This window comes from Pelodiscus sinensis, chromosome 4 (genome assembly GCF_052426305.1).
Source record: "Pelodiscus sinensis isolate ZL-2025 chromosome 4, ASM5242630v1, whole genome shotgun sequence".
Lineage (NCBI taxonomy): Eukaryota > Metazoa > Chordata > Testudines > Trionychidae > Pelodiscus > Pelodiscus sinensis.
This window is the reverse complement of record NC_143055.1, coordinates 43,974,584-44,046,672: the sequence shown is the minus strand read 5'-3', so window position 1 is coordinate 44,046,672 and position 72,089 is coordinate 43,974,584. Positions and strand designations below refer to the sequence as shown.

Below are 72,089 nucleotides of genomic sequence, written 5' to 3'. Positions count from 1 at the left end.
TCCAGAACAGCTTCTCCTCTGGTAGCTTTTTCAACCTTCTGAAACAGAAAGTTGTCTCCAATGCAGTCCAGAAACTTATTGGATAGCCTGTGCCCCGCTGTGTTAGTTTCCCAACATATGTCTGGATAGTTGAAGTCCCTCATCACCACCAAATCTTGGGCTTTGGATAGTTTTGTTAATTGTTTAAAAAAGGCTTCATCCACCTCTTCCACCTGGCTAGGTGGCCTGTAGTAGACTCCTAGCATGACATCACCCTCATTTATTACCCCTTTTAGCTTAACCCAGAGACTCTCTACACAGCTATCTCCTACATTCAACTCCACTTCAGTCCAAGTGTGTACATTTTTAATATACAAGGCAACCCCTCCTCCCTTTTTTCCCTGTCTGTCCTTCCTGAGCAAGCTGTACCCTTCCATACCATCATTCCAATCGTGTGTCCCATCCCACCAGGTTTCTGTAATACCAATGATATCATAGTTGTATTTATTTGTTAGCAATTCCAGTTCTTCCTGCTTATTACCCATACTTCTCGCATTTGTATATAGGCATCTAAGATACTGATTTGATCTTGTCTCCCTGTTGTGCCCTGACCCTCCTTTCTCCTTGTCATTATAGGCCGTAGTCCCCCCCATTTCCAACCCATCTCCCAGTCCCGCACATTCAGCACTTACCTGTGGGCTTTGCTGACCTGTCCCCGTCGAACCTAGTTTAAAGCCCTCCTCACAAGGTTAGCCAGTCTGTGTCCAAACAAGGCCTTCCCGCTCCTGGAAAGGTGAACTCCATCTCTGCCAAGCAGTCCTTCCTGGAAGAGCACCCCGTGGTCAAGGAAGCCGAAGCCCTCCTGGCGACACCATCCTCGCAGCCAGGCATTAACCTCCAGGATGCACCTCTCTCTGCCCGGGCCCCTACCTTTGACAGGAAGGATCGAAGAGAAATAAAACCCATTAGCCTAGTTTGGAGCTTAGATATACCAGATTTACTTAAGTGTAACTCTAGATCTTGGGGTATCGCTGACATACCCCAAAACAGGTGTGTCATGTTACTGGATCTTGAGGGGAGCAACCAGATCACTGATGCACCCCTAGGTGGGGATGTTGGCCCCAAAAATGGTATAGAAGGGGGCCATGTGAGGTATTGAATAGAAGCTTACTGTCTGATAATCCTATGTACGCTGTTCATGTGTTTGTATAACGTCTGTGTGTACAATTATTAGCCTGTACTTGTATGGATACTGACGATTTCCCTGCATGTGGTTGAGCATTGGGCAGGGCCGGGTCTGTGGACATGCTAATTAGCGAGGCCCTGTGGGACAATGGCTCACAATGGGCCAAGGACACACCTAAAGAATGTGACATGCATCTGACGAAGTGGGTCTTTGCCCACGAAAGCTTATGCTCCTACACTTCAGTTAGTCTATAAGGTGCCACAGGACTCCTCGTCGCTTTTGCAGATTCAGACTAACACGGCTACCCCTCTGATACCTAAAGAATGGGGGCTGTCACCTGAGAGCTGCCAGCAGGGAACACAGAGATTGGCCTCTGGCCAGGTGACCTGCTACAGCCAAGAAGGGACCAGGAAGGAGGGATAAATAGGCAATGTGGTCGACGCCATCTGGTTCTCAGCTGAGCACTTCATCCCAGAGGCAGCATTGCAGGGATTGAAGAGCCCGGAAGACCTGTGAACCCATCCTGATTCTAGGATGTGCAACAAGAACTTTTAAACCAGCTGCTGTAACATCTCTGATAGAGCCTGCATCAAGAACTGGGAGATTCGATGCATGTAATGTATGATTCTTTAGCAACCTTACTCTCATGCTTTTCTTTCTTGTGATAATAAACCTTTAGTTGTTAGATGCTAAAGGATTGGCCCAGCGTGATTTGTGGGTAAGGTCCAAAGGGTAAATTGACCAGGGATCTGTGGCTGGTTTCTTGGGACCGGACAGAACTTGTTCGGGGTAGGTGGGATTGGGTGCTAGGACCCCCCACCTGTGTATGAGGCCTGGAGCCATCTGGGGCACGGATATTGCTGGGGTGTCAGAGGGGTTTTGCTCATGAGGCTTCAGGCAGGCAGCTGAAGCGCTCTGTGGGACTGGTTTGTGGCCTGTTTGGAGAGGTCACCAGTCTGGGGGCTGTAAGGAGCCCCGGATTTGAGCAATTCGCCCTGAGCGGACGCCCTCAGCTGTGCCCAGACTCGGCCCGGTCCATCACAAGGTGATATTAAAGTAAACCTCTAGATCTCCTGATTTCTTATTCCATCTGACTTCCTCTAGCCTAAGTGATTAGTAGTTCTAAAAGAACTGTTAATATAGGGGAATTTTTTTTAAATTAACAATTAATATACATGAGCACCAAGAGACTTTAATTTACTTGTTTCCTAGATGTCTGGCAAAGCAGGTATGAACCTCCTCCTCCTACCTGTGAAGTGAAGCCTCACTGGTCTTTGCCAGTTAAGGGATGTAAGACTATTTCCCAGGACCCTGTGGGTTTGTCTATCTCTTGCCATAAAAAAGTATGAGTGTTCCTCTGCTCTCCCACATCTAGCTCCATAAGGGATCAAGCAGAAGACAGGAACTTTTTGTCTATCCATAGAGTCTCAGCCCAGCAGTTTGACGCTGGCTAAGTATTGCCATGCCCAGTGTTGCTTTGATGATTCCTGCCCCAGGCCTTATCAGCATAGTGCTTATAGCCCCTGCCTCAAATCAGAAATTATGGATGGAGACTGCAAATCAGGAAAAACAATTAAAATAACTTGGGGAAGATAGTGACTGCTATGTATATATTACTAAAATGCAACTCCAAATATATGACAACCAGTGCAAATCACAATTCATAGTGGCTTTGCCCACCTTCATAAGGAAGCAACCTGTGGTTCGTACAGGTTAAACAATATATGTTAAGTTGTTAGTATAGACAAGGCAATTGTGCAGTTGAATTAAAGCCTTGGCAGAGTTTTGTAATTCACGGCAACCAGCAAACAAATGATAAAACTACTGGGATAAAATGACACTAGGATTTTAAAACAGCAGTTACACATGACATTTGCCTTGAGATGTGTATTAGTGTAAACTGTATCTGTGCTAGGGTGCAGTACACTGGGTGCAGCTCACATTGGTGGCTGAGTTCCTAGTACAGTGAAGGTCTTAAACAAATGAAGGGACTGCTCATTGTAGAAGGAATCTAAACTTCTGCTTCCACAATATCTATATATTTCAGATCTGCAACTTCAGGTTTTGTATTGCAGCAAATACACTGTTAGTGCTCAATAATAAATATGAACCCTTATGTACATAGACTCATAGTATTGGAATGGACCTTGAAAAATCATCTAGTCCAGTCCCTTGAACCCACAGCAGGACTAAATCTAAACCGTCACTGACAGGTTTTTGTCTAACCTGCTCTTAAAAATCTCCAATGATGGAGATTCCACAACCTCCGTAGACATTTATTCCAGTATTTAACTACCCAGACAAGTTTGGTAGTTTTTCCTAGTGTCCAACCTAAACCACCTTTGCTGCAATTTCAGCCTATTGCTTCTTGCCCTGTGCTCAGAGATTAGAGCGAATATTTTCTCTCTCTCCTCCTTGTAACAACCTTTAATGTCCTGGAAAATGGTTAGTCTCTTAGGGTATGTCTACACTACAGTGTTATTTCAAAATATCTTATTTAGAAATAGTTAATTCGAAATAAGATCATTTGAAATAACGCATCTACACACAAAATGCATTTTGAAATAGCGTTCTGCTATTTCAAAAATAGTGCGTCCACACTGATTGGACTCTGAATCGCATTTAAGGCCAGCTGAAAACGGTTCCGGCAGGGCATCAGGTCAGTAGTTACTTTGTGTGGCTGCTGCCTAAGGCTATCTGAGGGTTGTGCTTAAAGGGACCCCCCCCCCCCCCGGACAGCCGGTTCTCAACTTTCCCTGCTTGCTTCCCTACCTCACTGGGAGACAGGAAAGCATTTTTGTCTCTGTCTGCTTTGGTTGCCCTGACTCGGGACACCACAGCACTCGGCACCATGGAGCCAGAGCAGCCCATGGGCACTGTGGTGCTTCTTTTGGACATGTTGCTGCAAGCCTGGCTGCACTTTCTGCAGGCTGCCTTGCAGCATCTGCTGCAGCCTGATCCCCATGCTGTCCTCCGGACCCTCTGGGGGATGGGGAGGAGCAGCTGCAGCTCCTGGATGCCAGTGTGCCCCGCCGCATCTGGCATCTGGACACCAGCAACAATTGGTGGGACTACATCATCCTGAAATGCTGGGGAGACCAACAATGGACCCAGAATTTCAGGATGAAGGAGGACACCTTCCTTGAGCTCTGAGAGTGGCTCACCTCTGCTCTGCAGCAACAGGACATGCACATGATGCCCGCCATTCCCCTCTACAAGCATGTGGCCATCATCCTCTGGAAGCTCTCCACGCTGGATAGCTACCGATCCGTGGGGAACCAGTTCAGCATGGGGAGATCCACCATCAGAGCCATGCTCATGCAGGTATGGCAATCTCCGGCCACTGTTCCAGGAGGGGGAGTGCGAGGAGGGGATAGGCTACCCTAGGGAAAAGGGGGGAGGGGATGCAAGTCCCTTCCACGGGAGGATTTGTTCTGTCCCACCCACACTATGCACTGCCCGCGGTGGCCAGGATTGCAGGGGGGGTTGCTCCTGAGAGTGGGGGCACAGGGCAGTAGTGGGGAAGGAGCACTCTCAGCCACCCTGGCACCCTAGTGGCTCTCGTTGGTTTTGTGTGTCCCTCTGCAGGTGGTCAAGGCCATCAACAGAGTGCTGCTCTGCAGAGTCATCCACCTCATTCATGTGGATGCAGTGATCAAGGGGTTTTGCAACCTGGGCTTCCCCAACTGCTGGGGGAGGGGGGGGAATCGATGGGATGGACATCCCCATCTGTGCTTCAGACCACCAGACCTCCCTGTACATCAACTGGAAGGGATACTTCTCGGTCATCCTGCAGGTTGTGTCTGACCATCAGGGCCAGTTCCTGGACATTAACATGGGCTGGTCTAGCAATGCACACAATGCACGGGTTTACCGCAACTCCTCTGTGTGCCAAAGGCTGCATGCTGGGACTTTCTTCCCTGACCGCCATATCAGGGTCGGGGATGTAGACGTGCCTGGTGGGGGATGTGGCCTATCCACTACAACCCTGGCTGATGAAGCCCTACACGGGACACCTCAACCCCTCCCAACAGGCCTTTAATGCCAAGCTCATCAGGCCCCGCATCATGGTGGAGAGGGCATTCGGCCGGTTGACGGCCCATTTTAGATGCTTCCTCACACGCCTGGACCTATCCAAGTGGAATATTCCGCACGTGGTAGCAGCGTGTTGTGTGCTGCATAATTTGTGCGAGAGGAAGAGGGAGGCTGTCCTGCTGGGCTGGATGGTTGAAGCCGATCACTTGGCTGGCCTATACACACAGCCCCACACGATTGCCAGCTGAGAGGCCCATCGGGGGGCTATCCATATCTGGGAGGCCCTGTGGGAGAGCTTCCACCTGGAGGAGGACTACAGTCTCCCTGGTGTGCCCCACTAGGGGCTTGTGCCTCATTTCACCCTCACATCCTTTCACTGACCCCTCCCTAACCCTCCTTCCCATTAAATAAAGACACGTGTTGACAAAAACAAACTCTGTTTATTGAACATAACTGGGGTGTGTTTGGGGGGGGGGAAATGAGGACGGGAGAGGGGAGGGGGAAACCTGGGAGGAGGGAGCTGGAGCGGGGAGGAGAAGCTCAGGGTTGGGGGCCTTGCTGGCCCACCTGTCTCCCAGCACTGAAGGTGCGGGGGCCTCGGCATTCCCAGGGGGGAGCAGCTATGGTGGGGGAGGGGGGAGGCAGAAGAAGTGGGAGGGGGAGCAAGAGTGGGAGGAGGAGAAGGAGTGGTAGCTGGGGCAGCAGCAGGGGCTGGAGCAGCAGAAGGCAGCAACCTCTGCACCAGGGTCTGCAGGTGGTTGGAGATGGCACAGCCCTGAGCAAGCAGCTCCTGCCAGCTCTCCCGCCGCAGCTGCAAGTCTTCATGCACCCAGTGGTCGAGGGTGTGATGCTGGCCTTGCAGGATCCCCATGTGCTGCTGCAGTACTCCTCCTGGTTACAGGTCAGCCTGCTGGCCCGGGTGCGGGAGACTGTTCTAGGCGGGGTGGTGCGCCCTGCACTAACAGCTGTGGAGAAACAAGAGAAGTGGTCAGTTATCCCTGGGGCCACAGTGGATGAAGCCCAGTCCCCCTCTGCAAGGCGAGGACGGCAGGTCTCCACACCATTGGCGTTGATGTGCTTGCACACAGGCCATGTTCGGCATGTCCTGCTATCCCCGGGAGGGTGAGCTGGCCCGGGAACTGCACCTATGCCCCTGTGCTGTATATAGTGTGGGGGTGGAGGGGAGGGTAGATGTGCCTTGCCTCTGCGTGGAGGAGGCTTGGGGGGGGAGGGCATCATGCAGTGTCCCACCCCAAGGTCAGGAGAACGTCATGTGCCTTCATACATACATGCATGTGGGTAACAGGCCAGGGCCCCTGTGGGCTAGCCAGCCAGGGACACATGCCCAGGGTGGCACGGCACATGCACAGGTTGCTGTGTGCTCCGTGGTCAGCAAGGCCCAAACGCACAGTCCTGGTCTCCCTCTCCCTCCCCCACACACCGCACCCTGCCCCACATAAGGGGACAGTGATGGCACTCACATGTTGAGGCCTCCCCAGCCTCGGATGACACCGGTGGCATGGATGCTGTGATACCTTGGGGGTCCTGGGAGAGTGTCACACTCCCTCTGGGCTCCTGCAACTCCTGGCCATCGTCCTCCTCCGTGCCCTGCTCAGGGCCTTCTGCCCCAGGGTCGATTACCACCTGAGAGGCACGGACCATCTGACCCCCGAGGATGTGGTCCATGGCATCATAATAGGGGCAGGCGTCTGGGTCAGCCCCTGGTTGGGAGCTGCCCCAGGAGGCCCTGGCATAGGCCTGCCGCAACTCTTTGATTTTCATGCGCACCTGCTCCTGGGTTCACATGTGGTCTTTGGTGGCCAGGCTGTCAGCCATCTGTCTGTAGACGGCTGCATTCCTGCATCTAGTGTGGAGATCATGGACATTGGAAGCCTTCCCCCAAATCTCAATGAGGTCCATGATCTCCGCACTGGACCAGGAAGGTGTCCGCCTTTTGCGGCCCCTGGCAGTCTCTTGGGAGCTGCCAGCCTGCTCCTGGGGAGCGGTGGAGGGCTAGGTGCCAGTGGGTTGCTGGTTCATGCTGGGCCAGGTGCATGGACTGCTGGCTCTGTGCTAACAGACTTACAGCTGGCACAGGCACTGTGGCCAGAGTCTACCCTTTTAAGGGCTCCAGGGCTGGGGGGCAGGGAGCAGAAGAATTTTCCTGGTTTGGCCCAGAGTGGCCACAAGGGCACCCTGGGAAGGGCTGGAGGCCCCCTATTTCAAAATAAGCATCTACACGGTGCTTATTTCGATTTAGCTATTTCGAATTTGATGTTATTCCTCCTGGAATGAGGTTTACCAAATTCGAAATAAGCACTCCACTATTTCGATTTAATTTTGAAATAGCAGTTTGGCTGTGCAGACGCTAGGAAAGTTATTTCGAAATAATGACTGTTATTTCGAAATAACTTTGCTGTGTAGACATACCCTTAGTCTATTCCTTTCCTGACTAAACAAACCCAATTTTTTCAATCTTGCTTCATAGGTCATATTTTCAAGCTCTTTAATTCTTTTTATTACTCTTCTCTGGACTTTCTCGAGAAATGGACACAATACTCCAATCAAAGTCTAATCAGCGTGGAGTAGAATGGAAGAATTACTTCTTGGCTGCGTCTAGACTGGCATGATTTTGTGGAAATACGTTTAACGGAAAAGTTTTTCCGTTAAAAGTATTTCCGCAAAAGTGCATCTAGATTGGCATGGATGCTTTTGCGCAAAAAGTGCTTTTGCGCAAAAGCATCCGTGTCCAGTCTAGATGCGATTTTGCTCAAGAAAGCCCCGATCGCCACTATAGCCATCGGGGTTTTTTTGCACAAAACAGTTCTTCCCGGTCCACACTGGCCCTCTTGCACAAGTATTCTTGCGCAAGAGGGCTTTTTCCCGAGCAGGAGCATGGAAGTATTTGCGCAAGAAGCACTGATTTTGTACATTACAAAGTCAGTGCTCTTGCGCAAATTCAAGTGGCCAGTGTAGACAGCTGGCAAGTTTTTGCACAAAAGCAGCCGCTTTTGTGCAAAATCTTGCCAGTCTAGACATACCCTTTGTGTATTGCTTACAATACTCTTGCTAATGCAACCTAGAATTGTGTTTTCTTTTTTCTCTCTCTTTTTTTTGTAACAATGTTACATTTGTGATCCACTATGACCTACAGATCTCTTTCTGCAACACTCCTTTCTAGCAGTCATTTTTCCATTGTTCCGTAAGAATAGTACTTTCCATTTATCTTCATTGGCTTTCTTCCTATTTACTTCAGAACATTTCTCATTTGTTTAGATCATTTTGAATTTTAATCCCATCCTCCAAAATACTTGCAATCCCTCACAGCTTAATATTATCTGCAAACTTTATACATGTACTCTCTCTGCCATTATCTAAATCATGTATGAAGATACTGAACAGAACTGGACCAGGAATTGATCCCTGAAGGATCTCACTCAATGTTTTACATGTTAGTTACATTCATAGGTAACAACTTTTTAAATGAATTGTACATTCATTCAGATAAACACAATAACTGGATGTGGTTGTTGAAATTATAAGCAGGGAACTAAACTAAATTAAAATTGTAATTAAACCATTTAAGTTATAACCCTATTAAGATGAATAAGGCAGGTCACAGCGTTTTTGTTTCAATTGGTCAGAATATGCCTCTAAATTATACTCGAAGGGTATGCAACACTAGAAACCAAACTCTTATGATTAACTCTGTGACATATGATCATTAATGTATGAGGTCTTTTAAAATAGAGTAAAATAAAATTGAGAGAATTATAAAACAAATATATGGCAATACAAGAGATAAGAATAAAATTATTTTATATATCTTGTTACTTTCCACTGTTTCTGGATTCAGATAGACATTTGTGGCATGGTGAATTAACGTGCAAAAGGCAGTCACGAGTCAAGACGAAACAGAGGGTATGTGAAGGAGAGAAGAGGGAACTTATTTAAGAAATAAGACTTTGATAAGATCAGATAGGCTAAAAGACAAGTATCAAGTGAGTCATTCTTAGAGACTTTTTAATTGACACACACACACACACACGTACGTACGTACGTGTGTGTGTGTGTGTGTGTGTGTGTGTGTGTGAGGAACCACAAACAGTTTATCCAAAGCAGTGAATAAAGTTTGGCATGGATTTGGGACACGCCAGATGGGTATTTCATAACATTCTTAGAGTGTACATGTGTATAAACACTTTTGTGAATGAGGATATGGGGGCAGATCAAGTAACGAGGTGTAAAACAGTCCCACAGGAGAACAAGAAGAGAAAGAAAGGAATGATAGGAGACACCTTATACTTAAGGGCTTGTCTACACCAGAAAGTTGTATCAGTTTCATGTATGGCATGATATTAAATTGGTTTAGTAGTTATTCTGATATAGCTATTCCACTATAATTCATACCCTTTCATGTGTAGACAAGCTCTTAAACTGATACAAACCCTGAATGGATGCTGATTGCATTTAAAAGGTGTCCTGTTTGGGTTTAAAGTCAATAACTGATTTTAGTTAAACTGGTGCAACTTCTGTTTCTAGACAAAGCCTAAATCCTCTTAATAGACTGGGGATTTCAGCCAATTTAGCTGAAAAGATGTCTCTAGTATAGGCCCAATTGCTATAAAGTATAACCACACCTATGAAGCTTAACTCAGCTCAAAATCATTATAAACTGCAACTCCAAGTATACAGTAACCAGTGCAAGTCACAGTTCATAGTGGTTTTGCCTTTCTTCAGAAGGAACAAAATTTTTTTTAGACAGTGGTACTTGTTAAATAATATATGTTAAAATGCTGTTGTAGCAAGGCATATAGTGTGGCTGAATTAAAGCTTTTGGGGAGTTTGGAGTTCACATTAACCAGCAAACAGTGTTAAAATTACAACTGGCTTTACCTAGACGGGGATTTCAATGAATTAGTTAACAGCTGTTAACATTTCACCTTTTCCCTAGTTTAGACATGGTCTAAGCCTAACAATTTAAACAATTCAGACTAAAAATTTCAATTCACTGAAATGATTTACAAACTTACAATGTACAGTAAATTCACTGGGAATTACTAGGTCACAAAGTATACTTCATATACAGTAAATATGGCAATATCTCTTTCAGAGAATGGAAATTATTAATCTATATACAATCCTAATGAGCTGTTGCATGGAAATTCAGAACTGTTCTGACTCATATACTCGGCAAACAACTTCATGAGACTGCAGTTTCACTTTTTGATGTGGCTTCATTATAAAAGTTGAAGCTGATTGACTTACTATGATGAAATAATATTCCTTCCACTTCGCTAAACACTTGGAGATAGAAAGACCAAGCTGCTAAATTGATTTTTGTACCCGTACTTTAAGAAGTTCAATCCTTAGCATGAACAGGAAGGAAACAAATATCATCTTATCACTTATGAAAGAAGCAAAGAACTTTATCTTGGCTTCAGAGATGCATGTATAAAAGGGATTAGATCAGTGATGCTCCGACTGCGACATGAGAGATGCAAATGGCTCTTTAATGCATCTCCTGCAGTTCATGATATTAAAACACTGTATGATTTAATTATTAGCCAATCTAAGTTATTAACCAATTACAATGTTTATTATGCTATTAATCAATTAAGTTATCCTCTTGTACTAAGTGTTCATCTTATTTGCTTTGAGAAATATATATATACAGGCAGTCCCCGGGTTATGTACAAGATAGGGACTGTAGGTTTGTTCTTAAGTTGAATTTGTATGTAAGTCGGAAATGGCATCCAGATTCAGCCGCTGCTGAAACTGACCAGCGGCTGACTACAGGAAGTCCGAGGCAGAGTTGCTCTGCCCTGGGCTTCCTGGAATCAGCCGCTGATCAGTTTCAACAGCGGCTGAATTTGGACGCTTGGGACAGAGCAGCTGGGGCGCTGCCAGGTAGGTCCCCGCAGCTCCGCACCTCAGCGCTGCGGGGACCAACCCGGCAGCACCCCAGCTGCTCTTCCCCAGGTGTCCCCAAGTCAGCCGCTGCTGAAACTGATCAGCGGCTGATTCCAGGAAGCAGGGGCAGAGCAACTCTGCCTCGGGCTTCCTGTAGTCAGCCACTGGTCAGTTTCAGCAGCGGCTGACTTGGGGACGCCTGGGGCAGAGCAGCTGGGGTGCTGCTGGGTTGGTCCAGTAGCGCCGAGAAGCGGCGCTGCGGGACCAACCCGGCAGCGCCCCAGCTGCTCTACCCCAGGCGTCGTCGGCAAGAAAAGCCTGGTCTGCTGGGGGGGGGGGGTGTCGCACTAGCTGCGCCCCCCCCAGCAGACCAGGGAGACACGGGTGGCAGGACCACCGAGACACGCCGCGGTCCCGCCTGCATCCTCCGCAGCTTTGCTCCGCGTCTCCCTGATCTGCTGGGGGGGGCTCCCCCCAGCATACCTGGGAGATGGGGAGCAAAGCCTCGGAGCACGCCGGCAGCGGGACAGCCGCAGCGCGTCTGGGCTGTCCCACTGCCCGCGTGCGCCGCATCTTTGCTCCGCATCTCCTTAGTCTGCTGGGGGGGGGCTCCCCCCCAGCAGACTAGGGAGATGCGGAGCAGCTTTTCTCGCCCTGGAGGATGCGGGCGGTGGTACCGCGGTGCATCTGGGCATCCCGCCGCTCCCATCCTCTGGGGCGAGAAAAGCCCTGTTCGTAACTGCGGATCCGACGTAAGTCGGATCTGCGTAACTCGGGGACTGCCTGTACACACACATTAAATAATTCTCCATTATACTGTTTAAATATAAATATATATTTCATTTATTATAGTTAGATAGTACTACAATACATGAAAAGTATTTATGCTAGTGTGGCTCTTATCATAGAATCAGAGCTAGAAGAGACCTCAGAAGGTCATCAAGTCCAGCCTGCTGCCCAAAGCAGGGCCAACTAAATCAACCCAAATAAATCAACCCAGCCAGGGCTTTGTCAAGCTAAGTCTTAAAAACCTCTAGGGTTGGAGATTACACCGCCTCCCTAGGTAACCCATTCCAGTACTTCACCACCCTCCTAGTGAAATAGTTTCTCCTGATATCCAACCTAGACCTCCCCCACAATAACTTGAGACTGTTCCTCCTTTTTCTGCCATCCGTTACTACTGTGAACAGTTTTTCTCCACCCTCTCTGGAACTTCCCTTCAAAAAGTTGAAAGCTGCTATCAAATGCCCCCTCACTCTTCTCTTCTGCAGACTAAACAAACCCAGATCCCTCAGTCTCTCCTCATAGGTCATGTGTTCCAGCCCCTAATCATTTTGGTTGCCCTCCACTGGACCCTCTCCAATGCGTCCATATTCTTTCTATACTCCAGATGCAATACTCCAGATGTGGACTCACCAGAGCCGAATAAAGAGGAATAATCACTTCTCTAGGTCAGGAGGCAATGCTCTTCCTAATGCACCATAATACTCCATTAACCTTCTTGGCTACAAGGGCACACTGTTGACTCATATCCAGCTTCTCATCCACTGTAATCCCCAGACCCTTTTCTGCAGAACTGCTACTTAGCCAGTCAATCCTCAGCCTGTAACAATGCTTGGGATTCTTCCCAACCATTGCCTCCTCCTAGTGCATTAGTTTGGGAGCTGACCTCGCCTGTGAAGGTCTTATGCCTTCCACCTTATGCCTCATGGAATGAGGTTTACAGGAGCGGTTGACAAAGGCTTCCCCTGCCAACCCATCCGCGTCTTGACTTGCGTGCTGTGCCGATGATCAGCTGAGCCGGCACAGCACTGAGGCCATTTTTATTTTAATGAAGCTGGGGATATTTAAATCCTTGCTTCATTGACTATGTCGTGTAGCCTATTTTACATGCCTCTGTTGGCAGAGGCATGTAGTCTAGACATACCCTATGGGAACACGTCTGCTCTTTCACTTTTTTTGAGGAAGAGGAGACCCGCTCTTTCGGAACCCCTGTCTTTCTCCTACCACGAGGAAGAAGGGCTCTTTTGAAATAGGAGGCTTTTCTGAAAAAACTATCAGAAAAACTATCGTATCTTTTTCCAATAGATCCCTATAGTGTAGCCATAGCCTCAGAGTCCTGCATAGCAGAAAGCAATTTATGGATCTGCACACTTGTATGACAACCCCATGGTGAACTTCCTGAATCCAAATTGATCTCTGACTGACTGACTTGGCATTGCAAGTTTCCACAGTGAAATTGCTACTTGCTTCTCCACTGTCAGTACAGTTCTCATTTTAGTGTTCCTATTCTAGAAGGTTGTTGTGAACTTAGCACACATACCCAGGAATGTTGCCTTGTGCATCAAGAAGTTCTGCATTCCCAAGTCTGCATTATGAGGCAATCCCATCAATCGGTGCTCATTTATAGGCACCCTACCATTTGCAGCTGCTCTGAAAATGCCACCATCAACCTTGAACTGGTTCTATGTCACACAACAATCTTTCCTCCAAGAAATGGTCATGCTGTTCCCCAAATCAGTTTTTGTTGGTCAACAAATATTGCAGGATCTTGTGCCCTGTGTATGTAATACTCATGACAATAGTACATAGCTACACAAGTTCCATGCTTCTGTCAGAGATGGCAGAAAGGGAGTTTATGGTATTTTGAAAAAAGTCATGAAAATTATAGATTACAGATAACATTAAGTGATGGAGACAGTTGCACATTGAGAGGCTGAACCCATGCTCTTAGCCAACCCTGTACCACTTGTTTCAGTCCAATCATGAAGTTCCAGAACTTCCCAAAAGAGAGTGCATTGAACAGTAGCAGGGTGCATACTGGGATAACATACCCATGGTACACCTCACTGTGCATCATTACAAACAATCCAGGGGAGTATGTGCTTTCCAGCCAAACCCAGGGACCAACTCCCCCTCCCATGGCACACAGAAGCCAACATCAGGAACCAAGCAAGTATGTGCACAAATGAAGTACTAACTGGCAGTTTTATGCTGACATAATTTGTATCAACATAAATTTGTAGCTTAGACATGGGCTTAGTCCTTACTCAGGCAAAACTCTCATTTACTTCATCGGGCAATTAATTCAGAGATTAGTCCAGTTCTATTTTTAGTATTATTTTTAATTTTAGATGGTCCCTTGGGACTCTTGATGATGTGTAGTTGGTATTACTTTGATTATGTTTGCTATCCAAATTCCATAACAACCATAATTATTCATATCCTCTGAAATCTGCACATAAAAGCTTGTGTGATGGGAAATTGGTAGGATGTTACTGAAGTCAAGCTAAGATTTTCTACCAAGTTTCTCCCAAGATGTTCTACATAAACTGAACAGAGATTCTGAACAGATGGACTATAGCTCCTTCCCCTTCCAAAAAAAAATTAAGTTTGCATTGTGTATATCTTCACAGTCTCAGAGGACTGTCAAAAGATGACTCATTCAGGGCTGGCTTTAGGCCAAATCAGGCCCTGCACCTAAAAGGGCTCAGCGCCCTACAGCCAGAGGGCCCTGCATCCTAAACCCGGAAGTGTGCTGGCATGCCGGGCGCGCTGAAAGAGGAGGAGCGCGGTGGCTTCTGTGTGCCACGGGAGGGGGAGTTGGTCCCTGGGTTTGGCTGGAAAGCAGGACTCTGCCCTGTAGCTGTGAAGGGGCTGTGACTTGTTTCTTTGTATGCTTTTTTTTGTTTTTTTGCTCAGCCAAAATTTGTGTATGGTTTGTTTGGTTTTTTGAGTCAACAAAAAAATCCCGGCTGCTTTCTAATTGGGCCCCGCACTTCCTAAAGCCAGCCCTGATTCATGGCTCAGAAAGCATAAATGTTTGATTCCACTTGATTCAATCAGTTCCCAGTTAACACAAGGTGATTATCACATTTTCAGAATCTAGCCTGGATAGTCCCCAAGGATTTTATCCAAGATACACAAGTTTTTGGTTTTCCTTAGGATTCAAAGATCTCTACTGGTGGAAAATTTAAGCTAACAGTTCAACTGAACTACTGTGTTCTTTTCCTTTGGGGGTGGGAAGCGGGTGGTGTCTACGTCTCCAGCAAAGAATGTTGTCAGGTGGAATATTAATGAAGGGGGACCATGGATAAGAAGACATTATGGGCATTTTAACAGGCCTGGATGAGGTTTGAAACTTGGGCAAGCAGCACCCTGGGCACAGGAACTACTAGTGCAGGGAGTGCTGCTGCACCCCTGGCTTCCGGCCTAGCACCTGGAGTCCCTGTTCCTGGCCCTATGCACTGGGGCTCTGCCACCAGCCACACATGCTGGGGTCCTGGTTAGAGCTCTGTCAAGGGGCGGGGCACAGAGGGCCACCAGCCTGTGGAACAGCAGCTGAGAAACCAGCATTTGGGGTCCCGACTGCTGGCCCCATGTGCTGGGGCTTTTCTCTTGGACTTAGCTCTGGGTGGAGGGTGGACAGGAGCTCAGCACCCTCATGTAGGGTTGCCAGGTGTCCGGTATTGAACTGGATAGTCCGGTATTTGGACTTTGTGTCTGGTAAACAAATTGAGAAAATACCAGACTTATAAATGTCCAGTATTTTCTAATTAAGGACGTTTTTCTGCTTTTCCCAGGCCTGGCTTGGCACCTGATGGAAGCCTGCTAGGGACATGTGGCAATCAAAGGGGCCACGGCCGCATTTCAGCCCAACCTCCTGAATCCGCCCCGCCCAGGTCTCCCTGGTTATTCCCTGATGCTTTTTTTTTTTTGCCCTCAACAAATTTTTGTCCGTTATTTTTTTTAAACCATCTGGCAACCCTACTCCCATTTTTAGAAATATTCCCATGCCACTGAGCAGCACTGAGAAACATGGTTTACACCAGAGCAGTATATCTGTATTATGGGGTTGCACCAGTGAATATACTGTAGTGGACAAGGCCTAATAGTAGGGTGCCCTTGGGAGTGGGAATGGAAGCTCTGAAGTGTGCTGTGCTTGAGTAATGGAGTACAATCTCTCCAGACTCTGCAGGTTTCTCAATTACTAAGCACATGAACTGGCTGTTTTTAACACATATAGGCAGGGCCGGCTTTAGGAAGCGCGAGGCCCAATTTGAACCACTTTGGCAGCCCCCCCACCCCTCCCAACCAGGATTTTTTGTTGAGAAACAAAACAAAACAAAAAACCAAAAAAACCTATCCAATTTTTTCAATAAAGTTTAAAGTTTGATTTTTAAAACGTTACCAGAAGGCGTTGCAGTTTTCTGTTACATTGATTTACTTTTTAAATAGCAAAAATTGAGTCTTTGTTAAGAAAGTGTCAGTTCTGTGGTCAAATTCCAGGCCTTACTGATTTCAGCACCAATGATTTCACTAGGTAATATGGTACCTCACCACCATTGCCTCCTTTGCACTGCTCTTCAACACACTGCCTGCATGTTGAGTCCAAGGTCAGTCTAGACAAGATTTTATCAATGATTTTTGCTCAAGCGATCACTGAGACAAGACAAGGACTCTCAATTGATTCTAGTCAGTTCTGCCTTTAAACACTGGGGCTGCGTCTAGACTGGCAAGTTTTTCCACAAAAGAAAAACTTGCCAGCTGTCTACACTGGCCACTTGAATTTGCGCAAGAACACTGACGATCTAATGTATGATCGTCAGTGTTCTTGCGCAAATACAATGACTCTCCCACTCGGGAAAAAGCCCTCTTGCCCAAATGATTTTGCGTAAGAGGGCCAGTGTAGACAACTGAGAACCGTTTTGCGCAAAAAAGCCCCGATGGCGAAAATAGCGATCGGGGCTTTCTTGTGCAAAACTGCGTCTTGTGCAAAAGCGTACTTTTTTGTGTAAAAGCGTCCGTGCCAATCTAGATGCTCTTTTCCACAAATGCTTTTCCGTTAAAAGCATTTGCAGAAAATCATGCCAGTCTAGACGCAGCCTGGATGTAAACTGTCAGATATAATTGAGGACTCCCAAATACACTCTACACCACCAGAAATAAAACCTGTTTCCATCTTTTGTGACTTTCAGTTAGATGTGACTGACTATCCTCTGCTTAGTGTTCAAGTTATGGTAGACCCTAAGCCAGGTCATATTAAGTTCATGTCTTTTAATCATACAATATGGATAACAACATTTCATTCTCCCAGCTCCAAGTCTTAAGTGAATTTCAACCCAAAAGAGCCAAAATTGATCAGCTTGACACAGCAAGTGTGTCTACTAATCTCTGTGGCAAAGTAAGTTGTCTGTATAAATAAGGTCTGCTCCTGAAACATTTTCCTACAGTTGATTAGCAGATGGCAGTAGATAGCTCATTCAGACCACTGGCTGATAATAGTTAGTCACCCTGACCAATCATTAACCATAGTCATGGACTCACCTACTCTCCATTGTCTCTATGATTCTGTGATGACCTGTGACAAAAAAGGAGGGTGGAAAGGAAAACTGAAGGGAGAAACCTCTCTAAATTCACCAATCAAAGAGCAGTATTGCCAACCCACAAACCACAAGGAATGCCTACACAAAGTTATGAGAATGGTCTACAAGTCATAAGATATTTTAAAAATAAAACATGTTGGATTTTTATTGGCCTTTTGTTTGAGTATTTAGGGTTCATGTTTTAAAGCTTTCCTCCTTAGCTGTAAGGCCCAGAAGTATAGAGAACTTTTTTTAAATGAAAGCTGAGATTCCTACATAATCCACTGACTCCAGGCCTTTAGAAAAACACCAAATGTTTTGAGATTCATGGTAAAACAATGGAGGAATTCTTGTGAGTCCATGCTTTGCCCACAGTATAAATTAAAAAAAAAACAACCAACATCTTCTCCACTAAACATCCTAATGAGATACTGCAAATGGTGAACTGAATTCAACAGCTCCTGATACAAACAGGTATCAACCTAGTTTTTCATATTTGAGATGGGTTACCAGGAATCATATATGATAATATGAAATCTTTCCACTCTCAAGAAAGTATATTCACAAAGCACCTATAATTTTGATCCATTTTATATTATTTTTTTCCCAGGGGCAACTGACCCCTCCGGCCCCCTCACTACGCCACTGCCCTCCCTCCTGCAGATCTATCATCTTATGCATGTGCAAGATCTATGAGAGCCGTCCCATGAATCTGCAATTAGTGTCTGTGGCGCCTGCCTCTGGGTGGTATCTCAATGCTGCCACATTCACCTCCAAAGAGGGGGCTTCCTAAAGCAGGCCCTTGCTGCTGACCCCTAAGGCATCCACAGGTCCAGTCTCCTTTCAATGGGCCCACTTCCCAGGGCTCATTGATCTTGGATCTGGCTTCCATCCCCTCTCCAACCCCCATCAGAACTACTGTGCCCTCCTGGCTTAGGAAAAGAATAAACAGGAGGATTGGAAATTAACCCGCCCAGTCTCATATTCCCTAGGCAGGGAATGAGCCTACATTAGGCCCCAGCTGGAGTATCATGTCCAGTTCTGGGCGCCACATTTCAGGAAATGTGGAGAAACTGGAGAAAGTCCAGAGAAGAACAACGCAAATGATGAAAGGTCTAGAGAACATGAGATATGAGGCAAGGCTGAAGAAATTGGCCTTGTTTACCTTGGAAAAGAGAAGACCGAAAAGGGACATGAGAGCAGCTTTCAAGTTTTTAAAAGAGTATCATAAGGAAGAGGAAGAAAAATTGTTCTCCTTGGCCTCTGAGGTTAGGATGAGAAGCAATGGGCTTAAATTGCAGCAAGGGAGGTTTAGGTTGGACATTAGGGAAAACTTCCTGCCTGTCAGGGTGGTTAAACACTGGAATAAATTGCCTAGTGAGTTTGTGGAATCTCCATCACTGGAGATATTTAAGACCAGGTTAAACAGACACCTGTCAGGGATGAGCTAGGGCAACTCAACTTTGGAAGCCCCAGGGGCCACACTGATACTTACAGAACATGCTAAGGGCCTCAACTTAAGTGTGGTTGCATATGCAAGCAAATATTTCTCACACTGGCAGGCATGAATACAAAGATTAAGGCAAGACTACACAACACATTTAAGTGCACAACAGGCCCCATTTAAGTCAGTTCTGCTGATATTAATAAAATGCAACATTTATCCAATTGCTACCCATGTGACAGCACTTTTCATGAGCAATGACAGTCCAAGAATTTAACTACTAAAACACATCAACAGAAGATCATTACACTGACTACTTTTTTGTTTTGGCTCCCACTTGCCGGCCACATGTTGATCCCCACATAAACCCAAACTGCACTGCGGGTCGGAAACAAACTGGCCGTGGGCAGCATCCCAAATTATTAATAAATATTTTATAAACCTTTCCCTTTTCTCTCTGCTGCCATGTGTCCTCTCCTTGCTCCATCATCTCCCCTGGTGCCTGCTGCCCCCCAACTCCTCACACTCTTCTGCTGTCCTGACTCCTGCCCTTCTCACTGCCCTCAGCCTTCCTGAGACCTGCTCCCCTCCACCAGCCCTTCTCTCCCCCTTGTGCCCACTCCTCCAATAGCCCCACTCTGATCATGTGAGCTACCCCTCCTCATCCCCTCTTCTAACAACTCCCTTGCTTCTCTCCTATGGTGCTGGTCCCTCCCCTGAAGGAGTCTGCCCTTCTGCTTCACCCCAGAATCCCCTGGCATCTGCACCTTCCCTTAGCCCTGCACCCTCCTGGTGCCTCCCCCTTCCCTTACTGCTCCTGCCTCTTTTGCCCTCTTTTTCCCTGATGCCCACCCCCTCACCACTCTCTGCCCCATTCCCCTTCTGCCCCTGTGCCCTCACACATGACTTGCTCCATCCCCACCTTTCTCATGCCCACCCCTTCTTTCAAGCCTTCTCCCAGCACCTCCCCCTCTAGCCCCCAATGCCCTTTCCCTCTCCTCTCCCAGCATCACCCTGTCCCCTCTCCCATTGACACTTCCCCTCCTGCCCTTAGCCCCCTGGCATTTGTCTCTCCTGCACCCCTGTCTCTTGGTGCCTTCCCCCGCCCAAGCCCCTTCTCCTTCCACCCCTCTGCCTCCACCCAAGCCCCCCTCACCCTATCCCCGCCCAAGCCCCTTCCCTTCCCGCCACCGCTGCACAAGCCTGTTCCCTACCTTCTGCCTTCCACGCTACGGTTGCGGTTCCGGGGCTGGGGTCTGCGCTCAGGCCCTGAAGGCCGGAGCCAGCGAGGCCCCGCAATGTGGCCTCCCAGGATTTGTAAAATCCCGGGCCGTAACGTCACGTCACGTCACACCCGGGCGTCCTCCCTGCCCACTTGCAGCGCTGCACATGGGCCGCCGCAGGCGGCGAGGAGCCACGCACAGCAGGGGCCACGGGGGACCCTCTGGGGGTGGGGTCGGAGGACACGCTGGGGGGCCGGCAGGAGGGACCAGGGCCCGCTCTGGGCAGAGCCGGGGGAGAGACACAGCTCCATTGGTGGAGCAGGGCAGGGCCCCAGCTCTGTAACTCGCTGGCACTTCCGGGTTCAGAGGCGCGGGGCCCGATTCAACCAATTCGGCCTAAGGCCGGCCCTGCATATAGGTGAGACTGGACCCTATTTCAGTAGCAAGACAGCTTGTATAACACCACTGAAAGTTTATGTTAGGCCCTAGAAATTTGAGCCTAGAGCGGTCATGCTAAGACAGGCCGAAGAGAGGCAAACAAAGGTTTCTGGGCAGTCCCTGAGCAGAACTGGAGAGATGGTTTAAGCATGGGCGTACCTTAGATACTTGCTAAGGCTGCAGGAAGTGAGGTAAACAAAGAGCTACATTCTTGTACTTGCTGTGCTAGGCAACAGCTTGTTTAGGGAACTGACAAGGATAACTCCCTAAACTCCCTGTCCTAACTCCCTGTTTCTGTTCTCTGTTTGATCTTAACTCCCTGTTCCTTTGCTTTCTGGGGCTTGACTCCTGTGCTGATCAGAAAGTTGCTGATGTATTATGAATTGCTTAAGGCCACATTGTATAGTTGGCTAGGTATGCATGAATACTAGAAGCTTCTAACTGAAAAAGGGGGGTAGGTTGCTTGGGTGAATAATCTATGACGCGACGGAACTGTCTATAAAAACCTACTTGTTACTGAAATCGGGGCTGGTTCTCTTTGGAGACGGTCCGCTCTCTATTGTTGTGTGCACTCTTCAATAAAGAGCTTGTGATTGGACCTTGCTGGTGTTGCCTGTCTCTTTGCGGTCAGACAATGAACTGAAGCCATCTGGGTTCAAGTCCCCCACATGAATCCTGTGGTACCTTAAAAACGAACAGATTTATCTGGGCATAAGCTTCCAGTGCCACAGCGCCTCATTTTTGCAGATACAGACCAACATGGCTACCCCTCTGAGACTAAGCATTTACTGAACTTTTCCTCACAATGATTGCTTTGCATAAGAACTGCATCAATTTAATGGACTGTGCCAGCCTCAATGATTAGCTGATTGTTTCTAAAACAAATGCAAATTATAATGTCATTTATTTTCAGTGTACCTAATCATATACTTTGTAGGCCTGTACAGTAAAAAGTTTCTCATTGATGTGCCAGACGATCACACTTGCAGACACATTCCATGTTTGCCTGTATAACACGGTGTAATATTGCTATAGCAAAGAACCAACTTTAATTACACATTTCTTCTCAGCCTGCTCAGATTGTTTTTTTAAATTCCAAAAATGGCAGTTTTTAGAACAGCAAGCACTTTAAAAAATTTTGCAGACTGTTTGAGGAGACTATTTTAATAACAGCTAAATATCTCTACAAGTTTTCTCTACATTTATTCATTAGAAGGAATCACAGCCATCTCTCCTGTGAGCTATGATGCTTCTTTGAAGGAAAAGAGGGATGAGGAGAGACAGAGGGGTTTCTCAGTGTTCTGCTAGCTACTCCTTGCTTGCACACAATATAGAAGAAAATATATATACAGTTATTTCTTTAGATGTTTGCATTAGGTAGCAAAGCAACTCACTGATCCTTCTACCCTGGATGGGCCTTTATTAGAAAAATATATATAATTGTATTTAAATTACAATATAGTCTAAAGTAGCCTTGTCTACCCACATTAAGTTACTTGATTTTAAAAATGCATCTTTTTGGCAGTAAAGTGATCCACTCAGATATCTCTACACTTTGCCTGGAGTAATTAACCAATTATTGCATTGATATTATGAGCTGGGCTGTTTAACCCTCTGAAGCTTTTGATTATAAATAGTCTTTTTCCTTGTCTGGGATGAGATGTGATCTGTTTGGCCTACTAATCCAGCCCCAAAAGCAGATCAAGATTCTGAATTTAAAAGTCAGTTCCTAGTTTTTATAGGAAGGAAGGAAGGATTTCTAATAACTAGACACCTTGCTGAAATAGGCTTTAATGGCAGATTTGCTGTAAGCAGGAATGGAACCTTGCCTCTCCAAAGAAAAACCACTCTGAGCCAATACGAATTGAGATGAATAAAAAGAATCTCATTGACTTTAAGGGATATTTGATCAGATTCTAAGTGAGGCATGAAGTTCTCCATTCATTTCAATGGGTGTTCAGTGTATATAACCTAATTATATCTATTTAGGCTGCTATTTTCAAAGGAGCCTAAGGAAGGTAAGTCCTCAGAGAATTACAATGGGATTTGTGTTTCTAACCTTCTTTAGTCTGCTTTGAAAATCCTATCAAAATTATGCTAACAGCTAATATTAACAAAAACATTTAATGGAGTCTCCTACTCCCATTAAAATAATTTCATTGAAGTAAAAATTCTTTGCATCTGTCTTCACCACAGAGAATGTCAGGGAGATTCACACATCTGAGCCATTCATTTAGGATGACAAGTCTGCAGAAGTATCTCAGCCAGAGGTATCAACAGAGAAGGTTTTGAAACAAATTGATAAATTAAACAATAACGAGTCACCTGGAGAAGCTTGTATTCACCCAAGGGTTCTGAAGACACTCAAATATGAAATCAGAGAACTATTAATTGTGGTATGCAATGATGCAGGAGTGTAGTGACAGGTAGGCCTGACTGGGCCCATGGCCCACCCACTTTGCATCCAGGCTCACCTCCAGCAGGCCTCCAGGGTTTTCTGCATGCCCAGAGCTTGTCCCACTCCGGCAGCCTGCCTGAGCCAGCTGGCGAGCAGGGTCAAAGCACCATGACTTACACAGGTCTACCAGGTGCTGCAGCTGGGGAGCAGGGTTGGGATTCACCCTGCTGAGCCCGATGCTGCAGCTGGGGAGTGGAGTTTGGATGCCAGAGCTCTTAGATGGGACTACTATAAGGTGGGTGCATAACTGGCTGGATAACCGTACTCAGAGAGTAGTTATTAATGGTTCACAATCCTGCTGGAAAGGCATAACAAGTGGGGTTCCGCAGGGGTCTGTTTTGGGATGGCTCTGTTCAATATCTTCATCAACGATTCAGATATTGGTATAGAAAGTACGCTTATCAAATTTGCAGATGATACCAAGCTGGGAGGGACTGCGACTAATCTGGAGGACAGGGTCATAATTCAAAATGACCTGAACAAATTGGAGAAATGGTCTGAGATAAATAGGATGAAGTTTAATAAAGTCAAATGCAAAGTGCTCCACTTAGGAAGGAACAATCAGTTTCATACATACGGAATGGGGAGCGACAGTCTAGGAAGGAGTACGGGAGAAAGGGATCTAGCGGTTATAATGGACCACAAGTTAAATATGAGTCAGCAGTGTGATGCCGTTGCAAAGAAAGCAAACATGATTCTGGGATGTATTAATAGGTGTGTTGTGAGCAAGACACGAGAAGTCATTCTTCCGCTCTACTCTGCGCTGGTTAGGCCTCAGTTGGAGTATTGTGTCCAGTTCTGGGCACCACATTTCAAGAAAGATGTGGAAAAATTGGAGTAGGTCCAGAGAAGAGCAACGAGAATGATTAAAGGTCTAGAGAACATGACCTATGAGGGAAGGCTGAAGGAATTGGGTTTGTTTAGTTTAGAAAAGAGAAGATTGAGGGGGAACATGATAGCAGTTTTCAGGTATCTAAAAGGGTGTCATAAGGAGAAGGGAGAAAACTTGTTCATCTTGGCCTCTGAGGATAGAACAAGAAGCAATGGGCTTAAACTGCAGCAAGGGAGGCTTAGGTTGGACATTAGGAAAAAATTCCTAACTGTCAGGGTGATCAAACACTGGAATAAATTGCCCAGGGAGGTTGTGGAATCCCCATCTCTGGAGATATTTAAGAGTAGGTTAAATAAATGTCTATCAGGGATGGTCTAGACAGTATTTGGTCCTGTCATGAGGGCAGGGGACTGGACTCGATGATCTCTTGAGTCCTAGTATTCTATGATTCTATGATTCTATTCCTCCCAGTGCTGCAGCCAGAGAGCAGGGTCAGTGCTTAATCCCTGCCCCCCATTGTTGCCCACCCACCTGAAGTTGGGGCCCACCCAAGTGAGCCCTTCTGGCTACACCACTGCTATGAGGCATACAAAAATCTTAACAATGGTAAGTTTGTTGGTTTGCTGAGGTCTTTGCCTATCACACTGACTAATCTTGTCTTACTGTTTACTTGTACACCCTTCTCAGATAATATGACAGTTAAAACACTGCAGCAGCACAGCTTAGGTAAGCCACCACCGCAAGAGGTGGTAGTGGTAGCTAGGTTGATAGAAGAATTCTTCCATCAACATAGCACAGCCTACACGGTGGCATTGCTACATTTTTCAGGGGTATGGATATTCACATCTCTGATAGACATAGATAGAAATACCCAATGTAGACCAGACTTTATACTTAGATTGTAATTTTTTGGGACAGGGACTAACTTTTAGTTGTGTTTGTACAGTGCCTCACAAAGTGACATCCTGATCCATGACTGCGGCTACTATGTGCTACAGTAATAGAAAAAGTCACTCAATGTTAAAAAATAAATTAGTCTCAAATTTAACTTTAGTGGTGATACCACCCCATTATAACAGAAACAGAAGAACCCAAACCCTACCCTCTTTCACCACTACCTTTTCTTTACCTCCATTCTCTATAAAGCAGTGATCACCAACCAGTAGATCAGGATCTACCTAGTAGATCTTGGAGCCTCTGACTGGTGATCCTGATTGGTTTGGCTGGGAGGCTATCAAGTGTGTACCCTTCTGCTGCCCCTCCACCCACTGCTCTGCTGCTCCTGCTCAGAGCTGCCCCCGAGAGCCTCCTGCTTGTTGTGCAGAGTGGGGCAGATAGACAGGGGGGTGTTGATGTCACTCTGTCCCCCTCCCCTGTACCCCATCTTCACAGAGTAAAAAGGGTGGGGCCTCAGCGAAGGGGTAGGACAGGGGTATTTGGGTTTGAGGTAGATCCTGGATGAACTTAAATTCAAAAAGTGATCTTGTGCTCAAAAAAGTTGGAGACCACTGCTATAAGGCTTGATGATGGCAGGCGGGAGTAAGCAGGGGTTCTGGAAAGTCACTGAAGTAATAGCAGCTGCAACCCTTGATTGCTGTGCCATTAGCTTGAATCCACACTACAAAAATGAGAATGAATGTCTCTTGGGGAAATGATGGGGACTAATTTGGCTACAACTACTCAAGAGAGAGATCTTGGAGTCATTGTGGATAGTTCTCTGAAAACAGCCATTCAGTGCGCAGTAGCAGTCAAAAAAGCAAATAGAATGTTAAAAATCATTTAAAAAGGGATAGAGACTAAGGGTACATCTAGACAACATGTCTCTGGCGACAGAGGCATGTAGATTAGGCTACCTGGCATAGGAAAATGAAGCAGCGATTTAAATAATTGCCTCTTCATTTAAATTTAAATGGCTGCCGTGCTGAGCTGATCAGCTGTTTGTCAGCTCAGCGTGGTAGTCTGGACGCTCCGTGGTCGACATCAAATTTAAATGAAGCGGCAATTATTTAAATTGCCGCTTCATTTTCCTATTCCAGGTAGCCTAATCTACATGCCTCTGTCTCCAGAGGCATATAGTCTAGGATTTAAAACAAACAAAAGAAATTTTTTCTTCACTCAGCACACAGTTGACCAGTGGAACTCCTTGCCAGAGGATGTGGTGAAGGCTACGACTTTAAAAGGGTTCAAAAAAGAGCTAGATAGATTCATGGAGGTTAGATCTATCAACGGCTATTAGCCAGATTGGGTAGGAATGGTGTCCCTGGCCTCTGTTTTTCTGGAAATGGGGGGTGGAGATCACATGAGCATTACCTGTTGTGTTCCCTCCCTCTGAGGCATCTGGTATTGGCCACTGTCAGCAGACAGGATACTTGGCTAGATGGACCGTTGGTCTGACTCTGTATGGCCGTTCTTATGTTCTTGGGGGAAACTTACTTAAGGTGTGCTCCATAACCCATCTCCCTTGCCGTATCAGCCAACTCATGTTATTGCCAGCACTATAAATTAGGGACTGCTTTTGAGTGTGGACAGGGATGAAGTTAATGGGAGACCTGGAGACATACCTCATGTTTACTCACTAGTGGGGACAAGACCTCTGTTTGGTCAAAGAATCTGTTTTTGGTTTTTATATGAGACAAGGTGGATAGATGAGTAATATCGTTTACGGAACCAGCTTTTGTTGGTGAAAGAAATGAGTTTTTGAACCACATACAGCTGTTCTTCAGATGATGTATTTACTGCTCTGACAACTGTGGGAGGTATCAGAATAAACTGTAACACCTTTAAAATGATTGCTTTCTCTCCTTACATCACTCTTGATAAAAACCAAAAAGAGTTTAACATCTTTAAAAACCAGGTACAATAAGTTCAATAGAAGTATTTTTCAGTCATAGTGTTTCTTTTATATCTGTTTCCTCCAATTCTCAGGCTTTTTCACGTTTCACTCTCAGCCATTTCCTTTTGCTATGTTAGAACTCTTTTTTGCTACCCTTGTTACATTCAGCCAGCCCACTTTTCTGTCCACCTACCCTTTCGTGTCCTTCTATAGAACAAACCACATCCTTTTTAGCTCATTGTTAAGAGCCTCTGATGTGCTCTGGTCTAGTGGTCTAGCATAGTTCTAAATTTTCCAGCTTTTCAGACATTAGTGTCTGTAGATGCTCAGAATATCCTTATAAACGTATATTGTACACATAGACACAAATTGCATTTTACCTACATTTGTATATACTTCATTTGGTTATAAATTATAATGATTATGAAAATGAGAAGTAACCTTGATGCTTGAATTCCAGTGTAAGCTGGTGATACTACAGAAAAATAATATTGCCATACTAATGTGTTTTAGACTCAAAGGAGTCACAGGACTACATGTTTTTAATGTGTTATAGAAACTTCTAAGATGGATCCACATTGTGCCACTTTTAAAGAGTTACTTTTTAGATTTTCATCAGACTTTAAAGATCAGATTACCTAGATTTCTATGTCAGGTTACTAAATAAATATTTCCCAGCTAGAATAGTTGAAAAACAGATTTACATTATTTCTGTCTATTTATTAATATTTCTTCAGTGCTATTTGTGTGCATGGTACAGGACATAGCAGAGAAAGGTATTATCTCAGTGCCAAAGTGTTTACAACACGGCTTGTGTTTACTAGACTTTTACCTATATTAATTGATTGCCAATTAACTAAGGTTCTTAACACTCTGCTGGTATGGACATTCCCCGCATGTGACCCAAATGTTTAATCTTTAACCCAGGCTAATCCTGAAGATAAAAAAAAAATCCTACATAGCTAGTTTCATTAGAAGATCTCAAAGCAGTTTACAAAGCACACCAGTATCATCATCCCCATTTTTACAGCGGGGGAAACTGAAGCCCAGAAAGAGGGAGTATGCCTTGCCAAAGTCACCCAGGAGGCCAGTAGCAGAGTTTGGGATGAATCCAGATCCCCTCAATCCCAGTCCCATGCTCTATTGCATAGTGCATCGCATCTTCAGAACATAGTACAGCCATTAACTGGTGAACCTCAACACTCTTGTGAGGCAAGCAAGTACAGTTTCCTCCTTTTCGAAGGTGAGAATGAATAACTAATCTGAGGCAAATTAATCCTTCTGGCCTCATTGGAATGATACCAGCAACACCTAGTCTCGATCACTCAGGGCCTGCTCCTAAACCTATTGAAGTCAGTGGAAAAATTTCTATTGACTTCAATGGGCTTTGGGTGTGACCCATAGCAAATCAGTGGCATAGATGGGATCTGATTTTAGGAGTTCCTAATTCCGTCCCATGCCCAGCTCTTTAGATTGCTAACTCTTATTATTGTGAGATTATCGACAATCTAACCGCTCAAATACCAGTGCAAAATCCAGACAGTTAAAATGTTAAATATTTTAATGCCATTTATTGGAAGTTTCTAGTTGAAAGGGCAGCACCAGGCTTCCTACTAGATCCCTAGCTAGAGTTACAAAATACAGGGACCTGACTCAAAGGCATGCTGCATGTGTCACTGTGTCATTCATAATGGCATGGGCTCTGATGCTGGGATGTGGGTGTGCAAGCTGATCTCATTATGTCAAAAGAATAAATGTGGCTATGTGAGGCGTTCACCCAAAATTCACCCAGACATTGCAAAGAAAAACAAAGCCTTCTGAGAACGAGGAACTCATCCATTGATGGAAGTTTTGCGATTAAAATACTTAAATCTGCTTTCTTTTACTTCCCTCTAATTAATTCATCTGATATTTCAGAATCCATCTGTAAGTCATGGGTTTGGTTTTTCTTTCTCCACTTATGTCAGTTTTACACCAGTATAATTCCACTGACAGCAATAGAGTTACTTCCTATTTACACAGGGGTGAGCGAGCTCAGAATCAAATCAAATATATTTATCAAAATGTTTGTTGCTTTAAACTCACCAATACATTATCTTTTACAATCTGTGAACTCCTTACCTGTCTCTGGCCAAAGCATTAGCTCAAGTAAAAAAGCTGTGTACTGTGAACACATGATGGCCAATGTGGGAAGGCATCCTTTCTGATTCAGATGGTGGAACTGCAAACAAAATTGCCTCTAATTGCCATAGCAATAGCCACTAATGCAACTACAGAACTGATGCAGACTCTTCAGCTGTTGCGTCCTCCTCGCATGGAGCTAAATGGTTGGGAAGCACCCTGGGCCAAGTTTACAAGTGCTCAGCACTCACATTTGGAGCCAGATTTTCAAAAGTCTCCAACACCATTTGAAAATCTCATAATTTATTTTGGAGCCTAAGTGGGAGGACAGTTCTTCTGAAAGCCTGCTCTGATTGCAGTGGAATCTGGCCTTCAGCATCACAAATCCACTGGGCCTTTCTATGCAATCACCCTTCAAGGGAGCACAAAGGGAGCTAGCACTCTCTGTAAAATTGTGCCACACAATGCTCAGGATGTGCAAACCCACAGCCACAAACCCTTCTCCCTGCTGACTGAATACACTGCAATCAGGGTCTTCTGCTTCAGCTGCTTCAGAGTTTATAATTGGCAACTTGGAAATGCTGCAAGTCTACACACAAGTTCTATGCTGCTGACTTTTTTATTACAAAGACTTCATCCCTCATTTCCTTCCTCTTTTCCAGAATCAGGAACACTATTGACAGAAATGTGCCCTTATATTTCCCTTTATGAGTTACAATCACTCTGGCGAGAAAAGTAAGCAGCTCCTTCATTACCTACATGGCTAATTAGTCATTTATGAAATGAGATATAGGTCTGATTCAACAAATGTTTCTTGATAATAAACAACCTGCTGCATCTCCTTAAACTGATTCACAGAGAATGAACTAATGTAAAACTAGGAGCTAATTTTCATTCCAATTAATAAAGCTTCACAGGAGTTAAATGAGACTAAAATGTGTCCCAATAGTTTGGGAAAGCAATAGAAATGTAATATATGGAACATATTAAGTTCAGTCACAAACAAAAATAAGATCTACACAACAGTGGGTGGCTACCCGCATTACAGCTTTCACAGAAACCATGTGTAACCCCCAAGGAGATTGCTTGGATTCCTGGGGCCTTGTCTGTTGGCAACTCAGGGAGTAGCACTCTGAGTTTGCCTTGGCTCCCCCTCCCTACCAGGGCCAGAGTCTGCCCAGCAACACATGGGGAGTGAGATGCCCCTCCCAGGGGGAAGGAGAGACCATTGTTGAGGGGAGTCTGGAGCCAGCTAGGGAAAGGGGAGGACTGAGTGTGTGGGAGCTAGTAAGCCCCAGGCCTGCATGCAGGGTTCCCCCTGAGAACTAGCCTCTAGGGACCTGAAGGCAGGATCCCTCAGCTGGGTTTATGTCTCCACTGTTGATTCCCAGTTGGGAGTTTGCTGGGAGGCTTCCCCAGCCAGGCTGAGTTGGCTCTCCAGCTCCCTGGGTGAGAGGAGTCACCATGGTCAGCTGGGCTCTAGCAGCAAGTTCAGGGCTGCTGCTTGCTGTGTGGGTCTGGAGGCTGGCCTGGGAGGCTATAGTTTTGAATTTTGGTGCAGTTGTGTGGCCTGCACCTTGAGCCCTACACCCCTTCGCGGTGAGGGGAAATTCTGGGACCGAAGCAGCCTGGTTCCTGCTTGAAGAGGACCCCTGTGAGAAGAGAGCAGCCCTTTGCAGAGACTGAGTCATCTCTCAACCTGAGGCTCATTCATGGAGTGTGTGAGTGCACCAATTTTTAGTTAGTAAGTCAGGGAATTTGTTTGGGGATTTTATTACCTGCAGCATATTAAACTGTGGAGGGATTTACTGCCTTCTCCCATTTGTGAGTCCTTTGGGCTGTACTGGACCTAGTCAGCTCCACTGCTAAGCCACTGCAGAGAAGGATTGTGTGGTCAACAGTCATCAAGGGCCCCAACAAAGTACGCGTACCAACGGGACACTAACCTCACAGTTGCTGGGCACCGGTGACCTTAAAAATAGTGTTTTACCCTGTTCTGTTATAATTGTCTCCTGTTTAATATAATTGTGTTTATTATAGTGTATGTGTTTGTTATTTTCTGGGAGTCTCCAACTATCTGGCAAATACGTGGGGATTATCCTGGGCTAGAATTTTCCTCCCAAGCTGCCCTGGTGACCCTGCTAGGAAGGAGTGAGGGGGGTGGAGGCACCGCCAAGTACATCAATCAGAAAGAATAAAATTGAGTGGGTGGCGGGATCCAGGAGAACCCAGACCTATCCATCCAAACCTGAAAGGAGATTGGCTTTAAAAGAAGGTAACCAGGTGGAGAGGGGGCGCTACACATGCTTGATTAAATACTTGGTATCTGTATTAGTTTCTATATGTTGTTCCAACTTATGGGTAACATTTTAAAAAGTGACTCTCCCTCTAGCTACATTGCTCAAGTCTCTGAGAAATTTCACTCCTGAGCATTGTATCTGGGTCAGTTTAATCCCCTGTGTAGACACAGTTAGGTTGACAAAACGATTCTTCTGTTGACTTCCATTTCTTGGAAATATGGATTACCTACATTGATGTAAAAACTTCTTCTGTGAATGTAGGAAGCATCTACACTACCACCCTATAGCAGTGCCATAGCTGTATTGTAACAGCTACACTGGTTTAGGATTGGCCCACACATGGATGTGCCTCTACTGTATCAATATAGTTAGACTAGCCTAACACCCCAGGTGGACGACAGTCTGATTCTAGTGTAAGTGTGCTTTCAATCAGTTCCTTTGAATTGTAGCAGCAAGAAAAAGGCAATGTAGGAGCAGGCATAATGATGAACATAGAGAAGCCAGCTGCTAGCCTTTGTAGCCAGTCCAGGGTTGTGGCTAATCAGACAGCTAGTGCTGATAAGCATCCTTGTAAACTAGCTCTGCTTCAGGCCCTGGTTCCTAACACATCCACACTATGGTGCTATAGCAACTCAGCTGCTGTGTTGACATAGCCTTAGGCATTGTCTACTCAAGAACACTCTACTGGTGCAAAGTAAGGTTTGAATTTATACTACTCTAGTTGAGATAATGGACATAACCCCCTCTGCAGTCACTTTTACTCCAATATAAGGGTACTAATTTCATTTAGCTTATGTTAGTTGGAAATGAAAATAAGCTCACCTGGAAAAGGCATTCTTATTCCAGAATTGCAACTGGTGTACAAATTAGACTGACCTAGCCATATCTCTCAGCCTTACAGAGGCAGAAGTGCAACGTTTCAAATGTAGACAAGCCCATTCGTGAATACTGTGACTCTATTCCTTGGAGGAGTACAACCCCAATATTCCTCATTTTGCATTCTCACTGATCCTGCATGTAAAACATGCCATGTGAGGTATCAAGGGCAAGGTTATGAAACACACTGTTCTATCTAAATATGTATATCTTTTGTGCATATGAAGTTATGAGATTGTGTTGTGTGGTTATCACACAGAGAAAGGCTCTGACCCTGCCGAATCCTTTCAGCTCCCAGATTTGTATCTCAGGAATTTACCTCTTGAACTGTTCAAGATGACCTATGCAAATGTATTAATTGGTTCACCACTTCATCAATGGAAAGTGGATAAACCTTGTATTTGGGAGAACTATTTTCAGCACTAGGCCCAGTGAAAGCAACATAATTAAAATAAATAAATAGCCTTCCACTGTTTATTCATGGCAGGGTGAAGAAAGCTTCATGCAGCTCCCCTGCCCACAGGCCCTGATTGGCCTGGGGAGCGCGCAAAGCATCCCCTGCTCTTCCCCCCGCCCCCCGCTCTGCGAGCAGCGTGCAGTGCTTCAAAACGCTATGTGCTCCTGGCAAAGCAGGAGGAGGCTTTGCGTGCTGCCCTGCCCCCAGATCCTAATTGGTCTTGGGGCAGGGGAGCAGCAAGGCCTCTGTGGATCGGATTCACCTGCTTGATGGGCAAGATCCAGCCTGTGGAGGCCCTTTTGCCCACCCCTGATCTAACCAAAATGCTTCTGCCTTCATTATTCGTCTGATTTGATTTTAAACTTCAATCTACTCTTACTCATCTGGGTAGTTTTAATGATGAGATGTAGTTTAACTGGATGAGATTAGAGGGGGCAATTAAGGAGTTTTTATTAGGGAAAAAAATGCCCAAATCCTCTTACCCAAGTGCACAGCCTGGGTACCATGCTGTGTGTTAGTGCGGTCCATAACATTGTGAGGGAGATATACCCTCACTGACTTGGAAGGGAGAATTCTATCTACCCTGCAAGTAAACAACTGTGCCTGGCACATGCCAGTAGTCTTGGGCAGACGAGCTGTTTAACTGCAGTATAGATGGCCCAAATCTGGCCTTTCAGCAAGATGAAACTTTTTTTTTCTTGCTTGTTTTGCAAAATGTGGTAACAGAAGATCATTTTTAGCTAAAGATTCAGCAGCCTTTTCATATTTGTTTGAACTGTAATATATAAATGAGTGTTTCTATTAAAATAAGCATATAAATAATTATTTTTTTTATGAATAGCATATCTAAGGCTCCTAGAGCCTGAGCTCCAGTCTGAGCCTGAATGTCTATACCATAATTAAATCGCTCCATAGCCTGAACCCTGTGAGACCAAGTCAATTGACACGGGCCAGCCCTGGATTTTTAATTTCAGTGTAGATATCCCCTAAGTGGCAGCAGCACAGCTTTATAGGCATGTGGGAGCCAGTGGGCTTCACTCTTATCAAGCCAACCTTAATTCTACTATGTGTCTAGGCACAGGACAAATGTTCCCTCTAACCTTTTCCATCTATGTGCAGATTTTTCCCATATATGTGAGGAATAAATGTTGTATGTACATAATCATTGAGGCAGCATTTGAATCTCTCCTGAGCAACAGCACAAGTGCACAGCTCTCAGGGAACACTGCACAGGAACCTCCACAGACATGCAGTGCACAGCCAGGATGTGGTGTCCTTTGAACGATATTGCTCAGCTGAACTGAATGCAAGACCTTCCATTGCCTTTCCTTCACAGAGCAGGCCCACTGACAGGGAGGGCAAAGGGGGCAGTTGCCCCAGGGCCGGGTGATATAAAAGAGCCAGAGCACCTAGCTGCTGCTGATACTGAGGCAACAATGGTGGCCAGAGTGCTGGGTCCTTTAAATCGTTCCCAGAGCACTACACTCTGGGCAGCACTAAGACTGGAGTGGGAGGAACCATGGTCTGGGTGGCAGCACAGCTTCACACGTGATCAGTCAGCTCCGTCCAGTCAATTAGCTCAGTGCATAGAGCCCTGAGCCTCTGACTGGATGGGGCTGATTAATCACTTGTGAAGCTGTGCTGCCATGCAGCTTAAAGGGAACACTGGCCCCCACACTTCTGGGAGCATGGAGCAGGCTCCCCTCACCTTATACAGGGGCCTGGTAAGGGTGTCCCCACTGTCATAGAATGTAAAATACTATATAAAAGCCCGTTGGGTGACTCCTTTACATTAATCCTGTATCTTTCTAACTGTGTGATTATGAAACACATTTTCATTTGGCTTTGTTCAATATACAGGCAGTCCCCGAGTTACGCGGATCCGACTTATGTTGGATCCGCAGTTACGAACGGGGCTTTTCTCGCCCCGGAGGACGGGAGCGGTGGGACGCCCAGATGCGCCGCGGTCCGCCGCCCCGTCCTCCGGGGCGAGAAAAGCTGCTCCCCGTCTCTCTGGTCTGCAGGGAGACGGGGAGCAAAGCCTTGGAGCACGCCAGCAGTGGGACAGCCGCGGCGCGCCTGGACTGTCCCGCTGCCCACGTGCTCTGCGGCTTTGCTCCGTGTCTCCCAGGTCAGCAGACCAGGGAGACGGAGCAAAGCCGTGGAGGACTTAGGCGTCTCCACCCCCGTCTCCCTGGTCTGCTGGGGGGGGGGGTGCAGCTAGTGGCCCCCCCCCCAAGCAGACCAGACTTTTCTTGCCTACCCCTGGGGTAGAGCAGCTGGGGGCTGCCGGGTTGGTGCCGCAGCGCCGCTCCGGACCAACCTGGCAGCACCCCAGCTGCTCCGTCCCAGGCGTCCTGATTCAGCCGCTGCTGGTCAGTTTCAGCAGTGGCTGAATCAGGACGCCTGGGGCAGAGCAGCTGGGGTGCTGCTGGGTTGCTCCAGTAGCGCCGAGGAGCCGCGCTACTGGAGCAACCCAGCAGCACCCCAGCTGCTCTGCCCCAGGCGTCCCCAAGTCAGCCGCTGCTGAAACTGACCAGCGCTGACTACAGGAAGCCCGAGGCAAAGTTGCTCTGCCCCAGGCTTCCTGGAATCAGCCGCTGATCAGTTTCAGCAGCAGCTGACTTGGGGACGCCTGGGTTTCTGAAGTTGAATCTGTATGTAAGTCAGAACTGGCATCCAGATTCAGTCGCGGTTGAAACTGATCAGTTTCAGCAGCGGCTGACGCCAGTTCCGACTTACATACAGATTCAACTTAAGAACAAACCTACAGTCCCTATCTTGTACATAACCCGGGGACTGCCTGTAAAGCTAATTATTTGGGACATCTTGGTAACCAGCAATCATAGCATCATATAGCTGATAATCACCACAGGTGCTGTTGGCATAACACTTATTATTTTACAGTACATAAAATCATCACTATAAAGGTAGTTTTGATCAAACTGAACCAAAGAAAATAAGGTAGTTTGTTAGTACCTGTTTAAAAAAAATCCAGAAAAAGATAATTGGTTAAGAAAGTCAGGTAGACATTAGTTACTCTGGTGATAAATAAATAGAGTGAGAAGATTTACAATATGACTCATGCTTTTGCAGTCATTTTTTAATGTTCGTGATATTAACAATTGTTAATCTTAGTTAGGGTTACAGAAAACAGTTTTCAGTAATGAAAGAATATAAGATTTTAAAAACGGGAGGAGGGGACCCACAGTGATTCCCAAGGCTAAAGAGTTTTCATCAAGGACCTCATCCTGCAAACATCTGTGCATCTGAACAATGTAACTAGTGTGAGGAGTTCCACTGGGTTCAAATTCATTTACCAATAAACTAGTTTTTAGTGTTTCTGTGGGCAATATGTTTGCATTCTGTGACTAAAATTTTGCAGGCAGAGGTGATTGAACTTGAGAGGAATAAATGTAAGCTGGGAAAGCTTATACTGAGTTTGAAAGAATTAAAACAAGATAAATTACTCCAGTACTTGTTTGTAATGAAAGGTCTCCCTTGGAATAACACTGGCAATTTTAAAGTAGAAAAATATGTGTTTACCAGCTTGGGACTTTGGTATAATAAATACTTCAAATGTTTTGTGCACATTTATAGTTCAAGAGCCTATCTGGAAACATTTGCTCACAGTAGTAACTTTATTCATAGGAATGGTCCCTTTGAAGTCACAATTTAAACCACAATGTGTGATTGCCCATTGCTCCTACTTAGCTACAATACAAGCAAACTCAATTGCTTGTATATTACCTGATACCAAAATTAAGTAACATAGGATCTCTTTATGTAACCCTTCCTCCTTCAACCCTCAATTCCCATTCTGTTATTTGCCACTCACTGTGTAAGGTCTTAAATTGTTCTAGAGGGCACCTAGTATGCTTCTGAGCTCCATATAAATAATAACCCACCCTCAACCCCACTACAATTATCCCATACAAACCCATATGTAAGTTTTCTGTTTGGGGGAATAACCTAGTCCCGAGGATTTGACCCTAAATATTGTTTCCTCAAGTAGGTAAAGGGTATTTAATTCTATTCTGCAAAAATCCAAAGTAATTACATTTAGCACACCAGCTCCAGAGATTGCTATTGATTCAACTGACACCAATTCAGCATCACTGCATATTAGCCTTAATATATTAGATTATCGGTTTCAACAAAACCTCTGTTCATAAAAATGTTCATCAAAAAAATGGAGAGAGAATTTTAGTGCTCAAGAAAATGTCTGTCATCCCTGGAGACTGAAATCTTCTGCCAACAGAATACAACAGCACAAAGCACGACAGTATGAGCTTCCCTGCACTCTCTCACTCGTGGTCCTAAAATCTCTCTCTAGGAGCCAGCACGTTTAGGGATGAGGGAGCATGTCAGTCTTCTGTCCCATTCAGTCTTTGGCCCCTTTGCTGAGAGACACCAAATGCCAAATATGGCAGGTTTTCTGATGTAGCCACCTGTCTGCTGGGAACTGAGCTGAGACTATAAAATAAATGTTACATAAGACAGAGATCAACTATCATTTTTTCATCACTTCTAGACTGTGGAAGATGAATTTGAACAAGCAGAGGTGAAAGGTTCTTTTCTATTAATGGCCCCCTGCGTATTCCAGCCTTTATTCCCATTGCTAACATACTCCATTGGGGGTTTTACCTGACTAAGAACTGCAAGGGTTTGACCCTATGAGACTATTTCACAGATATGACAGGTTGCATTTGTGGTTAGCTAGAGGAAGAACTTCCGAAATATGAAAACAAACCATATTAGAAGAGTTTAAAACAAAATGTACAGCTACCTTTTTAAATTAAATAGACACTGTTCAGGTTTTATGTACAAAATTCTTAAGAGTCAGAATTCAGCATGGGAAGTTATGTCAACAGGGATTTCAGCCAAAGCGGAGGCTTTCTATCGTTAAATAAATGAGGACAAATAAACCAACAACAGAAATGAAAAATTAAAGAACATAGGTATTATCCATAAATCACCAGTTCAGGCTCATTCCAGTCATCTATGATCTGGCAGCCTAGAGTAAAATAGTTCATTTACAGTTTTTTGGGGAAAGGAGAGTTAGCTGTACTTTTCATGTTCAAAGGCATTATTCATGGAAAGGAAAAGCCAGCTCACATAGAAAGCTCACATCTGGCCCATCAGAAACACTAGCATGGTGATCCTATCAGAGGCCCTTTCTTGGCTTGCCTTCCATTTTCTATGTTGACTGACCTCTGGGCAAGAGAAGAAGTAATACAACTAGTAGGGTAAATAAGAGACTTCAAAAGATCCTGCATTCGTTAACGGAGAAGAGTTTCCTCCTCTTCTGTTTTCGGGCTTGATTGACTGCCGTTCGGACAGCGTACTCAAACACCTGCTGCACTCCCCTGTTGCTGAGAGAAGAACACTCCAAGTAGCCTTTAGCTCGGACTTCTCGGGCCAACCGCTTCCCATCAACTGAGCTGATGCAGGATAAATGATGGGGTCCTGTTTCCCGCTGGTCAGTCTGAGTGGCCACCACTAAAACCGGGGTTCGGGGCAAATGGTTTCTGATCTCACCAATCCATTTATTCCTCAGGTTTAAAAAGGAGTTGTGGTTGGCCACTGAATAACACATTAATACCACATCAGCCTGTTGGTATGAGATGGGGCGGATGCCTCTGAATGCATCACTGCCTGCTGTGTCCCAAAGGCCTAGGCTAATCTGAACACCATCCATGAAGACATCCACCCCTGTGTTTTCATACACTGTGGGCTTGTAGGCATCTGGAAAAGTCTCAGAGGTGAAACGTACCAAGAGTGATGTTTTCCCCACGGCAGCATCTCCCACCAACACACATTTGATTGAATCCAGCATTGTCTCAAATTGCACTTGAAAATGCACCGTTTCAACTCAGCAAGAGCAGGAGCCGTGGACAGAGGGTTCTCAGGGACCTTTTGAAATAATCTCCATTCAGTAGGAATTCATCCAGATTCTTTAACTTCTCAAGACCCAAGAGTTACACTGAAGTACAAAATCCCCTTCTCTCCCACACAACTGTGTGATGCTATCAGTTTAATGCTTCAGTGAGTAAAACGAGCTTCCTGAAACAGAAAAAATAAAATGGAACATTTATACACCGTCTTTGCTAGTAGTCCAGTGGAAATGCATCATTTATTGTAAATTCCTCCAGACAGCTATTTGGAAAGCTCCCAATAGTGTTCTAATATTAGTGTAATTCCCTCAAGCCACACAGATAGCATCAACTTATGAAGAAAAAAACAAAATCTTAGTAGGGTAAAAATTCAATAATTATCTTTCTCTAGTGCATTTCTCTATAACCATTTGTTATATTAGATACCATTTATATTTCTCACTCAGCAAAAATCAGTCAGGGACTGCACACAAATGAGAAGCAAAAAAAACCCAACACCTTATGTGGCCCCTTACTGAGGAGGAGAAAGACACTCCCTACATTCCGCTCACACGCCAGAGTGTAGGGGGACCCAGACTAGTAGATTTAGTGTACTCTAGCTTCACAGTGGGACAGCAGAGGGAGAGAGGGGAAGGGCTGGAGCACCAACACCAGCTTCCCAATGCCACATTTGGCCCCCGGGGGTCTCTACTCCTGTTTTAAAGAATGGACTAAGCCCCACTGACTTTTAATGAGGATAAGACTCCTGATATCCAAGTCCCTTTTGAAAATGCAAGTTAGGCTTTTTAGGCACTTCTGAAAATATATGCATCCTCCCCAGCAATACTCTCAAATGCAGTACATGATAAAAAGTACACATTAACTGATTTGATTATTTAAGTAATTCAACAATCAAAGACAATATGCAACCTCTCAGGTGACAATGAGGAGGCAGGGAGTCGTTAGATATAAATCTGTGTGACAGGAATCCTTTTGATTTTACAAATAGTGCAGTTACTTATGGAGGGAAAAAAACTGTTTAAAATCTCTGTTGCAAATCTCTTTTAAGAAACAGGCCAGAAGAGCAAAGCAAATAAATAAATATATTCCCCTCCCCAATGATTGTATTTTGTTATCAATATGCAATCAACTCAAAATGTAGTTAGCTTTTTAAAACGAATTAAAGTAGTTTCAGGTGTTACATCTGCTCAAGACCCTTGTCAGTGTTCAAGGCTTTACAAGCACATTTTCCTATTTTTGCAAATGTTTTTCTCTTCCCCAATTGCTCTATGAAAGAATCACACAAACAAGAGGTGGAAACTAACTGTCTGATTGTTCAGGGGAAACAGTGAAACTGACTATACATTAAAATGTTGTCAAATTCACTAACCAAAAATTGAAGGAAAAATAACTTTCTCTTTTTCTCTTTCTAGTCTTAGATGTTCGAATAATAATATCTTAAAAATATGAGTTCAATTGCTAAATTAGCAGTGCACACCCTCTTCCTGTATTAAGTAGGGAAATAGCTGTGGCGATTATTTGTACGGAAAGGAATTATTATTTAACAGTGAAGTATAAAAGAATGCTCTATAGTTTGCAGTAGCCAGCTCTAATTTTATTATCCCAGCATTCTGCTCTCCCACTCCTGGCTAAACATTTCTAATATATTTAGTACTTCAACTGATTTCATGAAGAAAACAAAAGCACCAGTTGATATTGCAATGCATATGACTAGGGCCAGGTCTATACTAGGGACAAAGCTGAACTAAGATACGCAACTCCAGCTATGTGAATAGTGTAGCTGAAGTCAACATACCTTAATTCAAATTTCTGCAGGGTCCCACCCCACTGTGGGAAGTTAAAGTGAGAAACTCTCCTGTTGACTTCCCTTACTGGACTACTGGAGTTGATGGGGACATGAACAACGATCAATTTAGCATGGCTTTACTAGACCCGCTAAATCAAACTCCAGGAAATCGATCTCCACAGCATCGATCTCCTGGGAAGTGGAGACAAGGCCTAGCACTGGCAGTGTAATTCACTGCTTCTTTTTTGTAATTGGGCAGTGTCCAATCTCCTATGGGATTGCCTATTACATGTACACCTTTCACATATTGTGCCACATGAGCCAACCAAAAGAAAATACAAAACATGCAAGCAATCTGACTTGTACTCAATGGAGTATTTTATTTTATAAATGGCTGTTTCAAACCCTCATAGCAATTTTCATACTGATTTCTAGTTACTGGTATTTAGAAGCGAGTAATTGCAACAGGCAGTATTTCTTGGTTTGCAAACACAATGTGCATTTCCAACCCTTACATGATGGATTCTGAGAATTTTGATAAAGACTGAATCATACCCAGGTATGCTCCAGTGTGTCAGGAAATGAACAAGACCATGAATGAAGAAATCTGCTCATGTTTTTTTTATGTCACAGAATGTCTGTGCAAGGATGTTAAAATGTTTTTACTCAGGTAAATGGGTAACTGCTTACACATGGAGAGGAAGGCAGCTCCCTTCATGTCCGGCTCCCATGAAGCCACCTATCCCCTGCCCCATGCCATTAACTCTGTATCTGTACACCTCTATCTCCCCTCTCCTCCCCACATACTGTGAAGGTTAACTGATTAGCCCAGGCTACTTTACACATTAATACTATCACATCCCTAATCTGGTGTAAAATTTACTTTTAAAACTGAGAATAGTAATTTGTAAAAGTTTAAGCCCCTTGGATCAGGTGTCTCATGGAATTCACTCAGAGAATTCCAAGTAAATAAAACTAGATTTTATATATATATATATATATATATATATATATATATATATATATATATATATATATATATATACACGAAAGTTGAAAAGCACACACTGAGGGTGCATCTATACAACACCCTTAGCTCAAAGTAAGATATACAATTTGTGCTATGCAAATTGCTTAGCTTATTTCAAGTGTATTTTGAAATAGCTTATTTCATAATTTGGCGCTGTCTACACAGTGCCAAATTTTGAAATAAATCACTATTCCAAAATTCCCCTTAACCCTCGTAGAATGAGGGTTACTAGGATGTCGGAATAAGCTGCGCGTTATTTTGAAATCTATTTTGAAATAATGGGCTGCTTCAGTAGATGCAGAATAGCTATTTTGGGATACTTCCCGCAGTGTAGACTTATCCTGAGTGTGCTGTCGAATATTTAAGCATGCTCATTAGAATGCTGCTATACTTAAAAACGGTGTCAATATTATCAGGATAAAGCCCTGTATTCCAGCGGCTTATAACTCATATATAACCATTTGCTTCCTGATAAAAATTCAGTATAAAAGAACTCCTCTCCTGAGCACACATTTCTTTAAGACACTTTCAGTCCTAGTAGTCTGGTTATCTTTAAGGTAGGGGGGAAGGCAAAAAAGAAGTTACTAATTAAAGATGCTTTTTGGTGTTCTCTTTCTAAACTAAAAAATGAGACACATAGGGTGGTATTCCATTTGCTCTTAGGCTGAATCTGTTACTTTGGATATTTTGGAAATAAAATAGAATGATTGCTAATATAGTAAAATCAGACTAATGAACCTATAACATGTGCTAGTACTGTCACATACTTACCAGTACGGATAATCCCATCACAAAAGCATATGACTGTTTTTAAAGTAAAGTGGGTCAAATGATAGGCCATAGATAAATGAAACTAAAAGGTACCCAACAAGGGTCATTTTCTGATTCTTCTTCAGTGGGTATGCCCAATGTCCCAAGGAACTCTACTCTGAGCTAGATCTGGCTTTATTTTTTCTATCAGCTGCCATTCCCACACTATCATATATTATACTCACTACATAAAAGCATATTAGATTTGGAATTTTAATTACACAAAAGCCAAAAATGTCCGATGTAAAATTCTCTCACAACTTTCACTGCACAAATGAGTGGTCTTATAGCACCTTAGAGACTAACAAAAATATATACATACTATTATGAGCTTTTGTGGGCACAACCCACTCCTCATCTGAAAAAGTGGGTTGTGCCCACGAAAGCTTATATGCATGATACTCTGCATATATTTTTGTTAGTCTTTAAGGAGCTGCAGGGCTACTCGTTTTTTTAAGTTACAAACTAACATGGCTACCCCTCTGCAACTGTCACTGTTATTGCCAAATACCAGTGCAAAACAGTAGGGTCTTGAATGACATGATCATACAACATATGTTCAGCATCGCAAAATTTCATCTACATCTATGAAAATTTACAAGAAAAGATGCAATTTAAGCATACATTGAACATGCACAGTTCATCTCACCGCTTCAGCCTTACTATACAAAGAATATTAAAGTTCAGTGTATGCAGTAAAAAAAAACCCACTACACTAGTAAAGTTAAAGCTTTACAAAAATAGTCAGTTTAAACCTAAATGAAAATAGGTACATGATGTACCCTTTCCTGCAATGGGTTCCAGGTAGGAACAGTGGCCTGATGACAGAGCACTCTTTTCAGGATCAGTACCCAAAAGAGTATATACCACAGAAAAACTAGCCTTACCTGTGGGGAAACAAATTGATTCAGGAATTTTTATAGCTTAATGAGGCAGGTTTAGTGGCTGAATTAAATGAGACTGTTTTTCAATTTCACTAGAAAAAAAATGCTGATATATAGTTTAAAGCATAGAGGGTCATTCAATGTGGTCAAACATCCACACGAAAGCACAACCCTGAACTCAGAAAGAGTCATCGGGAACTCCCACATTCTAAGCCTATCTTTGAAAATGGTTCTGGCCTTCTTTAGACTAGGATTTGGATTAGTTACTGTGTATACCAACAATAGTATAGATAAAGTCGTTAACACATGATAGTCTGATTGGCCAGCCAAACTGTTTTGAAGATTAAATACAGTGCATATGCTGAGTATCATCATAATTACCCTATCACCTAGTCATGCAACTGGAATTTACTGAAATCCCCATAACTAACAGTATCTGAACTGGTTATAGCACTGGCTTTAAAACTGCATAACTGACTGTTACTGAGAGTTGCTGCAGGGAAAGGATGCTGAGAAGTGCTCACATTGAAAAATACTTCCAAATGCTGAAGAGGGTTTAAATTGACTGCATAATACTTTGATCCATGGCCTATCCTTTCACCCATGTCTGTGGGACTTCTACCACAGAGAAAAGATAATGGTCCAAAGTAGGTCTCTGGGGGGCATCTACACAGTGCTGTAACTCGAAATAAGATATGCAATTTGAGCGACACAAATTGCGCATCTTATTTCAAAATAGCTTATTTCAAAATTTGGCATTGTCTACACAGCACCAAATTTCAAAATAAAGCGCTATTCCAAAACGTCCCTTATTCCTTGTAGAATGAGGTTTACAGGGACGTCATAATAGCAAGCCCAAAATAACAGGCTTGCTGTGAAGCTGTGGGATAGCTATTTTGGGATACTCCGGTATCCAGAAATAGCGCTGCAGTGTAGACATATCCTAAGTTTGCTTCTGTGCGATTCTCTCTCTGTGTATTATAGTTGTTGAACATTCAAATTGTACATCATACGTATAAATATATCTGTAAACCCTCTTATTTTCACAGAAAGGAGGCTCTTAAGAGTGCTGGTGAGGAAATAGCATAGAAGTGAAAATGTCTTCAGTATGCTTATGACATATAGCTAGGTATCTCCATCTCGACAGATATAGCCAGAACTGTGGACTGCAGCACTGTGTGGAGGTGACTAGGGAATGGATGAGGGCAAGCTGACTGAGAAGTGAATGCTGATTGGCTGAGAGAAGCAACCAGAAGATATGGCAGGAATAATACTGACCCCTTTGACTGAGGACACGGGTCTGCCATTGGTGGATCAGGTTTACAGACCAGGGAACTGGTTAAACTCCCAGATGCAGAGGCATAGCGATGGAGGTGCGGGGGAGGAGGAAAGTTGCCCCCCGGTGCCACACCAGGGGTTGCTGGGCTGGGGTAGAAGCACACAGCCTACCATGTCACGGCGAGCCCAGTGCTGGTGGGCCACGTGCTCCTTGCAATGAAGCCACTGAGGCAGGGCCGAGTAGCAGGAGTGGGCATCTTAAAGGTAGGGTTACCGTCTGATACCTGGCTCTGGGGGAGGGGAGGGGCATTAGGTTAGAGTGGGGCAGGCATGGCTGGGGGTGCCTGGCTCTGGGGGAGGGGTGGGTACATTGGGGATACTTATAATTTTTTTGTTTTTAAAAAAGGGGTACTTTATTTTAAAAAAGGTTGAGAAACACTGCTCTAAACAATTCCTTTTGGTCTCCCTGTTTCCTTGATCCTTTGGGCAAGTTGGGCAGGGAGCATTTTAGGTAAAAATATATCAGACGTGCACAGAGTGCCCGCTCTACCTCAGCTGGTGCTGGATAATCAGGTCCTCAATTCTAAAGGAGTTGGCATTACTGAGGTGATTGATCCTCCCACATTTTGTTGCAGATTTTCCAAAGAAAATGCTGGTGTTTTCTATAGGTCACCCATATCTCCCAGTCATAGCAGAGACTTGGGATTAACGTGGCTCTCTCAACTACAAGTCTTACTTATATGTGTTTGGATGTTGTGCTAGTGAACACCTGGCGAGGCAGTCTGCCAAAGGCGAGGCTGGTCTTGAATCTTGACATCTATGGCTTCAGTTGAATAGCTTGTGTGAAATTTGGAAGAGAAGCTCAGAGAAACATTTCTCCTTTACTTAAGGATAGAATCTCATGGCAGCCTGAAGGAAAAATGTCCTTGTGGCAGACAGAAAGCCAGGCTTGCAGTGTAACCTCAGCCTTAGGCTACTTATTGCTTCAAGAAAGTGAGGGTGATTCTCGTGTTGTGTGTTAGTTTTATTTCAAAGTTTTTATGAGTGTTATTTTAACAGGTAAGTTAATCTCTTACATTCATAAATATGATGTAGTTTATCACTGTGTGATGGTATGAAAAACAACTAGGTTAACTACGTAAGTAACTAGGCAGTTAGGAGCATTACAGATTGTTTACAATAAATTTGATACACTCAAAATCTTTTTACCTTTTATTCATTAAAGCAATGAGTTTTCATATAACAGTGGTTTTAAATGCTTGATTGAAATATGATGATGAAATTCATATTTTGGTTGTATAACAGTTATTTCCTATGTGTTTTATAAAACTTACATATTTTAAGCACTTGACATTTTTTATTAAAAGACATGAACCTAATGAGAACGGGATACGAACAAGTTAAAGAGAAAAAATTATTTAACAGAATGTAAACCACAAAAACTATAATTTATATATTGTCTGTAGTTACGATCTACTAACTGATCTACTAACTGATCTCAGTATCAGTGGATAGTAGTAGTATTTGTTCTTTTTTATATACGTTCTTATTTTTTGCTGACTTAGAAACAAACAACAGATACATAGTAACAAATGATCAGGGGTGCAAATTTTGCCTTTGCCCCCGGGCACATAACAGCCTCACCACACCTCTGCTCAGATGCTACTAGAAGGTCAAGTAGTTGCTACGGTTTGGATCAGTTTGTTTTCATCTCTGCATGGGCCCAAGGCAGTGTCTGTTTCTTTCAGATAAAAACTGAAAGAACTGTCATACACTGACAACTCTGTCAACCCAACATTAGACTACTGCAATATGGGCTACATCTTAAAACCATTTGGGAAATGCAACTGGTGAAAAATCCCCACTTCCTAGGAAGGGTTTCTTTTCATGAAGATGTTAAACCAGTGGCACTTAGACTGAGGTTCAGAAGCCGCAAGTATCTCCATTATGTGCTTCCTGCGGTTCTTTGCAACACATTATATTAAAACACCGTGTAATTTAATTATAAATGTAAATTATTAACCAATCAGGATGCTTTTACTGTGTTAGTAACCAATTTTTGTTGATAAAATGATAATACTTGCTCAGTCATTTTGCTGATTATATGTAGACACACATACACTAAATATGTTCCCGTCATTCTATTTAAAGAGGAATATACAGTGCTAGGGTAAGTAAAAACAATACATGTAGACTACTGTGACTCTTTTGGGTAATGTCAATCATTAATTTAGCTCCTGAACCAGTGGGGTTGTGTATTGCTGTCTTAAACCACTGTTCTATGAGCTACACTAACTGCCTATTTGTAGTACAATTTTAAGATGTTGCTTTTGACCTGTAAAATCCTATATGACCTACCTATCTATGGCTACGTCTGCACTGCAGCTAATAAGCATGATTCCAACACAGGTAAACAGATTAACCATAGCTCAGGTTGAGCTAGCAACTAAAACTATCAGTGTGGACACTGTGGTGCTGGTGGCAGATTGCTTAGTCACCACAGGCTAAGCCCACCTTGTCCTCTTAGTAAAATGAGAGATGAAGTCCCATACTGTAAGTATTTGTGTCTGATCACACTTTTGATACAACAACATGCAAATTAAAAATGTGTACCCATGAATTAGAACAAACTTAAAAGGTCAAAAACATCTGAGTAAAGGGTTGAAATTTATAGAGTTCCTGAACTAGTGAAGTCAATGGCAACTGAGAGTGCTGCATGTCTCTGATAATCAAGGCATGGATCAGATGGACCCTTAAACTGCCTTGTTTTCATTTTGCTTAGGTATGGCATATCATACGAAATGTCAGATGGGCACCCAAACAAAGAGTTAATGCACAACAGCGCATGTAAGTGACTAATTTTTAACACTAGCCCCTGTGTCCTGCACAAATTCATATGTGGTTAATTCCTGAAGGTGATAGTCTCCTTTTACCTGAGGTAGGGAAGGGGATAACACAAGTCTCTGGTCCTTTGAAGTCAATGGAAAGGGAATGTTGGATCACACCCTAAGAGGGTAATGCATTGGCCTTTTATTAGTTATCTGAATAGGGGTGAACTTCATCCATTGTTCCATGTAAAATTGTTCTTGTACACTGTATATTAGACAAAATAGCTTGTGTTTCCTATCTTCCTATACCTTTTTGTTCTATGCTGTCAAACAGTTCAAAAGTACCTATCAAAATGGGACCTTTGTCCTTGACTGGGAGGACTTCAGACACTACCATAATAAAAAGCATTATGCTATTTTATTTTATTAACCCCAAAATATAGATTTGTATACCTCCCTGTCATACACATAAAAACCTCCAAATGTTAAAAAGTCTGGAAAAGCATCTGAAAACTGTCCAGCCAATTCTCCTCGTCCTGTGTAATAACAAATCATCCACTAGTAATGCAGCCACTGTTTTTTATCCACTCAGATTTTAGCTTTGCCTTGTTCTTTCATTGTTTAATTGAACAAAGGTGTTGGTTGCTAAATTAGGGGTGTGTTTGTTCCTTACAAAGTATAAATGATAGGCTTTAAAAATTATAGGCACTCAAATCGCAATCCTGCTGCTTCTGTCTTTAGCAGGAGTAGGAGCAAACGCCCTGTGTTCAGTATGTTATGTAATATTTATATGTACTTTATTACAGTGGGATGTGCTCAGAGGGGAAAATTAATAGTGCAAGTACAGAATTAGAATGTCTTATGGAGGCATATGGGGTATTGGTGTGATTTTGATTGGTTTTGGTGCTGTTGTTCCAAGTATGGGAATGTGGGTATAAAATATTGTATGCTGAATTTGAAACTTTTGTGTAAAAAATAACATACATTATATGTACCTTTAAAAAGAATGGTCCTGTAGCACTTTGTTGTTTTTAAAGGTTTTTTTTAAGTTACAAACTAACATGGCTACCCCTCTGAAACTTATCTGTACCTAGTTAGCAAATCACTTTATAAAGCACTTCGTGTATGGAAGGTTATAATAATTATTATTATTATCATATTTTCCTGCATTTGTTGGTTTAACCTTTCTAACTATTTATTTTGTATTTCACTTTTTTTGTATTTAATTTATATATGGCTACTTTGCAAAGTCTATTCCATAATCTAATCTTCATGTACTTTACACCAGGCAGTTGTAAAACTGGTGTAAAAGCACAATTGCAGATACACAGGAAAGGCTCCTTTCTCACATTCATAGCTTCCCTAAAATGCTTTATTTTCACATACACAAAAACCATTTTGAATACAAAAAGTATATGCTGAAGTCCCTTTTCGGGACTCACAAAGAATCACAGTAAAGTCAGTGGTTCTTCATGTGGATGTAGGAACCTGTGAGCATAAATCTTATGTCGGGGTCAGGGTTGCAATTCTGACCAAAAAGAAGAGCTGTCATGCTTTTATTTATTTAATTTATATTTATTTTCAGAGGAACACATGCTGAACACAAAGAATCAGATTTACATTGGTTATACACTATTTATTCCCTGGTGTAAGTCTTTATGGAATTTGGCCTGGGAATACCTGTTTTATTCATTTTCTGTGCAACCTTAATATTCTGTCACTTTTATTTAAAATGTGAAATATTGCAAGCAGCATTGGGTCATATGGAATAGTTTAGGAAGAAAAAAACCTCTCAAGAGTGAATTTTCCAACTTCTCTCCGCTACTAAAAAGAGATACTTTATATAGAGCCCTCCTTTTCTCATGCCCCACTACAGTTTTTGTCAGATCTCATTTTAGATTTTTATAGGTGGAATACATTTTTTTTCATCTAGTGAATAGATAATACATGTTGCCATGCCAGGATATACTTTGGCAGTGTTTCTGCTCTCTGAGGGTAGTCAGAATTCAGGAAAAATTTTAAAGTTTTTCTTTATTGACAAAAGAAGTCTTAGCACATTTTGCATGGAATCAGCCATTTAATATTAAAGAGACAATTTTATTGGCAACATGGCTGAACGCCACATTTTGGACTTGTATATCAACATTTGCAAATTTGGTTTATTTGACTCTTCAGGGCTTGGTCAAAGCCCATCTGGACGTTTTATAACAATCTCCCATTCAGCATTAAAACCTTATTGAAACATCAATGAATATTCAATTCTTGTGTTAGTTTGATAATAGTGAAATGTCCCATGTTGAAAAGCTTTTGTTTAATTTGTTTTAAACATGCCTTTGTAAAAAGAGGAAATAAAAAATAGAAAATGTGATTGAAGGAAGACGCTATAAATTATTCAATATACGCCACTGAAATAATTTGAAATAATAGCTAGGCGTAAAACTTTCCAATAGCATAACCATTGTAAATAGAAATATCCAAAGTGCAATGTATCTATATTTCTACTTATCTCCAAATTGACTTTCATCAGAAGGGAAAACATTTGCCTTTATTGTTAGAGTAAAAGACTTTAGGACTTTTCAAAGTCCATGGATATGAACGACAAGAAAAAAAAATCTTTAACTACAACCCTGGTTGCATGAAGAGAATCAGCCTTATTTATAACTTTTAAGTAGACAAGTGTAACCTTCAAAATCCATATAATTTGCCAGGAATAAATGTTACCACTAGCTCAAATTGGGGTAAATTTCACCTATTTTATATTAATTTTCAACTTTGCAAACACGTGTGTACTGAAAACAGTGTCGTGCATTACCATTAACCACAACATTCATTCTGGGCTCTGCTGCAAGAGAAGATGTTCTTTCCTTTCCCATGTATGTCGGGTCTTTCCCACATGGTGTGTCATCAGTGGTGCCCCTTTGGGAAACTCCCAAAACCAACAACAGCAGCAATTTTTTGTTTTAAACATTTTTAAACATTTGATTTGTCTATTTTACTGACCCATGTGGATAAAAGTCTCTCTCTTCGGGTCATTTCCATTCTCATCTAATATGAATACATAACTGCCATTGTTTCCTGCAGAGGGAAGGGAGTTGGACAGAAGTATCCTAGGCAAAATAGGGCCCCTTGCATAAAAGGTATGTTTGTCTATATATATGTATACATAGGTAATTAAGAAAGGTAACCTAATGTGTGATAACTGGAGAACTAGAAACAAACAAGTTTTTTTTATATAAGGTGGGGCATACTCCCTTTTCTTTTGCCATACAAATAGATAAAATCCTTGCTCAAATTCTGCTCTTAATTCCATTGGTGCAGTCCCATTAATATCAATAGGGGTATTCTGATATAACTGACAGCAGAGTCTCTCAGTTGTCCACCCTTTCTCTGGAGAGAGATACATTTTAGACCTAATTATACAGCTGCTTTGTACAAAAGGTTCCCATTGTTCATATTTCACCGCTACATAACGAGACTCTTTATCTCCATATTATTCTCTCAACACAGATTACAACTCATTTGTGTGTTGGGGGAGTCTTTTGGTTAACATTAGAAATGAAGCACGATTTAATTATGCTAAATAAATATAAGAATGCTTAATTTTATGTGAAAGGGGTCATGGCAAGTCATGGAGCTCAAATTTGTTATATGTTCCCAATACATAGAGGGACATTTGTGCAATATTTTAAAATGTGTTCCCAATGGTGGATTTGACAGAGTAACAACCACTCTCCCTATCTTCATGCCTAGGTGGGAGAAAGATCCCAAAATTATTTTCTGACATTTTTATGGGATCATAGCAAGATGATAGTCGAAAACCACTGTTTTAATACATCCAGCTGAAGCTAGTAAAAAAATTAAAATCTACGTGTGTGGAAAAACTCTGAAACATCAAAGTTATGTTCCTTCTTAAGTGTTTGAAACAGACCCATTTTTAATATTTTAGAAATTGTTCATAATTTTATTAATTTTGTTCCACAAATTATTTTTAAATAAAAACTTTACTGAAAAGGTTATTGGAGGTTTTCATTTAATGGTAAACAAAAAATTGCAACAACTGCTCATATAATGTTTCCATTATTTTTCGCTATAAAACCATGAAATATTTGCAACAAAAGAAATATATAATTTAAAAAAAAAAAGGCCATTTTTTCAGCTAACTATGTTTTCTTTGAAAAATTTCAACCAGGTCCATGAAGTAAGACTAAGATGAGAGAAAGGTTAATGTGTTGCTCTCACATGCCCTTATGATTTTTTTGATTGGTTACCATATTTCACACTATCCATGGGGCTACCCGGAAAGACCAGTCAGAAGCTACTGCTAGTGCACAGACCGCAAATATGTTGCTTTGCAAGACCAGCCATAGGGAGCTCATTACACCTCTATTCTATTGATTTCCGGTTTCCTCTGGGTATAATACAAAGAGTTCATTTAGGCCTTTATGGTTTAGCTATATCTGGCCAAGAGATTGACTCTCTTTTGTCCACCACTGAGATCAGTTGATTCTTTCACAATATCGGTTCCAAGATTTGTGTGAATAGGGGCTGCTGTGAGGGTATTTTGCTCTGGAACTCACTTCCCACATTGGGCAGACAGGGCCAGAACTTGTTGAACATCATCACATGATGTCAAATTCATCTCTCTACTCAGGATTTACCTGAGCAGGTTGGTCAGATCCTTAAGAATGTCTCTGGGAACGTCATGTCTACACTATAGCTGCTACAGCCTCACAACCAAGCACTACAGTGCTGCCACCATACCATAGATGCTTCCTACACTGCTGGAAGGGGGTTTTCCATCCATGTCATTAAGCCATCTCTATTAGAGATGGTCACCAGATCTACAAAATAATTCTTCTATTGACTTAGCTACATCCACATTGGGTGTTAGATTGATCTAAGTATGGTTTTTCACAGCCCTGAGCAATGTAGTTATGCCAATCTAAGGCCTGGTAAATGTCCAGTGGTAACTGGCTGGGGCAGAAGACTTACATTTATGCTCTTACTCTGGCAGATAGACATGTGAGACATGTCCTTGATGTAGCTAATCATTGGCAGAAAAATGTTTGACGTCTGAATCTCATTTACACTACAGCCAATTTACAGTGTACAGGGTGAAGCCCTTAACAGGGGCATACATTATACTTATACTAAATTTAAGGCAACTTGGTATTGGGAGAACTGAGTAAATTGGTCTTAGTATAAATGGGAGTCAGGCCCATATATTACAATTTAATAGTTAACGAGCTAAGTGGCTTAGACAATGGGTGGAGTACACAAACACATAAAATGGCTAATTTTAGAGCATCTAGTTTAGTGAGGGTAAATCCCTAAAGTAAATTCAGCCAGTTCCTCCTTACAAGAGTACTTCTTGTTGTAGAAAGTAAACTCATGTTATGCCTTCCTATAATTTTAGATATGACCAACATCTAAACAGTACATATGTGTTACACGTCCCTGTCTCTTTGATTAGATTGGATTCAATTCTGTGATAATATTTATGTCATTGTTTGATGGATGAGATTAAACCACATTTGGAAATCACTTTCACATTTATGGTCACTTCAAAAGTTAAATTAACTTATTTTTATAAAAAAATCTGTTAGGTTTTTTTTTTATAAATGCAAACTACTATACAACCCAATGCAAAGTTCCACCTTATTTCTACTGCAGTAGGACACAGGCATCCACTAAGTACAGCAAAAAGCAGGCAGATCAGCTTCAAAAGAATCATCTAGCCTTTTTTTATCCTACCTTTCCACTCTGAAAATATTTTCTTAGGGACAAATCTGTGTTAAAGATGGTCTCTTCCAGATGGTCACAGTCCCACTCTTATGCCGTATATATACTAAATGGAAACAGTACTGGAAGAAAAGGATATGAAAATTTAGAATTACATTCAGATTTGTTACAGGTATCTGAGAGAAATCTAGACCTGGCTGCATCCGATGAATATTATATGATCTAGCAACCTTACACTCTATCTTTATCCACTTCTGATGTTAGCTACCTTAAGGTGACCATTATCTAATGGTTTATACATTCGGAGGAGCAGCCCCTGCAAACAGAAGCTTGAAATGAGTGAATATATCTAGGTCGTATATATATAAAACGAGACCATGTGTCGTGAAAATAACGTGCTTGTTCTATAGAAGAGAGGAGTAGCATGGACCAGAAAGAAGAAAACTATGTTTGTGGCCATTTATAAAGGCATGTTAAAGACTTCATTGTCAAAGTGAAGTGAAAAATCATTAGGATCCTAGTTGGACCAGGGTTCAACAGAAATTAGGAATGGAGATAAAATAAATCAGCAAATTAAAAACCTCTTTAATGCTAACTTCAGTTCATAAAAGATTAATATTTCACTTCTTTGAAAAAATTATTGCAAAATAATTCTCATTCTAAATTAAAATAAAACAGATTTTACCTCAGTGACCATTTATTTCAGAAACAATGGATGGAATTCTCCTTTTATTTGTACCAATTTTACACACGTATTCTCCAGTTACTTTAATGGAGTTATTAATGATCTACACTACTATCAATTAGATCATAATCAAACCCAGGATTTTTAGATTAATTTGTTTTCTATCTTTATACTTGCATTGACTAACATATGAAGTTACTGGTACATTCAATCTCAATTATGGCTTTCTTTTATAATGAGTTGTTTTAGGCTGCGTACCAAAAAATATTAAAACACAATCAAAAAATGCAGGAGAATCAGTACATTCTTTTCATGCAGAAGTTGAAAATTAACCTAAAATATAATAAAAAATCCAGGGGGAGTGCAGGGATTAGGTTGTCTTTTAATGTGATATCACAATAAGGAATGTTCTGTTTTGTATTAAAAGTTAAAGTATTTGTAGTTTTCAAATCAAGTTTTGTAAGCTGAAACAATGGTGGCAGCTAAAAACACTAATCTTGATCTAAAATACATATTTATATGAAGACATTTCGGGTGGGAAAAAAGCTCCAAAACTCAGACACAGGATGTTGAACAGTGCTCTTGAAAATAAATGTTACGGAAGTCATATACTCTTACTGCAAGTAGAGGATAAAGAAGAAAATGGGAGCTCTATTTTTTGTTGTTTTTTTCAATAGAATTATCCTTGGTACATTAGCAGTAAATTTTCTTTTTTCTTAGAAGGGGGTTAAAAGAGGAGGGAAAAAAGAAGAGGACCACATACCTTCCAAATAAGCCTGGTGTAAGATGAGTTTGGTTTAGCTGGTGAAAGGGCAGCAGAGAAAAATGTAATGTGATGAAAAATAAGCCAGTGGTTTAATTCAAGTCAGCTTCCTGAAGAGTTCTTCTTAGCTCTGCCTATGTGGCTTTTGCTGTGGGTTTGTGTGTCCTTTTCTCTCTGTGATGACTCCACGAAGGTATATGTAAAACCAACTCAGAGAGGGGGGAGGGGACACAGCAAGGCTCTGATGCATAAAGATTTCTCTCTGCAGCTTGCTGTTTCCACATCCACCTCCCTTCTGTTGCTGCTATTACTAACCCCACACACTAGCAGACAGTTAAAGGAAGAGAAAGCAGTTCAACAACTGTCCACGAGTCTGGTCTATAATTCAAACTTTCATCTGTTGAACAAAGAATTTATTTCTTTGCAGACTTAGGCCTATCAAGGTTGTTTCCCCTATGCAGAAAATGGGGGCCTACAAGAGACTTTAAAACACCTTGTTGTTAAAGGTTTCTGTTTAAAAATTCCCCAAGGTCACAGATTCCCTTACTTTGGGTGAAATGCTGCTACCACCTAAAAGGAAAAAACACTTTGAGAATTTAGGAAGACGTACTTGGGAGAGAAGGTGGAGTTGTTGACTTGGCCCTGTCTGCATCACAACTGCTCCCACACCATGTTCTGATGCGTGTCATAGTACAGAGTCAGATGGGTACCCCCTGAAGCTTCTAAAAGCTTCCTGACACTCCCCAGACCACTTAAATGCACTTGGTTGCTTCTTCCTTGTCAGGTCTATCAGCAGAGCAGCAATCTCACTGAAGTGTTATACAAATCACCTGTAATATCCTGCCAAGCCTCGGAATGATTGTATCTCTTTTTTTTTACTAAGGGACAGCACAATTTTGGATAGCCTCCACTTTAGTCTATAGAGGGTTCCAAGGTAAGTCACGCTATTTAGGACACTTTCTAGTCTTAACTGTCAGCCCTGCCTCCTTTATGCACTGGAAAACAGCTTGCAGGTGCTTTTGGTAGCCACGTTGTCCAGATAGGCTATTGGAAGGTAATCTTAGGAAGGTTGCAAGTGCATTGCACAGCCTCAAAAGGGAGAACATTAAATTCATACAGCCCTATATGTATAACAAAAGCTGACCTTTCCTTGGCTGATTCATTCAGAGTTACCTGCCAGTACCCTTGGTTAAGTCTAGAGTGGAGGTGAACTGGCACATGCCAGTTTCTCCAATAGCTCATCTGTGCATGGCACTGATAGTTTCTGAGCGAGTTACAGCATTTAGCTTTGGCAGTCCACGCAAAAGCAGATTTCTCCATCTGGTTTGGGAACTAGGACCATTGGAGAGGCGGATTACACTCATTTCTAACAAGTCCTTGATGTCCTTCTTTATAGAGATTTTGGCTGATGGAACTATCCAGTAGGGTTGGGGTCTTATTGGGTGAGCTTCATCTGTGTTAATGGAGTTGTACACTCATTCAGTCCATCCTGGGATGGCTGAAGACATTGGTGCAAAACTGATGTCCAGTTTCTTGATTTGCTGCCATTGCTCATGGCCAACGCCCATGGAAAAGGTTACTTCTTCAACATTACACTTGCCTTTCTCTTCATAGTAGACTCTTTCAGGCCACTCAGCATCATCTCTTCTGGGCTGTGAACTGAAGAGTCTTGATTTCTTGGGAATAAAAGGGTTTTAGAGAATTAACATGATCTTTGGCTTAAGGTGAGGGTCTGGCGTCTGAGGTAATTTCTGCTCTCTGCACTTTCAGACCATCCCACAATGCTTCCATCTTATTGGCCTGGAACAGCTTCAAGACAGTAACAGGAAACTTGAAATGGCAGATATGCTTAATGACTTCTTTGTTTCGGTCTTCACTGAGAAGTCTGATAAAGGAATGCCTAATATAGTGAATGCTAGTGGGAAGGCGGTAGGTTTAGAAGATAAAATAAAGAAGAAGAACAAGTTTAAACTCACTTAGAAAAGTTAGATGTCTGCAAGTCACCAGGGCCTGATGAAATGTAGCTTAGAATACTCAAGGAGCTGATAGAGGAGGTATCTGACCCTTTAGCTATCATCTTTGGAAAATCATGGAAGACAGGAGAGATTCCAGAAGACTGGAAAAGGGCAAATATAGTGCCCATCTATAAAAAGGAAAATAAGAACAACCCAGGAAACTACAGACCAGTTAGTTTAACTTCTGTGCCAGGAAAGATAATGGAGCAAGCAATTAAGGAAATCATCTGCAAACACTTGGAAGGTGGTAAGGTGATAGGGAACAGCCAGCATGGATTTGTAAAGAACTAATCATGTCAAACCAATCTGATAGCTTTCTTTGATAGGATAATGAGTCTGGTGGATAAGGGAGAAGTAGTGGATGGGGTATACCCAGACTTTAGTAAGGCATTTGATAAGGTCTTGCATGATATTCATATTAATAAATTAGGCAAAAACAACTTAGATGGGACTACTATAAGATAGGTGCATAACTGGCTGGATAACCATTCTCAGAGAGTAGTTATTAATGGTTCACAATCCTGCTGGAAAGGTATAACAAGTGGGGTTTCGCAGGGGTCTGTTTTGGGACCGGTTCTGTTCAATATCTTCATCAATGATTTAGATATTGGCATAGAGAGTACGCTTATTAAGTTTGCAGATGGAAGGGGTTGCAAGCTGGGAGGGGTTGCAACTGTTTTGGAGGACAGGATAATAATTCAAAATGATCTGGACAAACTGCAGAAATGGTCTGAGGTAAACACGATGAAGTCTAATAGGGACAAATGCAAAGTACTCAACTTAGGAAGAAACAATCAGTTTCACACATACAGAATGGGAAGCGATTGTCTAGGAAGGAGTACAGCAAAAAGGGATCTAGGGGTTATAGTGGACCACAAGCTAAATAAGAGTCAACAGTGTGACGCTGTTGCAAAAAAAGCAAACATGATTCTGGGTGGGTTGTGAGCAAGACACTAGAAGTCATTCTTCCACTCTGCTCTGAGTTGATTAGGCCTCAGTTGGAGTATTGTGTCTAGTTCTGGGCACCACATTTCAAGAAAGATGTGGAGAAATTGGAGAGGGTCCAGAGAAGAGCAACAAGAATGATTAAAGGTCTAGAGAACATGACCTATGAAGGAAGACTGAAAGAATTGGGCTTGTTTAGTATGGAAAAAAGAAGATTGAGAGGGGACATGATAGCAGTTTTTAGGTATCTAAAAGGGTGTCACAAGGAGGAGGGAGAAGAGGAAGTTACTCACCCTGTGCAGTAACGATGTTTCTTCGAGGTGTCCCCCCCCGGAGGTGCTCTACTTCAGGTGTCGGGCCCCGTCCTGGCGCCGCAGGTCAGAGAGTTGTTAGCCATGGTTTGGCCAGCCTGTGCACACGTGGGACACATGCTCTTCCCGCTGCTTCTGAGCGTGCGTGGGATCCGGCTCCCACCAGTTCCTCCTAACTGTCCATGGGTGGCAGGAGGATCAAACGGTCTCTCCTCCTGTCAGAGAAAAAAAATGTGTTAATACCTTATAGTTAGCCATAATTAGTTAGTTAGTTAGTAGTTACAGTTATCGTTCATTGTTCCAGTTCTTAAAAAAAAAATTCTGTGAGAGATGCCGGGTTCCCCCGGTTTTAAGAAATGCACTCTCTGCCGCGACGCATTGCCGGCGTCCGATGGATACTCTTATGTGCATTAAATGTCTGGGCGAGGGGCATATACCTTATAAATGCCCACACTGCACAAAATTAACAGCCCGTGCCAGGCGCAAAATGTGCTTGAAACTACTCCTGTTCAACAAGGCTCTCTAGCCCCCTCAACAGGAAAAGTCTGACGTGCCACTGCCGGCAGCTCCACCGCGTGGTACAAAATTGCCCTCTCGCTCCTCTACTTCACATCAGAGCATTGGCAACAGACCAGGGACCTCTGGCATGAGCGTGTGGAAGAAAACAAGCCTTCACTCTGCATTGTGTTTAAGCAACAAATAGCCAGAGGCAGTTTATTCAAGCAGTATTGCAAGGGAAGACATCCATAAGCGGATCTTCAAATACAAAACAATTAAAAGCCAATATATATACCTTTCTGTTACATATAACATTAAACAATTACTTCCCTGCCCATTCAGTTCCCATCGGACACTGTCTTATCTCAAGTTTCTCACTGAGGTAAGCATTCCACTCTTATCAATGTGAGAGAGACAGAAAGGCGAACACAGCGTCTCTTCTGGCTCTCGCGTTAGCAGGAGTCAAAGTGACCCAGACTCTTGCTCTGCTACTGACAAACCCTGAAATGGCTACTTAAATCCCCTTTCCCTTAGTCTTGCTTCCACAAGGGTATCCAGGTGCGGGGAGCGGCATAAGACAAGCCGATGCACTTCGGAGCCTAGCCCTTCCCGCCACAGGGAACCGGCTTCCGCAGCCGCATCTCTGAGATCTGAGTCAGCCCTAGCTCTAGTTAAACATTATTGTTCTTCCTGACCTCTGAGGATAGAACAAGAAGCAATGAGCTTAAACTGCAGCAAGGGAGGTTTAGGTTGGACATTAGGAAAAAATTCCTAACTGTCAGGGTAGTCAAACACTGGAATAAATTTCCTAAGGAGATTGTGGAATCTCTATCTCTGGAGATATTTGAGAGCAGGTTGGATAAATGTCTATCAGGGATGGTCTAGACAGTACTGGGTCCTGCCATGAGGCAGGGAACTGGACTCAATGACCTCTCAAGGTCCCTTCCAGTCCTAGTATTCTACGATTCTATGATTAAGACCATAACTTGATCACCTACCTTGAATGAACACTAGATCCAGAGGGCAAGCTAAAGCCCAGAGTCCCGCTACCCCACCCAAAACCTATTGACAGAATCCTAAGGCAGGGAGAGAATAAAGCCTCCAGCCTCCATTTCGAAAATAAAACTGCGGTCTCCGAAAGAGCGCCATTACGTGATGATGCAAATGAAGCGCAGGATAATTAAATCCCCGCTTCATTTGCAATTTCGAAGTGTCTAATTTACATCCCTCTGTCGAAAGACACAGCCTATGTCACGATAGTGGCAAAGCTACAGAACTGTAGTTGTACCACTACCATGAAGACAAACTCTTATTCTGGTATAATAGGGCCTTTTCAGTTTAGCTTATGTTGCTTGGGAAGGGTTTTAAACTAAACCAAAAACCCTATTCATGTTGGAGTAGGTTACCCCATATAAATTATATTGGATATATACTGAAACTTTCTGCTATGTTCAGGGCTCGACAGACTGTTGTTTCTACTCACCCGGGGTGAGTAGATTTCAGCCGGTTTCTCCGTGAGCCCCATTTACCGGCGCTGCGCACATGCATAGTGCCAATCTGGCACATGTGTGGTGCGGGGCTGGCGAGTAGCTCTTGCCACAGTTTGTTGAGCCCTGGTTATGTTCATAGCATAGAAACAAATAAGTTAGAGTATTTACTGTTTTTATCTTTCTGGAAGATTGAAATGTAACGTTGCTTTTATTTTTAAAAATTTAGAAGCTTAACATATGTGGCGGCGCGTTGGGGTTTCCCCGTCTCCTGCACCCCCGTAGTAGCACAAACAGACTCCACCAGCCAGTAGAATAGAGGGAGTTTATTGCTTCTCCAGGATACAGCACAGCATAGATGTAATCTGGTTACAGGGCTGGCCTAGGATGCCTCAGCCCCCCTCTTGCTTAGGCTGCCTCCTCCATGATTCCAGACAGAAACTACCCAACTTCCAGCCCTGCCCCCCAGCCAGGTGTTGGTCTCCGCCTTCCTTCCTTTGTCTCCCTTCCTGGGAGGCTGAGCCTGGGTGTCTGGGTTAATACACATTTGGGAGAGTCAGTAAGAATCTCCCATCACAGTGCAGGGGGGCCCCAGGTCACAGAGCAGACAGCACCCCCACTATGCCACAACATACAAATAATAAAAACAGGAAAAAAGAAAGCTGGCTGCTCTGTAAGGCAAAGAGGTACTGCTCAACCTACCTTCTTCTAGGGTGGCTGCTGAATGACCCATATCAGTGTTTCTCAACCAGTGGTATGAGTACTCTTATGGGTACTCAAAAGAAGACTGGAGGGTATATGGACGCAACTGAAATTTGGAGAAAATAGAATTTTTGTTTTAAGTTTTACAGCGCTTTATTATTTTTGTATTTTTTACACCCAAAAATGTCATCACACACACAGCTACGATTAAATTGTTTAAACAAATGTGTTGCAACAGTAGAAAAAAAATTTTGTGTTTGAAAACTGTAGGTACTGGAGGTACTTAGATTTTTTTTTTAAAAGGGGGTACCTTATAAAAAAAAGGTTGAGAAACACTGACCCAAAACATATATTTCCCTATAGAGCCCTTTGCCTGAAAGCAAGACCAAAAAACCACATGAGAATTTAAGTGATAATTTAGCATTTTAAATACAATGTTCAGTACATCACACTTTCCCATGTGGGCAAAGCTTCAGGTTAACATGTTTCAGCCCCTGTTAGCTGGTTGGCTATATTGTTATCTTGGCTCCCTTTTAGGCTACAGCACGGGTGGACAATAATTTTCGTAGGCGGGCCACTTCACAAATTTTGGTACATGGTCACAGGCCAGGGCCAGGTCCCCCAGAAGGAGTGGGGCCTTGGGCAGAAGGAGTTGGGGTACAGAAAGAGACAGAGATAGCGTGTGAGTGTAAAAGAGATGCTTTGTATGTGAAAGACAGGCTTTGTGATGCAGATTGAGTGTGTGCAGCAATGCGTATGGAACAGTGACTGTGTGTATGTCGCACAAAGACATTGTGGCACAGACTGTGTGTGTGTGTGTGTGTCGACTGCTGCTGGCTAAGTCTGAGAGAAACCATGCTCTGTCTCTTTAAGGGAAATCTGTCCTGCTCTGTTGTCTCCCTCTACCCCCACTCTGCACTTCTCTGAATCACTTACTTCATGCTTCAGATTGGAGCAGCTCCACTGTGTGTCTCCCTCTCCCCAACCTCTGCTCTACAGAGATGGAGTACAGTGTGAAGGGAATATCCCAACTTCAGCACTGTCCTCTCCCCTCCATTCTCACCCCCTTCACTCCAACCAGGGGCCATGCACAGCTTGACCTGCTGCTCACAAACAGGGAGGAACTAGTAGGGGAAGTAGAGGTAGGTAGCAACCTGGGAAGCACTGATCATGAGATGGTTGATTTCAGGATCCTGACGAAAGGAAAAAAGAAGAGCAGTAAAATACACACCATGGACTTCAGAAAAGCAGACTTTGATCCCCTCAGGGAATCCTCCCTGATGGGCAGGCCCCCCTGGGATGCTAACACGAAGGTGAAAGAAGTCCAAGGCTGTGTCTAGACTGCAGAGTTTTTTCGAAAAAAGTAGCCTTTTTTTTTTAAAAAAACTTCACCTGCGTCTAAGAGCTATTTAGAAAAGTTGGACATACAAATCCATGGTGCCGGTTTTAATACATACAAGGGTGATGAGGGAGTTGGTTTATGTGATTGCAGAGCCATTGGCCATTATCTTTGAAAACTCATGGAGATCGGGGAAGTTCTGGATGATTAGAAAAAAGGCAAATGTAGTGTCCATCTTTAAAAAAGGGAAGGAGGGCAATCCAGGAAACTACAGATCAGTCGGTCTCACCTCAATCCCTGGAAAAATCATGGAGGGGATCCTCAAGGAATCCACTTTGAAGCACTTGGAAGAGAGGAATGTGATAAAGAATCATTAACATAGATTCACCACAGGCAAGGCATGTCTGACCAACCTGATTAGCTTCTATGATGAGGTAGCTGGCTCTGTGGATAAGGGGAAGTCAATGGATGTGATATACCTTGACTTGAGCAAAACTTTTGATACGGTCTCCTACAATATTCTTGCCAGCAAGTTAAGGGAGTATGGATTGGATAAGTGGACTGTAAGGTAAATAGAAAGCTGACTAGATCACCAGGCTCATCAGAGAGTAGTCAATGGCTCTATGTCTGGTTGGAGGTTGGTTTCAAGTGGAGTGCCCCAAGGGTCGGTCCCACAACCAGGTTTGTTCCACATCTTTATTAATGACCTGGATGAGGGGATAGATTGCACCCTCAGCAAGTTTGCGGATGACATTAAGCTAGGGGGAGAGAGAGAATCCACAGCAACCTAGACAAATTAGAGGACTAGGCCAAAAGAAATCTGATGAGGTTCAACAAGGACAAGTGACGAGTCCTGCACTTAGGATGGAAGAATCCCAAGCATTGTTACAGGCTGGGGACCGAATGGCTAAGTAGCAGTTCAGCGGAAAAGGACCTGGGGATTACAGTGGATGAGACGCCTGTCAAGGGTGCACTGCCTACAGTCCCAAGTAGCCCAACCCCATAGTGTGGAGCAGGGGAGGGGGATATGTGACAGGGAAGGGTAAAAAGCCTGTTAAAAGAGGCAGCTGAGACAGGGCAGCTGCAAACTAATTAAGGGCCAGGTGAGCTGAATTAGGCTGCCACAGGGCCTCTTGAAAAGCCTTCCCTAGGGCAGAAGGAGGGGGAGAGAAAGTGGAAGAGGAGCACACAACCCAGGGATAAGGAGACTCAGAGAAGTGAAACAGGAGGAACCTTCAGCCCTGCTAGAGGCTACAGGGGGAGGTGAGGGGCTGGAGCAGGGAGTGCTGAATGGCTCCCTAGCCCCACAGGGCTAGAAGAGGGCTTGCTACTCAGCTGTGACTGGCCCAGGGCTAAAAAACTCGGCAAGTGAGGGCCCCACTGCAGCCCTCAAAGGGTGAGAGAGTGGACAGAACAGGGGTCAGGGTCCCAGGAGGGGGACTGACCCAGTCACAGTGGGTAGAAAAGCCCTAGAGTTAAGAGGGCATCTCAATTATGTTAAGCTACTATGAGTAAACATGAGTTAAAAATATGCCCTTTTTGCATGTCCAGATGGCATCTCAGCTCTTGACAACAAGAGAATGCTTCTCAGAATAGATTTTGTTTAACTGTAATTATACGGGTATAACGCCACCAAAAGAGCATGTCCAGTATGCTTTGTCTAAAATTGCTTAAACTGTTTTCCCTCTGACTCTTGCAGCACCATGCCTTTTAAAATAAGTATACAGCTAAGACAGTGGGCAATGTTTTACTATCATGCTCTATGCATCATTAGTTGTTTTTACATGGTGGACTATGGGAACCAGTGTTCCCTGTAAGCTGAGCACTTGGGCTGCTGCCCAGGAGAGAGTCAAATGCCGCTCAGCTGATTAACTGAGCAGCCAACAGCAGGTGTTTCTATTGGTGGTGCTCATTTGTACATGCCTGGGTGCACATCATAAAATTTATTTTGCACACGAATGGAAAATATTAGAGGGAACATTGATGGAAGCCCACTGAAATTCTAGGGTTGGTGTCATAGTCTCATGATTCCTTATGCAGCATATAATTTATCTGGTTTTGTTTTCCCTTCTGGGTAAGGAAGTCCAGGCTCTCTGATGCGATCAAGAAAAACACAGGGCATGACTCTATGCTTGTGGTCCTAATCACCAGATGGGGACCAATAGTCAGCCATGCCTGGATTAGTTTTCATCACTTTCTTCAGGGCTCTGTTTATTATCTTTACAAACAAAGGAAGATAAGCAAAAAGGGACACAATCTGGTTTAAGGTTTTTCAGATCTGGCCCCCTGGCAGCTACCGGCAGGGAATTCCCTGACTCTGGGAGTTCCACAGGGACCATCTGCTAGTTGCTTCCTGCTCTGAGTACAGAAGAGTATATGGCTTACTCCCTCCTAATCCCCCCCACCTCACCACCATGGTGAGTCCCTCTACTGAGAGCATGTGCCAGCCATGAGATGCTCTTCAGCATGGGTCAACTGATTCCTAATACCTGCCTCTGGGCTTCTCTCTGGAGGATAAATCAGCTGCTCCCTGTCCCCCACCCTCAGACCATGGAAGAGGCAGATTGTCTTGTTACACATGGATAGACTAGATTTAGGGTCTGTGTTGCAAACAGATGTGTTTGGGTGTAAGCCTGCATTTAAACAGAATATGCTCCTGGAACAGTAGAAAGCAAGCATGCATGTAACCAGATAAGGCAATCCAGGCATGCTGTCACATGTAGCATTGCATCAATGGGAGGACTGCCTGAACAATATAACATGTAGCCCTGTAGCACCTTAGAGACCTATATATATATATATATATATATATATATATATATATATATATACACACACACACACACACACACACACACACACTGTGTGTGTGTGTGTATATATATAGCGCATCAGGAGCTTAAATGGAGATCGTGGCAGAGCTCACTCATTCCTGCCTCTGCTCAAATCCACACAGTTCAGGGACCTTTATTCTGGTAAAACACTCAATGCAGTTTATTTACTATGTTAGTTCCACCACCCTAGTACACTGCACAGCATTACTCCCATAATCTTAGGGGATCCTTCACCCCTACAGCAGATAAGAGCAATCACAATCTCTTTTCTTCCTGCCCTGTCTTTCTCCCTCCCCCCTTGCTTCCTTCCTGCCCCTTTTTGTACCTTCTGCCTAATAGCTTAATAAGCCTGCCAGCTCTCCTCCACCCACTAACTAGACCCAGCTCTTCTTAACAAAGTCTGTTTTCATTATTTAATTATAGCGGCCATGATTCGAGTGTTGGCTGAGTTGCTTAGCATTCTGTCACAAACCTTATAGTTATACAAGTCATTCTAAAATAATTATGTCATTTCCAACAAGGATTAATTATTCATTATATAAGATGTAAGATAAAGGGGTGAGAAAGGAAAAAGTCATGTGTGCGGACACAAGGCAGTTTGTGAAAAAAACCCTCCAAAATCTACAGATATACTGAAAAAAACAACAACCTTTCCTGTGTAGAGAAGTTTTAACCCTGCTAAGATAACCACACAAAAACATTCACTGTTCATACCGAGCCAAGGCTTGATGGACTGGGAATCTATCTATTTGTTTTCCCATGTAAATTAAAATCTATTCTGATAATCATACTTAAGAAAGAAAGAAACAATCCTCGACAAACAAAGGTCATTTGCTGGAATACTCTGCTCCTGAAAATTAGGGAGTCATCAGACAACAGAGTTTAGGACAGCATATTGTTGTATAATCTCAAAAAGGGAATGAGGATTGTATGAGAAAGAATGAACCTGAAGCATGGGCCTACTGCTTGAATCAAAGTAAGCAAGAGTTATACTATGAGTAATAGACTGTGTCAAAAGCAAATGTTTGCCTGAAAGTCAGTGTCTTTTGGCACTTGAACTGCTAGCACTGATAAAAGCATATGAAGTATGTAAATACATTCTATTAGGACAGTACAAGAACAACCAGCTGAGTACATAATACAATAGTTTGAAACAACAAGAGTGAAAGCATAACAACAAGTAGAGAATGCTTTGGAGCAGGGGTTCCCAAACTTTTTGACACGGAGACCAGTAAATCCATTCATGAGTTTTCAGAGGACAGGTAACATTCATTTGCATATTTGCATATTCATTAAGCAAATGATGAATATTCAAATACATTGTTTGGGGTCCTCCAAAGCCCCCAGGGCCAGCTTTAGCAAAGCTTTTGATATGGTCACCCACAATATTCTTACCAACAAGTTAAGGGAATTTGGATTGGATAAATGGACTGTAAGATGGATAGAAAGCTGGCTAGACCAGGGTTTCTCAAAGTTTTACTTTAGCTGGAATCTGGGATTTTTTTCAGTACTTTTTTTGCAGCCCATAAATATAAAATCACATAAAAAAAAGAATAAAAAATGAATATATTTTTATTGTTTCACTCTCTGCATCCTCCACCTAGCCCGGGCCAGGGTTTGGGGGACCCAGTGCCGCACAGGCACTCCAGGAGGCAGGAGCAGGAGCAGATTGGGGGTAGGGTATCTGGCTAGGAGTGAGGGTGCTAGGAGGAGTAGGGTTGCCAGGAGTTTAGTTTTGTACAAGACAGTCTGATATTTGAGGGTTCTGTCCAGAAACAAATTGAGAAAATACCGGACATAGAAAATGTCCTGTATTTTCTAATTAGGTACGTTTAATTATCATTAATTATTATTATTTTATTATTATTATTAGATGTATCAGTTTGTAGTTGCCAACTTCCTGGCTGATCAACACGTGCTGCCTGAGTGTGTCCACCAGCCAGGCAGTTCGCAACTACTCAGGGGTGGCAAAATGGAATCTAGGAGGCCAGACTCCTTCGTGCTTCTCCTGGACCATGCACGTGATGGGCGGCGCCCCAGGATCTGCATGCGCCTGGATCAGTCCCACTCCCTGCTGGCTGATTCTCTTTCCCCTGCTTCTCCCCCGGCCATCCCTGCTCACCCCGACCCTCTGCCAGGCTGGCAGTTCTCCCCCACTTCTCCTGATCTCCCCCAGCCAACCCTGCTTCCTCCGGTCAGTTCTCTCCACCCGCCCCTATCTTTCCTGGCCAGCCTCACTGCCCTTCCTCCCCCTCCCACCAACCAGCCCTGCTTCTGCCAGCAGAACCAGCATAATCCAATAAAACCCTGCACCACCACATCATGTATTGAAAAGGGGCTCATTTATTTTCAGAAAGCCGACACCATCTTTGGAATTTTTTATCCATATTCTCATTCCGGATGGTGAATGCACCAAGTTCTCTCCATTCTGACACATTGTAGTGCCTTTAAACCTCACTATCAGCAGTGGGGATAATTAAAAGGCACTGCTTTTAAATTTTTATTCAGGATTTGTGTGCGCCCTGAACTGTCCCACTCCCCGCTGGCCAATTCTCTCCCTCCCCCCCCTACCCCCCGCCAGCCCCACTGTCCCCACCAGCCATTTCTCTCCCAATCTCCCCTGGCAAGCCCTTCTTCTCCCGCCAGCCCTGCTTCTGCCGGCCGGTTCCCCAGCCAGCCCTGTGATCTTCCCCAGCCAGCCTCACTGCCCCCGCCAACCGGTAATCCGCCCCCCCGCCGCAATCTCCCCTGGCCAGCCCCACTGCTCCCGCCCCCCCAGCCAGTCCTGCTTGCGCCAGCCAGTTCCCCTCCCTATCTCCCCCAGGCAGCTCCACTGCCCCAACCCTGCTTCCCTGCGGCCCATATCCAGCCCCTCTCCTCCCTCCCTCCTGTAGCCAGCAATAAGAGCTCACCTGGTAACCCTCACTATGCCTCTGCCAGGAGCCTGAAACATATGGCTGCATATGGCCCAGCCTGGCTGAGGGCTTGGGGGACCCGGCACTGCACAGGAAGTCTGGGAGATCGGAACACCCTGGCAGCCACGCTGAGGCCCGGTATTTTTTTTCCTGGGTCATAGCACATAGTATGGAAAACGCTGGTCTAGGGGATTCAGCACATGAATTTAGATGAGAGCACTTGAGTCACTTGATTACAAATAAACCATCTTAGTCCTTAATTATTATATCCACTTAATCAGACTAATGCTTCCCAAGACTAGTTTGTGCACTCAAGCTGTTTCAGGTTTCTGTAAAGATTATTAGTACTTTATCATAAAGAGAAAGTCAGGCTCTATTATAGTATACTAGAATGTCTTGGGATGTTTCGCCTGGAACTCAGTGGTTTGTCTGAATTAAGGATTGCAAATACACTATTCAACTTCCATCGGCTTAAATATGTGAGGTGATCATCCTCTGTTCTTAGGAGTTACAGATAACAGTTGCCTAGAAATGCAAATGTCTTTCTTGTTTTTTATTACTGACAAATCCAGATGTAAAACCCATTTGGTAAACTGTTTTGGTTGAAATCATAGAAATCATAGAACACTAGAACACAAAGGGACCTCGAGAAGTCACTGAATCCAGTCCCCTGCCCTCATGGCACGACCAAACACCATCTAGACCATCCCTGTCTATTTAATCTGCTTTAAAATATCTCCAGAGATGGAGATTCCACAACCTCCCTAGGTAATTGATTCCAGTTTAACTACCCTGACAGTATGGAAGTTTTTCCTAATGTCCAACCTAAACCTCCCTTGCTGCAGTTTAAGCCCATTGCTTCTTGTCCTATCCTCAGAGGCCAAGGAGAACAATTTTTCTCCCTTCCCCTTGTAACACTCTTTTTGGTACTTGAAAACCACTATCATGTCCCCTCTTGGTCTTTTCTTTTCTAAACTAAAGAAGTCCACTCTTTCAGTTTTCTCTCATAGCTCACGTTCTCTAGACCTTTAACCATTCTTGTTGCTCTTCTCTGGACATTCTCCAATTTCTCCACATCTGTCTTGGAGAACTGGACACAATACTCCAACTGAGGCCTAACCAGCGCAGAGTAGAGCGGAAGAATGACTTCTCGTGTCTTGCTCACAACACACCTGTTAATGCATCCCAGAATCATGTTTGCTTTTTTTTTGCAACAGCATCACACTGTTGACCCATATTAGCTTGTGGTCCACTATGACCCCTAGATCTCTTTCTGCAGTACTCTTTCCTAGACATTTGCTTCCTATTCTGTATGTTTGAGACTGATTGTTACTTCCTAAGTGGAGTACTTTAATAAGGTCAGATGCAAAGTACTTCAATAATCCATCCATCTGCTAAATATTTCATCATCAACTTTCAACTACACTGAATTCTGTGGAAAAGCAAGGCTTGGAGTAAATAAATTTGTTTTAATTTATCTTGATTTCCATCCTTTCCCTCCACTTTTAGATTGTAAAATTCACAGTTCTTCCTGGAAAAATTTCAACCTAGAGGTTTATAGAAAGATTTGGGTAGAGAGCTGAGCTTTCTTAGGGAAGCATGCTTTATGCAGCAGTTGCTTCGTGGCTTTTTCTAATTATGGCCAAACAGTCTAAGTTACATGAGAACCCACAAACTCAGGAGAAAGAGCAGAATCACACAGCATAGCTCTCACTTCTTCCTTCCTTATTTGTCTTTTTTACTGTGGTTTTTTTTTTTTTTTGGTCTGCTCCTTTTTCCCCCCACTCCGTGCCGTGCAAGGAGGGGAACATCTGGCTATGAAAGGGTATTGTTACCATTAGCACATACAAAAATACATTGGTTCTCCTTTTTTTGAAATTCAGAATGAGTCATAATACTGGGGCTTTGCAGAAACCACCTATTACTTTTGGAAGACTGATGGGGGAAGTGCAGAAGGTTGCATTTTGGTTTTGCATTGAAAATCAGTTAACAATAGTTCAGAAACTACAGAGAAATATTCAGGTGAACAGTTTATGCCAAGTTACATAATGTTACATTACTTCAGTTTTTTGGTCACTACTGTATGATACAAGATGACTTGAATACAAGTTTGTTAGTCTTTTTAATGGTTTCTGTAATAAAGTCATTGGGCTTGCTCTTGCAATGCTTTCTCATTAGAATAGTGCCCCCTATTGCATCAATGAGACACACCATACTGCTACCTGGGTAAGGACTACTTATGTCCATAAGGGTTGTGAGATTGAGCCCAGAATTTTCGTTCATATAACCATGGTCTGATTTCCTTTTCATTCTCAGCTTCTCTTAGCTATGATTTTGGCCGCTATACAGTGCTGTTTCTGCCTCTATATTTTGCACACTTGCTCAGAAAGTAAAAAATTGATATACCTTAAAATTATTTGGAGGAGAACTCTCCATTAAGATATCTGTTTACAATGATGCCTGCAAGCCTGTGTCATGTCTGAGGATGTCTGAACATTGTACAACCCAATTGTATTTTTAATTTGTTTATAAACACTAATCTGGGCACTATGCAAAAAGTTGAATTGATAATAAAACTAAGGCTGTACCCAATTTTACATATAATTGATTTACACTATGTTCTTAACTTCAACAAGGAAGGAAGGAAGGATGGCGCTGTGGTTAGGTTTTTAGTCTAGGATAGGGTATACTAGAATTGAATTCTGTGCTTTGCTGCAGGGTTTTTGGTGTGATATTGGACAAGTCATTTGGAGTATATGTGACCCAGAAACCTCTTAATGCCAGCTGGCAAGGAATTCTAGTGTGTGGCTTCTGGTGCACCAAAGAATGTATTATGAAAACCATTTACACATTGGTCTTTAATATCAGTGTGAAATGTATGTACAGCTACTATGTAAGGAATTTTATATATATATATATATATCTAAAATACATTCTTAAAAGTTTGTGTCTAGGTCACCAGCAAAAGATGAAAAAGAAGTTCTCTCTCAAACAAGAGATGTTTATTCGTCTGTCTGTTTTCTTGTAACTTCGCTATTGTCTCATACACAATGAGTCTCCTACCACAAGTCTAAACCAAATGCAAATGAAGGATTGTAAGAATGAACTTTAAAAAGGGACTAACAGAAAAACATAGGCAGGGAGAGAATATTATCTTCCGGTGCACCTCAAATATATTTTTCTCATACTATATTTGGGAGACAAAGAAGACACCCTTTCATGAGGAATCAAAAGTACAAGTGAGTTTGCTTCATGAAAAAGGGGACTCAGGCTTAGCTGAAAATGCTTAGCTGAAGAGAACATTGAGTGAAATGAAACTTCTTCAGGCAAGAGAGTAACTTGTTTAGTTAAGTTTAGTTTCTAGAAAGCATATTATGATTTTATTTTCCCTAAGGTGGCAAATAAAATTCAGGGCCAGAGCTACAACTTCAAAATGGTGTCTGCCCGGCTATAATGTAAGGAGATAGCACAAACTCTGAGCCCAAGTCTGTCAACCTAGACTGGAAAGAAGAGTTCATTCCCTGGTTTGTACAGACATAGTCTCTCAGAGCACGTCTACGCAGCAGGGCTAAAGCTGAAATAAGCCACATAGCTTGAGCTATATGAATTGTGTAGCTTAAGTCGAAACAGCTTATTTCAGGTTTTGGTGCTGTCTATGCAGCAGGCATTCCAAGTTAGAGCACTCTTCCTCTGACTTCCCTTACTCCTTGTAAACTTTGGGTTACAGGAATCAGAGTAAGAAATCCTCCAGCTCTACATTATTTTGACATTATATCAAAATAACTGCTTGTAGTGTAGATATGGACTGTTACTTCAGAATAATATCAATTATTCCGAAATAACACTGCCATGTAGACGTACTCTCAGTGTAAAAAGAAGAAAACATTTCCCTACCTCCCAGGGCTGTTGTGGGGATAAACATGTTATAGATTGTGAGATATACAGATACTGCAGTAATGGACACTATATACATATCTAAGATATAGAACAAGCCTAGTGATTCCAAAGGGGCTTACTCATAATAAAAGAACTACTCTGATGGGGGAGATTTTCATGAGTAGGGCCTACCACAGTAAAACTACTCATAACAGTATCACTTCCATCCCTGGTAGTGTTTGTTGCTTGGTGCCAAGAAAGAGCTATACCTAGCGTGTAAGCTAAACTGCTGCCCATTACAGCTGGAGTTGGTGATGCTCCCTATTATTTAGGTTGCATGACAATTTCTGTTACAAGATCATGTTTTTAGTTGCTGCTTACTTTTCCAAGCTTGATCCATTCAGCTTGAAATTGTTATGCCAGATGTGACCATGGATGGATCTTTTTCTGGAAAAATTTAGCCAAAACAGTTCAGGCATTTCCAAAAATGAGACTAGCGAAAAATACATAGTTTTTCAATGTTAAAAAATTCTTGTAAACTTTTATTTGGAAAGCTCTGGTACCCCCATGCTCAGCAAGGAAGGAGGGGTGGAGTCTTTTTAGCCCATAGATGTTCCTTAATCCCCTCCTGTCCAGTGAGGTATTTATACACCCTGTCATCGGATGATTAAGCTTAAGTCCTACATTAGACCAGGAAGGTTAGTTTAAAGTATGCCATCCAGCTGTGCAAAATGCATAACTGGATTTGGCTTACCTTAAACTGAGCCACCGCAGTGTCTACACTACAGGAGGCCCATGGGAGCACACACTCCCATTTGTTTCCCTTACTACAAATGTAGTGCCCATCTTCAAAAAAGGGAAGACGGATGATCCAGAGAACTATAGGCCGGTCAGTCTTACCTCGGTTCCTGGAAAAATCATGGAAGGGATCCTTAAGGAATCTATATTGAGGCACTTGGATGAGAGGAAAGTGATTAAGAATAGTCAGCATGGATTCACAAAGG

General features: G+C 43.2%; 1 protein-coding gene across 2 annotated transcripts; it reads right to left on the bottom strand.

Moving 5' to 3' along the window:
• Window positions 1–35,232: 35,232 nt before the first annotated feature.
• On the bottom strand, window positions 35,233–54,799 carry RHOH (ras homolog family member H). Of its 2 annotated transcripts, XM_006129495.5 has the most exons (3): window positions 54,164–54,799; window positions 52,728–52,837; window positions 35,233–38,526 (listed from the first exon to the last, which is right to left on the bottom strand). In XM_006129495.5, the coding sequence occupies exon 3, from the start codon at window positions 38,297–38,299 to the stop codon at window positions 37,724–37,726; it is 576 nt and encodes a 191-aa protein (XP_006129557.1). In that variant the 5' UTR covers window positions 38,300–38,526; window positions 52,728–52,837; window positions 54,164–54,799; the 3' UTR covers window positions 35,233–37,723. The 2 variants fall into 2 exon arrangements, with proteins under 2 accessions (XP_006129557.1, XP_014432240.1); XM_014576754.4 differs by lacking the exon at window positions 52,728–52,837.
• Window positions 54,800–72,089: the final 17,290 nt, after the last annotated feature.

What these genes read in the sequence shown, in the direction of transcription:
- RHOH (XM_006129495.5), bottom strand. Translation starts at nt 38,299, where the DNA reads ATGCTGGATTCAATCAAATGTGTGTTGGTGGGAGATGCTGCCGTGGGG.